Source organism: Nyctibius grandis, chromosome 1, assembly GCF_013368605.1.
Source record: "Nyctibius grandis isolate bNycGra1 chromosome 1, bNycGra1.pri, whole genome shotgun sequence".
Classification (NCBI taxonomy): domain Eukaryota; kingdom Metazoa; phylum Chordata; class Aves; order Nyctibiiformes; family Nyctibiidae; genus Nyctibius; species Nyctibius grandis.
The window spans coordinates 39,230,772-39,286,931 of record NC_090658.1 but is presented as its reverse complement, the minus strand read 5'-3'; the positions used below and the strand labels follow the sequence as shown (position 1 = coordinate 39,286,931).

General features: G+C 38.7%; 2 protein-coding genes across 6 annotated transcripts; one reads left to right on the top strand and one right to left on the bottom strand.

Annotated features, from left to right (window-relative positions):
* Nucleotides 1–6,283: 6,283 nt before the first annotated feature.
* DPY30 (dpy-30 histone methyltransferase complex regulatory subunit) lies at nt 6,284–12,068 on the bottom strand. The gene is made up of 5 exons (XM_068414842.1): nt 11,985–12,068; nt 11,413–11,484; nt 11,281–11,328; nt 9,822–9,964; nt 6,284–6,578 (listed from the first exon to the last, which is right to left on the bottom strand). Exons 2-5 carry the CDS (start codon nt 11,446–11,448, stop codon nt 6,506–6,508), a joined length of 300 nt encoding a protein of 99 aa, XP_068270943.1. The 5' UTR covers nt 11,449–11,484; nt 11,985–12,068; the 3' UTR covers nt 6,284–6,505.
* A 3,631-nt stretch (nt 12,069–15,699) lies between these two features.
* On the top strand, nt 15,700–53,902 carry SPAST (spastin). 5 transcript variants are annotated; one of them, XM_068397614.1, is made up of 17 exons: nt 15,700–16,274; nt 20,326–20,409; nt 21,674–21,757; nt 27,408–27,503; nt 34,659–34,843; nt 35,359–35,492; nt 35,827–35,920; nt 38,881–38,955; nt 40,170–40,241; nt 40,767–40,842; nt 41,347–41,438; nt 43,241–43,320; nt 44,150–44,192; nt 44,829–44,908; nt 47,525–47,595; nt 49,484–49,524; nt 50,968–53,902. In XM_068397614.1, exons 1-17 carry the CDS (start codon nt 15,869–15,871, stop codon nt 51,088–51,090), a joined length of 1,836 nt encoding a protein of 611 aa, XP_068253715.1. In that variant the 5' UTR covers nt 15,700–15,868; the 3' UTR covers nt 51,091–53,902. The 5 variants fall into 5 exon arrangements, with proteins under 5 accessions (XP_068253715.1, XP_068253705.1, XP_068253733.1 ...); XM_068397604.1 differs by having other exon boundaries at nt 20,323–20,409; XM_068397632.1 differs by lacking the exon at nt 27,408–27,503.
* Nucleotides 53,903–56,160: the final 2,258 nt, after the last annotated feature.

Here is a 56,160-nt window from a genome sequence, read left to right as displayed (position 1 = left end):
TAGATTAGGTATAGGTTAGGATGAAGTTTTTACTTTATGTAATGTGAGCATAGTATCCGTATATAGATGCAGAGGAACAACTGCAGCTCTGTTAGCAGGTCACAGAAAGCACAGGCTTTTTTGCTAATCCTTAGATTGTGGCATGTGCCACAAACACCGTGGCAGCCTGTTTGCTGGTGAGTCTCTGTCCTTCTCTGTTACCCACTAGCACTCTCAATCCAGGGCCCTGTGAAGCTAGAGGATTTCCTCCTCAGTTTTCTGCCTGTTCCTGCCAAAGCTTGTCCTCTATAGTACTACAGGAGGAATTTCTGCTGTTTCCACTAGCAAGAGTGACAGCAGGATTTTCTCCTTTGTTCCCTTTCACAGGTAGATATAATACCACTGAGCAGTGTTTAGTGATTTGTGGGTTCCTCTTTTTAAACTTCTAATGATCACCTCCTGGTCATGGATTGTTTCTTTGTTTAAGGGCTGGTGACAGGCTTCCTTGGTACCACATAATGTAAATGAAAGATGCATGAACAGAAAAGCAGGCAGCTCTTCAGTTAAACAGAACATGGCAGTGCTGGGCTTCCTGGTGCTCAGAACATGGAAGTACAGAAGTGTTGTAGCCACAGGCTGAGAAACTGGGCTCAGCTTTCAGTGATGCTGTGAAGCATGGGTGAGGTTGGGAGATCCTCCTGCTTTGTCTGTAATTCAGAGCACTATTTGTACGGGGAGAAGGAACAGGAGCACTTCCCTGTTCAGAGCTATTCCAGTCATTTTTCCCTGAGGTGCAGGGGAGGGCTGACACAAGGCATGGACAAGATCCCCCAAGTCAGCATACTTGTGAAACACAAACCACTGCTACACACGTATGTCTGCTGGCAGTTTATGCCTTACCTAGACTAAAAGCATGAAGGCAGATTGTGGCAAGCGTGACTTGGCAGTTAGTGTGCCCTTAGCATGCAGTTTTCCTCGAGTAACATCCTGTGCCCAGCTTTGGTGGCACATGTCTTCAGCTGGCCCAGCTTTCAAGGTCTGTTGCTTGCTTGTTTTTTGCTCTCGTTGTCCTCTTGCACATGGTTTATTTTGTCTTCTTTCCTATCATGCTTTTCACATTGTCCACCTCCTGTCTCCTCCGTTCTCAGGAAGCTGTTCACTGCCACTGTTATTCTAGATCTTTCTCGTTACAAACTGTCCTTCTCCATCTGAGGAAGCTGCTGTTCCTAGCCGTCCTTCCTTCTATTGTTAAAAGCGTTCCCCCCGCAAACTTCATACTCCTTACAAGGGAAATATCTCCACTTCCTGTATAATAGCATCTGAGATAATATCAGTGGGTAATTATCCATCTTGTACATACCTCGGTATACACCAGAGGAAAAGGAAGGCCATATGCTCTCCAGGAGATACTTCTCAACCATTCAGCAGCCTTGTATCAATTTAAGCTCCTCTCAGAAAACTGGTTTATTATGCACAACAACAAAATGGAAGAGAGATAAAAGCATGGTGGGAAGACAAATATGACATATTCCTAGTCAGTGTTGCACTAGCACTGCTGTAAACTGCCCTGTAGTTATTCATGCGGTATTTCCATTTTTAAGTCTTCACTTAAAACTGTATTTGAATAGTGAACATTAGCAGAAGCAGTGCTGATACTTTTTTCATCATGGTAAAATGCCTCTTTCAGTAACAGCTGGCATTCTGTACTTCTGTGATCTAGGCTATGTAGTCACTCTTAAAATGAATTCTGACTACAAAATAGAATAGGGAACACAAGCTAAGGCTTGGCTAAGAATAATTTGTTACGTAATTAGTACAATGATAAGAATAAATCAAAACCTGTATTCTATCAAGCATGGTAGGCATAGGTATTCTTATGTGTTTCCTTTCCAACCTACTGGTTTCAACTGCTTGTATCTTTCAGAATTTTTCAGATTTTTCATTTGTTTGAAAGCAGCTGTTTTATTTCTAGAAAGTCTGATGGGGAGAGAGAAGTTCTTTTGATCAGACTGAATTTACAATAGTGACAGCACTTCAGAAAATAAAATGGATAGCTCAGAGACCTGTACTGATTTTGGAGAAAGTCCTTGATAAACTGGAAATGCAAACAAAAAAAAAGATTTGGCAAGTCAAACTGTATTTTTAGGTGGTAACAGGCTTCAGAATATGAGGGTGTAGAACCTTTTGATCAGTATTGCTTTTAGTGGGAAATCCTTTCTTCTGTCACTGTCCCCTTCAAGGTGAAAGATAATGTTCTCAGTGGAAGCATTTAAAAAGGCAGACTTCAAAATACTGCATATGAGTCATATATAATTCACAGTTACTGAATAGTAACTTCTGGATATTGGATCTAAAATAGTAATCTTGGAAGGTATGCTATAGTGTTAACCAGATATCCCATTTTTTCTGCTTAATTTTACTGCCCTTCAGAGCATGTACTGCATTGGTTACCTAGGGTAGTGTGGAGAAAACTGAAAAATCAAGAATCAAGAGATAATGGCTTTCAGCTACTTAGCAGTGGTCTATCACACATCTAAAGTTGCCGTTTTCATTTATTTCTTCAAGCTTTTATCCTACATCTATTAATAGTTTTTAGCCCTTTACATCTGTTTTCCATTTTATTGATGCTCCTCATTTTTATAAATGTAAACTTGATTTTTAATTTGTACTTCAAAACTAAATACATTTATCTTGAAGCCCTCAGAACTGGTGTTTCCTGTGGAAAAAATAGTACTTCTTTCTTTCTGGATTAAATTGGGATAGCAAGCATCTGTCAAGTCTCTTCACAGAATTTTTCATTGTTTTGTAGTGGGGAGAGTTTAAAACAAGTAAATGCTTTGAAAATTTGGACTTTAGCATTGCTTCCCTAACTTCAAGAACTGGATTATTCAGATATGATCTGATTATTCAGATAGTAACTTGCTATCTTCTTCCTGTTACAGAGTATTCTCTAGGCAGCAGATCCTAATTGGTGAAGCCAATTTAACAAGTAAGGAATATGGTTGCAGTTTTCTTGTTCACTTGTCGTACCCTTGCAAGAGTCACTAAAATTTTTTTTTGAGAGCTGGTGAGTTCACTGCTGCTAGTAAAATTTCAAGTTATTTTCTTGGAGGAAGCTGCCCAGAAAAGCTGCTGTAGTAAATCTTCTATCACCATCAGCTTGTGAACATGGCTTTTTCATTCTCTTGAACTAGCCTAGATGGGAAGACAACAGCAGGTGACACTGTGTGCCAAACAGCAGCTCCAAGAGCTGAGTAGGTGGCATGCTGCTGGTAGGGACAGCTCGTGTTAAGACTGGTACTCATACTTTGAGATCCTAGGTTGATGCAAGAGCTGTGCAGAAAGCCAGCATGTTTACAAGCTTTTGTGTAGCTGCTTGAAGGGTGTTACTGTATGATGAGAAATCTGATTTTATCCTGAATTCAGGCATGGTGATATATTATAGGAAAATTGCTCTGTCTAGCAAAGATTAATAGTTGAGCTGTTTCTTTTTGTACAGTCTTGCACAAATTCTCAACATAGAAATGGGGGATCAGCACAGATTTTTTTTCACGTGTAACAATTCTTACAATCTTGCAATGTTGTCACCTATGGATGAAACCTGGGAATCTGCTTTACCAATAAACACAGCAGCACCATGTCTTTATGGTGTCTCCTTGTCTTCACTTAAATGTTATTATTCATGCTAGAAAGTCAAAACACTGTTGTTAAAATGCTTTCAGTGTCTATTTTAAGAAGTATCAGTGTGTGATGGAGACTGTGTTCACCACAACACAGTAGAATTAGTAATCTCATTCCACAATTTCTTTAAGTTTTCCAAAATGGAGCTTTTTAGACTTGGTTTTGGGTTTGCAGGTTTCTTTCAAATTTTTTTGTTCCCCAATCTTACTGCTCTTGGACTACACTAATTCAATATTTCCCTCTTAGCATATTAAGAAATATGTAAAATATTGAGAGCCTTCCTACTAGGAGTAACAGCCAGATCTCATTCCAGCCCCTGCAAGTTAGCAGAGAATTGAAAAGTTAAGTTTTTACTCTGAAAGATCTTATTTTCTGGCCACCCTTACACCCACGTATCTAACCTATTAAATAAGTAATACTATGTTAAAACCAACAAATCTTCAGATTAGCATAGGGAAGTCATCTAGATGTCAACAGAACTAAGGGAAAATATTTGTGCAGTGGGCCACCTGCATATACTGCACATACAGTGTGTATCTTTAAGTCATTCCAGGAACAAATCAAATGAGAGTCCCAAGTCTTTTTGTGAATTTATGCATAATTAAAAAAAAAAAAATGTATAGCCTTTAATCTTGCACAGAAAAAACCTCCCAACGCTTGCAGCAAAGAATTTAATTTACAAGGCTTTAACTGCTTGCTATGTTAAAGCAATTAAATAAACACAGAATGGGGATGGAAATGGTAAGAGGGCAATATTGAAGTTTATTTGAATAAAAATTTAGGATTTTGATTAATTGAGCAACTCCTGTAAACCAACTTTACCATTTCTGTGACTGTCAAACAAATTATGGTCATTCTCCCAGTCTATTAAAAAATGAGCTATGCTTAATCTGGATTCCAGTGTCCAGTGCTAGTGAACAACATTGATTATGCTCCTTGGTACAAGTTTCAGAAAACAAAAATGGGAATTCTGAGGGCTGTGTCTAGTCCCTATACACATTACCAATAACCTAGCGAGCAAGTTCTGCAGCTACAATATTCATATTTTCAGAGCTTTGCTAGTATTTTTTCACAACATGTTGTTTACTGTCTTAATTCTATCTTTTTCTTCTGATCCCCAGACTTCTGTTGCAGCTTCTTATGTTGTACTCTGAGGTTTGTGGTCTTTAGCCCTACTGAGGAGACTACAGGAAAAAATAAACAAGAAGGGGTCAGACAAAGATATTAAGAATAGGAATAACAAAAAGAAGTGTTAGTAAACTTAAGGGGGGAAAAAATCAGAAGACTCAATATTTTACTGGATAGATTAGGATTGTCTTTGACAGAGAAAGAATGTTGCTACCAGGGGGCAGCAGTACAGAGAACTGAATTACAGAACCTTTATAAATCACTTTAGACTTTTTTCTGGGTTTCAGTTGAATCCAGCACACCAGTCATAGGAGATCAACGACAAATGCTGAACAGCACACCTCATTCATGTAAACACTTGAAATGTTGGACACTGTCTGCAACTGATCTGTTCAGGTGCTGAACCTAATTGGTTTAACTAAACCCTTCTTCTGGTGTTCTGAAGCAAGATCTCACAGAACGGTTGGGGTTGGAAGGGACCTCTGGAGATCATCTAGTCCAACCCCCTGACAAAGCAGGTTCACCTGGAGCATGTTGCACAGGGTTGTGTCCAGGCGGGTTTTGAATATCTCCAGAGGAGACTCCACAACCTCTCTGGGCAGCCTGTTCCAGTGCTCTGTCACCCTCACTGTAAAGAAGTTTTTCCTCATATTCAGATGGAACTTCCCATGTTTCAGTTTATGCCCATTGCCCCTCGTGTTAGCAGGATGACCATAAGCCAGCAATGTGCCCTTGTGGCCAAGAAGGCCAATGGCATCCTGGGGTGTATTAGAAAGGGTGTGGTTAGTAGGTCAAGAGAGGTTCTCCTCCCCCTCTACTCTGCCCTGGTGAGGCCGCATCTGGAATATTGTGTCCAGTTCTGGGCGCCTCAGTTCAAGAAGGACAGGGAACTGCTAGAGAGAGTCCAGCGCAGAGCCACGAAGATGATTAAGGGGGTGGAACATCTCCCTTATGAGGAGAGGCTGAGGGAGCTGGGTCTCTTTAGCTTGGAGAAGAGGAGACTGAGGGGTGACCTCATTAATGTTTATAAATATGTAAAGGGCAAGTGTCATGAGGATGGAGCCAGGCTCTTCTCAGTGACATCCCTTGACAGGACAAGGGGCAATGGGTGCAAGCTGGAACACAGGAGGTTCCACATAAATATGAGGAAAAACTTCTTTACAGTGAGGGTAACTGAACACTGGAACAGGCTGCCCAGAGAGGTTGTGGAGTCTCCTTCCTGGAGACATTCAAAACCCACCTGGACGTGTTCCTGTGTGACATGATCTAGGTAATCCTGCTCTGGCAGGGGGATTGGACTAAATGATCTTTTGAGGTCCCTTCCGATCCCTAACATTCTGTGATTCTGTGTGATTCTGTGTTGTCATGTGATGATCACACATTTATCATTATCACATTACCATGCATGTGATTGCCATAATCAATTATTCCTCTTTTTTTCATGCATTCAAGTGATGTAGCCCCACAGAATTATTCAGACTTTCATCATCAGTAGTGCAGTTCCAGTACTTTATTTTTAAAGTCTCTTAATAGCTAGTCTAAAACAAGTGAACAGATGAAATGTAAAGTGTTCTTTATTAAATAACTCAAAAAGCAAAGCAAATTGTGTGATTAAGAAAGACAACATCATGGTTCCAAAGGATTTTTACAGCAGAAAACAAATTGTGGCAAATGAGCATTTCAGTCTATCAGCCAAATTGTCCTCATTTTTATGGAGTTAATTTCGGTCCTCAAATTGTGACTTGTTTTTTAAAAGATATGCCGCTAGAAATTCAATGGGATTTGGTGGTCTGTAAAAAAAAAGTAAATCAAAAGCAATTATTTTTTGTTATATGAAGTTAGGTAGCTGAAGAACTTATCACCTTCCCTGAAAAGCAATGTAACTCCTCCCAAACACTTACGAGCATTGATTTAGGGACGACCAACTACGTAGTTACTCTGTAAATTTCCGGTTTATGTCTCATGAATAAGTTCTTAATGAGTCTTAGTCGCCACTGGTTCAATGTTACTAAATTGCTAAAAGTTACATACCTAGAACTAGGGCATACTCTCTAAGCATAAATACTGTATGTACATCATTGGAAGTTACATGCATTTGCCTATTTCTTTAACTCATGCTATATAAAGTAAAAGTTAATCTGTCAATGTTTTGTGGCTTCATTTTCCTGAAATGGTTATTGTGTAGCTTCTGCATTACAGCTCTTTTTTCATGGTTTCTGGTAACTGCAGTTTCTTTTTAAATGAACACAACAAAAACTTCAAGTTTGAAAAGTGCTGTAACTTGCACGTAGTCAATAATACACACTTTTGATTGCTGGCCTTAGTCCATAAGTTTTTGTTTTAAAAGCTCCTTCAGCTACAGTGCATGAATCCTGCCAATCTGGGTTCTGTCTGCAGAATAAATGGCATGCTTACTTATTCTACATTGGGTCTGACCAAAGGTCCTGGGATTGAGCAAATATGCCTATAAAGAGCATAAAGAATAGAAGAAGTGTGCAGAGACACTTCTCTGGACCATCTTTTTGGCCTTCAAGCACATACAGTTAACCAGCTTCCCAAGCTAGCACTTTAATAGTCCTGGGTGGATTCCTCTACAACTTCAACCAGTTGCCCCTTGAGCCCAAATAAAATGTTAACATCCTTAACCTGATGCAAGTTATATAGCTTAATTACATGACCTTTGAATGACCTCCTCCTTTTGCTCATTACCAATTTGCTACCTCCTATCTTACAGATAATACCTCCTATCAGAATAGATAATAAACAATCCATCCCAATATAGCATCTCCATGCTATTAATGATTTAACAGAATCCTTGTATATTCTCTCTCAGAAATCTCTTTTCCAGGTTGCAGTATCATCTATTCAGTCACTCCCTGTACAGACAGCATTCCATACTTCTGATACTTGTCACTCTTCTTACTTTTTCATGTTCTACCAGAATACAGGGGAACTGGAATTACACACAATATTCAAGACACAAGAAGACTATACATTTAAATAGTGATATTATGCTTGGTTTTACCCCTTCAACTTCTAAGTCCTACCATTCAGAATTTATTTTTGATTGAGCAATGCACTGACATATACTTTTAACAGTTTAAAGATATTTTTCACAAGGGTAATTGTCAACTCTGAATCTATCATCTTGCCACTAGCATTAGGGTACTTATTACCCTATTAGGTGCATCACTTTCTGTTTATTTCTATTAAATTTTTCATTTTTTTCATAGATTCAATTTTTCATAGAAGTATTCCATAGTTTCACATCAAATTTATGAAGTTCCTATACAATTATTTACAATTGATCAACTTAAAAAAAACAAACCACAAAACAAAAGCCAAAAAACCTATTCAGTAAAACTCAGTACCATTAACAAACTTTGTCAGACACTTTTTCAAATAGTTATAAATGATCCTTTCTAGGATTCTAGTGTTGAGCTCATTTCACCATGAAAATTCACCATTTACGTCTACCCTCTATCTCATATCTTCCAACAAGTTCCTCATCTATAAAAAGGCTTTTCCTTTAGTAAAGGAAAAAGCCTTTAGTAAAGACTGTGCCAGAAGCCTTTTGGAAATCTAAGCAGACTGTATCATCTGGATTTGTGTTTATGTGTGCTCACTGAGTCCTGCAGTGAACTCCAAGAGACTTAGGAGCCCTGACAAAAGTTGTGTTGACTCCTCCCAAATGAGTCATTTATCCATATGCTCACTGTCCTGGATGACAATTTCTACTGAATTCCAGGCATAGCCATCAGATGTACTGGGCTGTTCCCTGAACATCTCTATATTCCTTAGAAAAAGAAATTAGCATCCATTAGTTACTTTACAGTTCAATTTTAAGCAGAAGATTATACAGCAGAGCTGGTAGTTCAGCTTTGTCAGTCCTGAGGTTTTAATATGCTCAACAGAATAGCCAATTTGACCTTGGCAGCTTGATACTGTTAGGTTTTTTCCTATATGTTCCCCAACCTCTTTTATCAATGTTCCGATTTCACTCCTGTGATGAGTCCCCATAAAGAACAGCTCCTTCCATAGTGAAAAAAGATTTTTTTTAAAAAAAAAAAAGAAAAAATAAAATAAAAAAAAAGATGTCTCTAACACAAGTATCCAGACTGTAAGTGGGGGGGTATCCACCTCAGGCTGTGTTTTACATTTAATCTGCAGCCAAACTCCCACAGATGTCAACTGAAGATCAGGTGTACACATAGACTGTACCTTCCGAGGTCTGTACTATGCAGTTCAAATGTACAACCCCTTTTGAGGTTAAGACACTGATGGTTGTTCTGGCTGCAGGTGCCGTGATGCAATTACGGCCATCCATACCAGCTTTTGATAATGTTATTTCGGCAAAATTGAGACACGGTTTACATGCAGTATGACTCGCCAATAGTTCAGACACACCAAAAGGCTAAAAATTGATTTGAGTAAGATGAACAACTGTTTGCTATTATTGAACAACACCCTTGTACATTGACTGATAAAGAGATTCGGGGCACCTTGACAGCATAATCTTTACTCAAAGGATAAACTAGCAGTTTGCTTCTTACTGTGTTGACAGCGCAGGGTCAGCTTCGTCCTTTAGAGTGTTTTAATCTCCAACAAAGACGTCTCCCAATGTGTCTGTCTTTCTTTTAAATGGCAAGCAAAACTCTTTATAATTCCACACTATGAAAATCTTGTTCGGAACTAGAACAACTTCTTGCCTTGCTTCTATTAGGTCAATTATGTGACAAAATCAATAAAAAAATATATTTTTCCCTCCAAAACCTTTGCAGTAGCATACCTCATTGGGAGATCCCAAATTCAGAAAATAACTCTTATCACATCATATGCACCTAAGGGAGGAACACGTTCTGCATGGTCAATCATAGTAATTCAGAGGTTCATAAACCTGTTGTAATGACTTTCTTACAACTAGCAAACAAGCAAAACCGTGTCTTGTGTGCAAGGCCTGAAAAGGTGACATACTACCCAAGTTTGTGACCTACTTTTTTCCTAAGAACAGAAGGAACATTGAAGTATCTTACCTCTCTTTTGCAAGAACAGCAAGTCCCTGCAGCAAGATAGGTACAACTGTCTGATCCAAATAGGCACGTGTGGGTAACGACTGAAGATCCACCTTCTGCTTTGATGTCTTCTCTGCATTTATTTTCTCATTTTCTACTATCCTCTGAAGTAGGAAAAAAAAAGCGAATGAACATTGGTAATAGCAGCCATATCTACTTGAAGTGTGAGTGCAAACAAAGTACCCACTTCTCTGCAATTCACTGGCAATAACTTCTTTACACCTTGTAAGAAAATTCAAGCGCGTATTTTTTCCTTCCACAAAAATCTAATCCAGAGGACTCTTCTGTTAAATTCTTATGTTTTGGGGAAACAATGTTAGGAAGTCATAAGTTTTCCAAAACAGAAGACACCCAATCTCTACCATTGTTATTGCTACTTTTGCATTCAGATTTAAACTCTACACCATTGAGACACTGAATGACTACTAACAAGAGTGCTCCCAATTAAATGGTTCCCGCATGCACACACTTCTAACATAAAATGCTAAAAGCACAAGAAATGCAGGTGAAGTCTGACTGAGGGGACTCTGTTAAATTCAAGCACTTTGAGGCTGTGCTCTATTAAAGGACAGATGGACACTTTAAAGAAAACAGATGCAAAATGCTTCCAGGTGCCTTTTGGTCAGAGTGCTGAATCATCTTACACAATTAACTGTAGTTAAAAAAGGATACCCTGCCACTGTCAGGAAACCAAACGTATTCAACGCAACATATGCGAATCTACCGATACGGGACCAACGTATCCAACATGTTCAGGTTCTGTAGTGGAAGTTGAGGCATGCAGACAAGCAGTTATCAGGGAGATGAGTCACAAAGGACATTTAAGAAAAGTTTCTGCAAAAGCTTAGCATAGAGTAGGAGCTTATAATGGAGGGAGACTGAAGGCTTTTCTTTAATGAGGAAGAGTAAACAAATGACACAGAGTCATTATTCTAACCCACACTGCTACCAACAGTGGACAGAATGGATTGTGTCTACTCTTTCTCAGCCTAATTACAGATAGCTTGGATTATTCCGAACCAATGTTTCCATTGACACAAATACGAAAAGAATCCCTCCCTTTGATACTTTTATAGAAATCCCATCAACTCCTCCTATTTCCCTCCCTGTAATAAAAGTCTGGCTGGCTTTTTGTGGCATATTATATAAATGGAATATAGCATACTTTCAAAAAACCCCACCTCATTAAAAGGTTTATTGTTTGCTTCAGTACCATTTAGAACAATGGAAGCAACACAACAGAAAATATATTAATTAACAGCCAGCTATGCAAGGGACTAGTATCTGTTGGTTCAGTTTCCATCTAGCTTTCTTGGGAACATTACATTTGCTGAAGTTACACTCAAGACTCAGCATTTTTCTTCCTCTTGATCAGGAATGTGACTTCCACTGTACTTCACAGCAACAAAATCTTTGTTACCTCTACATTTTCAGTGAGACCGTATTCAGAATGGGGGTTTTCTGGAACCTGTAAAACAACACATGGTCAGCATAGTGGAAATGCTCCTCTTACGCATGTAGCACGATGCACATAAAACATTTCTTGCTGTACCTGCGGCTGTCCCTCCATAATCTGTTCTGCCTCCATGGTTTGAAAAGCAGAGTTTGCTGGACGTACAGTAATCTTGGAAAGCAATAAAAACATCGGTCAGCAGGCTGAGATGAAGACCAGCGTTAGGAGACTGATACTGCATCACTTGGTTACTAAGGCACAATTAGTAGAGAGCAAACGGAGTTGCTCAGTGCTCCCCCCGCGCCAAACTCGTACACGTTTTTCCCGCACACATAATTGAGAAATGCCTTAAGGTTCGCGTTAACGTCCACTGAGAAAAACGGCACCGGGATTAGAAAATACGGCATTCGTCACGTAAGGCAAGAGTCCCCAGCGCCGGCCCGCTCCCCTGCCCGGCCGGGAGCACCCGCGGGCAGGCAGAGACACCCCCTCCCTTCCCTGCCCCGCACGCCTGCCTGCCGCGCCGCGTTACAGCGCCAGTGTCCCGGGACCCCCCGCCGGCGGGGCCGGGTTAGGACCCCACCGCCCCGCGGGCCACGTGCGGGCGCCAGCCCCGGCCGTGCCCCAACCGCCCCGCGGGGTCGAGGCGACCCTTCCCGCGCCGCTCTCACCCGCCGGTGGGTGCGGGGCTCGGCGGGGCACCGAGAGCCTCTCCACAGCAACCGAAGCCGCTGCCGGAGGTGTCGTAAACTGTTTTGACGTAAGTGAAACGGTCGCGCTGCCGCCGCCGGCCCCGGCGAATTGCGCCTGCGCAGGGTGGGGCCCCGCCCATCCCTGGGAGCCGGTCTGCGGGGAGCAGCGGGAAATAGACGGGAAGTTCGAGCGGCCGGTGAATGATGTCATCGCTGGGCGGGGCCTTCTCCCTTCTCAGCGCCCTCCCCATTGGCGGGTGGGCGCGTGGAGGCGGTTCGTTGGGCGGTGCGGGTCGCGCGGCGGTTCTTCAGCCGTCAGACAGGGGCTGAGGGGAGCGCGGCGGCGGCTGCGGGGCTGGGCGGTCTCAGGCTGTGGTTGGTAAAGGTGGTCGGCGTTACGCCAAGCGGCTCTGACCGAGGCTTTTTATTTTTTAATTCCCCTCACCGAAGCAGAGGCTCCGTCCTGCCTCCTGTTAGCCGTGCTGAGGTGTAGCCGGAGGAGACTCGGTTAAGGACAGCTGTGGGGGACCAGGCAGGTGATTCCATTTGTGGGTGCCTTGTGAGGACTAAAACTGGTGGGATCTTTCTGTTCTCCAATCAAGCCTCTGAAAAACACTGGCCTTTCAAAATTCTGTGGTACAGAAATCTATTGATGATCAATGCGGTTTGATGTCTGAGGACCTCACTGTGATGTTCGTGCAAAATAACTTCGCTGAAACTAATTTTGAACTGGAAAGGTGGTTTTGTTAGTGAAATAACCTTTCGGAGCTGTGTTACAGTTTGCCAAACAATGACTGTTGGCCGTTAATTTTGCCCATCTGTGTTAAGAAAAATGCAGCCGGTCAGCTTCCTCTAGGTATCAGCTTTAATCAGCCTGTCCTGAAGCTATCAAGAAATGGAAAATTTACTGCTGCTTTGGTTGTTGTACTGTTACAAGTTGCAGCAGTGTTTGAACATCTATGCCTGATTTTTTTTATTTTTTTAATTTTACTGGAATTAAATTCTGTGTCTGGTAACATTTGTGCTAGTAGATTAAAAAAGCCTTTAGAACCTTTTAATTTTTGGCTTGAGAAAGTAGTAACGTTCCCATAGTCTAATATTTTTTTATATAAACTTTTTTGTTGTTTTACAACATGAGGTCTATTCCTTTTTCTGTTTTATTGCTGCAGTGACAACAATGCATACGAATGATCTAGCTGATGCTCTTAAAAGATCCACAATATGGAGAAATAACAGAAAATGCCATGTTCTCATTAGATTATGCTCTGATGTAATCATCTAATTCTTAATGGTAATGATGTTAATTAATGATAATGACCATGTGTTTATGTCAGTGAATTTGAAATCATGTTTACAGAACTGTGTTATCAGTGTGATAAGCAGGCTCAAAAACTGTGGTGCAGTCAGTCCCAGACTTGATACTCAGCTGAAGGACCAGGAAAGCTAGCAGAACTGCATGCTGTCTTTGTGTCAATTTGAGTACCTACTGCTGGTAACCTCAGCTGGTGTCGAGGAGGCTAGGTGAAAACACAGAAGGCAAAATCTTGAGATTTTTTTCTAAAACTTAAAACAGGAATACAAATAAATTCTTAATGTGAACAGGTGAGGGTGAAGAAGTGTAATCTGTTCATTCCGTTTGGAGCCTCTTGTCCAATTTTTCACCATGTTCTCTAAAATGTCATTGCTAGAATTATATGTAGAACACCTGAATTTATTGTAGCAATGGCTACCAAGAGAAAATCCTTTTCCCCCTTGCCCCCTGTTTCCCCATTTATACACTCTCTGTTGTATTCAGTTTTTGTAATGGTGGTGTGTTGGGAGTGAGAAAAGGTTTCCCTTTGTGCAGTGGTGAGTTGTGGTGTCAAAGTAGTTGCACCTTTCTAATTCCTGCGATTGTGGTGCTTTTCTGCTCTGATTCCAAAACCTTTTGCAGAGATACCACATTTTACCTCCTGTATTTTCTGAGTCATCAGTCTTCAGGGTGAAGTCAAGTCAGGTGGATGAGCTGATCTAACAGTTGCCCACTCCAGAAAACATGAGGTTTCATTTCTTTCCCCCACCCTTTTCTGGTGCTCATCAGAACCCTTGCTGAGCCAGGACATCTCACTAAGCCAGCAGAAAGCCATCCATTACTCTGATTTGTTTTTTAAGGCTTTTTTCCTTTTAAAAAAAGACATTAATTTTATGCCAGACTATTAATTAGAAGAGTTCACAGACAGGCTCCAGTGAATGCTAGAGCCAGTTAATATACTGGCTCTAGCCAGGGGAGGGTGATTAAAATTGCAGATCGCCAAAATATTTAATATCCACAATAGTGAATTGATTCTGTGGGTTCTCACTAAAAGCATTATCATTTGCTTACAATTCCTGACTGATGACTACTTCTGAAACTGTGTTTTGGTTTAACGAGTTGTTGTTCCCCAAACAGGTGCATTGTTTACTCATGCATCAGTCTATATTTTATTGCCATGACATAGGCAGGTGACTTACAAAGGTGGGATTTTAAATGCTTTTTTAAAGTAAAAGTAACTGAATAGATTGAGTAATCAGGGTTGTTTGAGACTCATTGTCTTCCTATGACCATTCAATTGGTCCTTTAATTTATTAGTAACTTATTCCTTCACCAGCTTTTCTACTATTTTGCTCAGGAATGGGATGATACTTTAGACAGCAGATGGATAATAGAGACTGTAGATGGGTAATTGTCACGTGGCTTACTTCACTTTACGTTTTTGAATGCTACATAATATTAAAACTGCTTGAAGTTTCTGGAATTTCCTTGGTATTCCTAAATTTTTTACATCAGTAAACATGAGATTTTTTTTTTTTTAAAGGGCAGTTAGGTATAGTGAAAAAATTAAGTAAGAGATACTGAACTTTTTCCAGTTATGAGTAGACTGAAAATATTTCATATCTTTCACAATATAAGTACATCATCCTTTGTACCAAATACAAGAAATACTTAATGAACTTCACTGCATTTTTTTCAGCACTCATAGGTTTACTGTCTCTGTCTAGTAACGCTTCTAGCTCATAAATAGTTATATTATACGTTAATAAAATTTTGTATTTTATACAGTAATAAAATAATGAGGGTGAAAAAAGAACTAAGGTTTTTTTTTTCCCTAAATAAATGATGTATCTATAATGTATACTCAATTGCATTAGTTTCCTCTCCCTGAGGAGACAGTCTGCCATCTCAATGGCAGAAAGGTGGAGCAGACAGAGCACTGGGAAACGTTCTCTCGGGGGCGGTGAGAGGACTGACACAACAAACCGCTGGGCGTTGCACATCTCCGAGCGAGAGGCCTTGGGGATGGGGGGAGTTCCCCTGAACCCTCCTCGTCCGCCTCTCAAAGCGACTGCAGCCGGGGAGCGGTGCGAGGTACCTGCGCTGCGTTTTGCCCGCAGGGCGGTTCACAACGCCGGTCAGAATAATTAATTTTATTGAATTATTCATCGTCTTTCCACTCGCTGCCTTTCAAGGCGCTGAAATCTAACGCTCTCGGTCAGGGCTGGAGCAGGCTGCTGCTTACCGGGCACAGTGCTGACAGGACGGGCCGCCCGCAGCTCCCTCCCGCCCCTCGGCGTCCCCGCCGGTGACCAGGCCGCCGCGCCCTCCGCCCCGGGACTGCGCTTCCCAGCTGCGCCGCGGCCGCGGGGCAGGCCGGGAGCTGTAGGCGCCCCGCCGCGCCATCCCCGCCTCCCATTGTCGCTGCCGCGCGTCGAGGGTAACGGCGGCGCCGCCCCGCGTTCGGTAAGGGCTGTTGCGCACACATCCCCACGGGGCCGAGTGAAAGGGGCGTCGCCGCCATGGCCGGTTGTTGTCAGTCCCTGGCAGCGGGTTATGGCGACGGCGGTGAATGAATTCTCCGGGCGGCAGAGGGAAAAAGAAGGGCTCAGCCGGCTCCAGCTCCGCGCCCCCGGCCTCCGGGGCCTCACCTTCCTCGCCGCCCGGGCCGGCCCCCCCCGTCCCGCCGGCGGGGGCGGCGGCAGCGGCGTCCCCCCACAAGCGGAACCTGTACTACTTCTCGTACCCGCTGTTCGCCGCCTTCGCCCTGCTCCGCTTCGTCGCCTTCCAGCTCGGGCTGCTCTTCGCCTGGCTCTGCGAGCGCCTCTCCCGCGGCGCCCTCATGGCCGCCAAGGGCAGCAGGACCGGGGCCGGCGAAGCGCCCGAGCCCGGCGGGGCGCCCGAGACGGTGCGGGCCTGTCACAAGCGGGCCTTCGAGTGCATCTCCATGGCGCTGCGCATCGACGAGGACGAGAGAGGTAGGGGAGCGCCGGCGGCCGCCCCGGGCTGCGGGGGGAGGCGGGCCGGGCGGAGCAGGCCGGTGTCGGGAGGGCAGGCAGGGCCTCTCGGCTGTCCGCCGGGGGACCGGGGCTGCCGCTTCGAGTTAAAAACAAACCGCGCTTGTGTGAGCGGTGCGGGTGGCGAGGGCTCTGCGCGGGAGGGCGAGCCGGCTGCCGGTGCCTGCCTGCGGCTGCCCCCCGCCGGGCCCGTCCCCGCAGCCGCAGGCTGGGTCTAAATGCTGCGGCTCAGGCTGATTTCCCACACCCAGCAAGTCTTTGCATGTTGCTCTAATAACTTCAAAGGTTTTGATGCGGGGGTTTGGGTGAGGCGATGAAAAATCGGGGGTGTGAGTGTAACTAGCTTTCAGTTTAACCAGGCCACCCGGACAACAAAAGCACCAGGGACAATAATTAAGGGTGCATCCTTTCATGTACTGTCTGACAAATGATGGAAGTGTTGAAGTGAGTCTTCAGGAAACTTGGCTCTCAAACTGCCCATTTGGAGTCATCTGTCTTTTAAGGAAATAAATATTTATTCATATTTTGGCAGTTGCTTTTTAAAAATATTTTTCTGAAGCTGTTTGACAGGCTTACTCTTAAAAAAACTATCACTATGTGACTAGAACATGTTAAGGAGGATGTTTAGGGTTCGATTAAATAAAACACAGGAGTGAGGAATTATTTTTAGTATTTTCTGTCTAGAGGATAAAAAAAGAAGCAATTGCCAGTGCATTTGATTTAGCCATTTAGTCTTAAATGCAGCAGCACAACTGTCAGCATCCAAAAGGTAGTCCTTAGGGGCATGCTCTGCTGGGTTTTAAAATTCTCTGGAAACATTGCAATACCTTACTATGCCCTTTCACTTGAGCTTTAGTGAAACTGCTATCGTAGAGGAGGAGATTAAAAATACAGGAATAGACCTTCAATAGAAGCTACATGCTGAGAGCACCATGGAAGCGAGGAGTGTGTCTTGCTTTGCATTGACAATTTGGGAGTGGCAGTAGTAAGCTGTGGGAGAAAAAAAACCACCGTGTGCAGCAAGGTTAGTTCAGAGGAGACGTACAGTGTAAGAGCATTGAGGGTCATAGGAGCAAAGCGTGAAAGAAGGTGAGGTAGCTTAAAACTTCAGTGGTGATGATGGTTGCTCTGTGAAGAGTAGATCAGTCTTGAATTGTCAGGTTCCACTGTTCCACTGTTGGTGGTTTGAAGGGTAAGCCTTCAAATACCGATTTTAGTCGTGGACTTGCTTTACAGATATTTTTAGAGTTGTCATATATGAATTAGCTGCACAGGACATACATTTAGTAAGAAAAAAATCTTTGCTGCTAACACAAGCAGTTGCAAAGCTGTTATAACCCTGCAAATGCAATATTCATTTCACTGAGAAAGAACTCACTTTGCTTTAATTCATAGGTCTGTTATTTGTTTATCTGTTTTTACTGGAATACATGCATACCTTTGAATTTATTTGATGTGTAAACAAGTTTTTTATGACTTCCAACAGGAAACAATTTATTAAGCGTAGTATGTGAAATGACTGGGATTTCTGGATTGACTAATATCCTGTTAATTATGTGGCATTTTTGCTGTTCTGGAAGCTATGCGTGCTTCAGTAATTACGATAGCACATTTGGTAATTTCTGTGTTTCTGCATTATTGGGGAAATCAATACTTGTTTTGGTATTTTCAAAATCATGTTTTCCTGGGACTGAGAAGGCACATGTGGTGGGTTGATCCTAGCCAGCAGCTAAGCACCTGCATGGCTGCTTGTTTAGTCCCCTCAGTGGGATAGGGGAGAGAACAGGAAGAGCAAAAGTGAGAAAACTTGTGGTTCAGCATAAAGAGGTGTTAATAAGTGAAGGAAAGAGGTGAGGGGGAAGACAAGTGATGCAAAGGCAATTGCTAACCAATGCCCTGCCAGTTTCTGAGCAGCGGCTGCCTTGGAAGACAGCCCACAACCTGTTCTTCCTGTATCCAAGTTGTTATTTCTGAGCATTATATTATATTACATGATATGGAATATGCCTTTGGCCAGTTCGGGTCAGTCATCCTGCCAGTGTCCCCTCCCAGCTTGTGCACCACTAGCCTACTGGCTGGGGATCTAGAGTGAGAAAAAGAAAACCTTGAGGCTGTGCAGGCTTTTCAGCAGTAGCCAAAACACTGGTGTGTTATCAACACTGTTTTATTCGAAAATCCAAAACACAGCACCATAGGGGCTGCCATGAAGAAAATTAACTCCGTCCCAGCCAGACCCAGCACAGCAAATCAATGACTTCTAAGGAATGTGACTTTTTAATTGTACTTTTAACGTCTTAATCACTGAGAACTAGTAAACCGTTCTGTGCGGATTCAGAGCACTACCTTTGCTAACAGCTCGGTTTGGGATATTGCTTTTAAAACTTCTCCAGTTAAAAGGTGGAAGTGGGAATTTAATGATGGCCTTGGCGTGTTTGCAGCTGCTCTTCAGAATAGCACAGCAATTCAGGCAATAGCAGAGGTGGCTGGAATCATCTCAAATTTGATTTCTAATAGCCATGGTCAGCATTAGGTTTACACTGCAGTCAAAGCTGTTTTATAGATGATGGGGAGAAGCTTAAAGGAAAAAAAAAAAAGGCTACAGAGAGGATCAAAGTCACTCAGCTTCGATGCTTTAATTTACCTAGCTTTGTCCTTAACAGTCAGGATATTTGAGGCTGGCAGAGAAAGGGCAATAAGAAAATGATTCCTAAGGTGTGTAATATACACGACTGTACTAAGATGCTGCTCCTGTGGTTTGTGTTGGTAAGAAGAGCAAAGCGTGGAATTACCTTCACAGGGTAACTTGCCAAATGTTATTAAAAGATTTTGCATCTGGCCAGGAGCAAGAGAAAACCTTTAAGAGGATTCTAGACATGTATTAAAATATTTTTACTGGCACTAAAATTTGCTAGAGAATTTGGATTTGGGACTGAAGTTATCAAAAGATTTGAGTGCAGAAGTGACACAATCAGTGGTAACAGGCACATAGGAATAGTTTTGTGAAACAATCTCTCTTCTGAAATTAAGATAATGGTATCTGAAGGTTTCATTCTCATTGTTTTTGTTTTTTTCTAGCACTAGTGTCTTGTTAATGCTAATCAGGTTTAAATTGTAATACCTAATGTGTTGTATTCCTGTGTGGAAAGGCACAAATGTGACGTAGCTAACTTGCAAAAATATGTTTCCATAATGCAGGCAAGTATCTTTTTAATGCAGAGTATTTATAGAAGGAGAGCAATATGAAGTTGATATCGCTGTCTCTTCAATGCTTTATTTGCTGTCATAGTGTCAGATGGTACAGGTTAGGCTTAGTGTATTCATGGCTGTATTTGCTGTAATATCCGTTTAGGACATTGTTGGCGCAGAGGTGTACTCTAATTCTACATGTATTGTACTTTACGTGCGAGTTGACATACACTTGTAATACAGCAGTTTCATGATAGGATGAACAAAGAAATACCCCCATGACAAATGAGCTGCTCTGTACAAAAGTTAACCAGAGGAAAAGTGTCTCTTGTCTCGCTCATGTAGTGTGTTAGACTCGTTGCTTTTCTTCTTGAGTTTCTGTACTTCTAGTGTTACTTTGTGATTGGCTATCACTGGAAGATTGAGGCATGTCTCAATTTGATGTTCCAGAAAGAAAAACTGTTAATTTCACCATTTCTGTTGTGAATGAATATGTGTAGGCTAGCTTTTTTACCTTTTTTTGGGGGGTTGGTTTTTTTTGTTTTTTTTTTTTTTTAGGGGACTGATCTCTTGAAGGTGGGTGGAGAAGTATTCTTAAAACAGGCAAAAGTGATTTGAGGCTGGTGTAGTACCTGTCTTTAATAGAAAAGCTTCTTTGAAACTAAGTAGATATAAAGTTGACAGTGTCCCTTTAAGTATTTCTTTAAATCATAGGATTTTGTTCAAGTATCTTTTCCTTCCTCTTGTTTTATGCAGCATTATATGGAACCATTCCTAAGCTTTAATTCATTACAGAAAATAATGGGTTCACTTCCTTTTTAAGCAGGACAAAAGGAACAAGCTGTTGAATGGTATAAGAAAGGAATTGAAGAACTGGAAAAAGGAATAGCTGTCTTAGTAATTGGTCAAGGTAAGCCAGTTTTGAGTTTTGTGGAAAAGATTTTGGTTTATGGCTTCTTCAAAGTGAGGAATCAATATTGCTAAATATGGTAGGTGCTAAGAGTGGTCTGCTGTATGAATTAGTTCATAAGGGTGTTTCTTATTCCTGTTTTAACTGTAGGTGAACACTGGCCCTTTTCTCTGTTCTACCTTAATGTTATAGTCTATAACACATGCGAATCTTGCTCCAAATATTTTCAGACTGTCCAAAATCATAAGCAGTTCATGAAAATTCTAAAGTAAAACACTTGATTTCTTATATAATGGGAATACCAGAATATTGAGTTCTGATTTGATTTGCCAAAGTTGACAGGTCACGTTCTCACTTATGCAGAATTTTATATTCCCTTCAGTATAACTAAAAAAGAAACACCCCAATTTGGAATGGTCTAGCATTGTGTTTCTAACAGCTTATGCCAAAATAGCTGAACATTTCCAACAAAGGAAGAAAGCCATCTGTGTGTATGGAAACATTCTAAGCTGTAGTATAGAAGCAGGTATGTACTGTAGGTGTAATGGAGGACTTGCTAAGAACTTCTGTCCTCAAAATAATAATAACCCAAACCCCTCCAAAAACCCAGACTTGTAACTGCTTTTGCAGACTGCTGTTTTGTTCCTCAGCTGTGTTTAGAAATGTTTGTGAACAGCGCACGGTGACGTGTTACTCACTTATGCAGCAATACCAGTGGCATTTGATACAACCTAAATTGCACAGTTAAAAAAAAAAAAAAAAACTTGACTTGAACAGACATTATTTTTAAGGAAATGGTGATATTAATGTCTGTAATTCTCTGTGTTTTGAAATGTAAAGGGACACAGTCAACTGAATTTAAATTTGTTAATTTTGCCGAAGCGAATTATTTCAAATTGTACTTGCCTCTCAGTCACTTTTCAAGCTTTTTAAAAATCTTTTTTATTTGATTTGTGTTTAGAAAAAATGTAACATATATTAAGTCAGCATGAGATGTTAGAGAGTGTGCAAAGCAATGCCTGGGTTCCCACCATTCTACAAGCAATATTGTAAAGCAGATAGTGTCAACTAACTTTAAATTATTGATTAAATAGAAAGTTTTAGGATTTTTTCATTATTTTTGCAATAATGTTCTTTAGTGGAGGGGGTAGATGAGTAGATGAGGGGGTGGGAGGAAGAGGAAGGAAGGCTGTGTGTCAATATTTTAGCACTTTAAAAAGTTAATTTGCCAAATTGTGTTTTAACATTGATTTTTCTTTGTAAGGTGATCAGTGTGAACGGGCTCGACGTCTGCAATCTAAAATGATGACAAATTTGGCAATGGCCAAGGATCGCTTGCAGCTTTTAGGTACCAGTTACAATTCATGACTTTGGAAAGTTTGCCATTATTCACACAGCTTTGTGTAATGCATTCTTCTAAAATATGGCTTTGATTTTTAAAGTGAAGGAGTCATCTGTGTAGGGTCTCTTAAGTTTGGGTTTTAGTTGAGAGTAAGTAATATTTTTTCAATGCTGTTGATGGATTTTGAAATTGGAATCTCGTGACGTACTTCCCTGTGCCTTAACAGGTGTAAAAGTAACTAAGAAGCCTCTATACCATAGCATGCTTGACTGATAAACTGAGGAAGTCTTGACTAACTCTTGTTGGAGTTAGTTTAGGATTTCAGTGTTAGAACTGTAGTAAAACTTATGATATATTGCTGATCATGAATGTTAAGTGTGCCTTCTGTAAGTGTAACTACTTCATGTTCTGTTAATTCTGTTGTCACTTGTATAATATTTTTTCTGATTGTTGGTATGTCCTCTAATAATAATTCTTTAGCATTACGTAGACCATAAGGTTGTGAAATCCTAATCTTGTAATTTTTATCTAGTAGTGTTCTATTTTAAGACTAGCAGGTAAGATCACTTCTTTGCAGAAGCATAGTGTTGTATAGTTTTAGCTTTATCAAAATTAAGTGTCATATGTAAGCTCTTAATGGACAGAGTAAAACAGGCAGGATTGGAAATGGCATCTTACTGTGCATGATAAACAGACAAAGATCCCCCCCATCAAGCAACAAACCCACAGCTTTGTGTAGTGCATCCTCTAAACTGAGAACTTTGGAAATGCCATCAGTTCAGACAGTAAAATGAAAATAAAGATTTATATATTTTTTTTTTTTAAATTGCTTTTTAAGGGAGAACTAACCAGTGTAATTGAGTTTACCTTGTGTATCTGCAGCTTTAACCTTGTGCTATATTGTTTGGAGTTCTGCTGACTCCCTCTCCTAGGAGCATGTAGAACAGATAGGAAAACTCATGTTCTTTTCTTCTCTTACTCTTTGTGATTCTGTGGTCCTGACTAGTGATTGACAGGGAAGTTGTGACCACCACAAGAAAATGAATCCCTTTTGTTTCTCTTGAGTTCCTGGTGTCCTTAGTTCTTTTTGAACAAAAGTGAAGGGACCAAGGGGTTGAAAGAGGCTTCCAGCTTCTGTGCTTTAGTACAGGTGTTTGTCAGCAGAACCTTAGTATATGCAGAAAAGATATTTTTCTACTCATTAGGGTTAAAGGCTGACTTCTAGAGGTAATATAAACTAGGCAACAAAAGTGAAAGTGATTACATGCTAACAGTCTTTGATAAGGTATGGCTTGTTGACATCCTAATTGCAAGTAACTAGGATTTCTTTAAAAAAAATTGCTGTTCTTTGAAGTAGCAATATCTGTATTTTGTGGGTAATAATTCATCCTTGCTTGTGTTATTGTAGTAGCACTTGCGACGTTAAGCGGCTTATGTGCTGTGCTCTGATTGAAAAGGTAAAAAGGGTTAACATGGCAAAAAAAAATTAAGTTGAAGTCAAGCTGGTACATTCATCTTTACGACCAGAATGTGTGATCACGTGCTATTTGTATTCTTCATTCAGAGTGCAGATTGAAAAGTAAACAGATAGAATAGTGTTTATTGTGTAAGTTGATGTCAAATGTGACAAATTTTTATTTTGAAATTATTAGTTTAGTACTTTGTCTACTTAGGTTCCTGATGAGTTTGCACTAAGGATCTGCCTCAAACAATGTACCCAAGAGCAAAATTTGGATAGAAAGGAGCAAGTGAAGTCACCTGCCCTTTAGGAAGCAAAAAGATGTTGTTTGGAGAGATATTCCAATGGATTTAAATCCCTGCAAGCTTCATCATTATAGATCTATTTGAGTAATATTTGTCATACCATCTAACCAACTTTCAAATATTGACAACATCTGTTTTTATTTGTATGTCATTTTACATGGATTTTGTCGAAATTTAAGGTAATCTAGAGCTGAATTGCACGTGCAATTCTAAACATAGCTTTTAGCTTGTTACTTCTAGTAACAGATATTGGAAGTTTTTAAGTGATGTAGAGATGCTTTTGTAGTTGAACTCAACCTGAGGCTCTTGAAGCTCTTAAGGTTCAATAAAGTGATTTTTCCTGTGAATCCAACTCTTAAGATCAAAGAGTAAGTGTTTTCCTCTAGCCTTGTGGAATTTCTCCATTTCTTAAGGGAGAATAGGCAAGTCCTTTATTGCATTAGCTGGCAGGATAAAACAGATTTAAAGTAGACAATAATATCAAATATTTCATCCTGCTTGCTAGCCAGATATGTGATTGCAAACTGCATAACTGAAATGCCATCCAGTCAAGCAAGTTACATTGGTAATCTAGAGAAAGTGAAAATTAAATCATATGGATTATAACTGTCCCTTAAAAGTGCTCGGTGCTTTGATTTTTTTGAAGTGTGTTGGATCATCACTGTAAGTTTAAGTTGCATGACACCACTGATGTGGGTGTGATGTCTGATCGCACCCATGTGTTACCACCATGTGTCATCACACCACTGATGCCTTTTAATATTAGACCAAGAGGATGTAGCTACTTACCTTGGATGATGGCTTTGCTATTTGGAGCCCTGTTTTCATCTTGAGTCTAAATTACTGTATCATATTCTGTTTAAAGCTGTACTATGACACAGCCTGAAAGCTGAGGTTACTCCAGATATGTTTCAGAGCACCTCAAGGTGACTCAATCACTTTGGCAGCCCAGTGACAATATTGAGTTGTGCTAGCTGTCAGAGGACTTCCAAGTTCTACTATTTGAATTGGTGACAAGCCCTGTTTTTGACCTGGTTTAGGGTGTGTTAGCTGTGCAGTTATTTCAATGAGTTGATAAATCTTGCTCTGATGGTCTTCATAGACCTGATTTCTCCTGAATGACTGATCATCCATGTTAGAACCATTATATTTGATATATTTAGAATCACAAGAGGATATTTGTTTTCTACAATCGATACATAAAACTCAGCAGTTTGCTGTTCCTAAAGATAGATAACCACAATGTCCACTGCAGCACTATTCAATTCTAATGCTGTATATGTGTTGTACTAATCTGTGTGCTCCCATTTCAGAGAGGCTTTCTGTAGGGACACAGATTTCTGTCAGCACTAGTGTCTTTCTGTGTATTATGTGTAGCTTCAGTATTTTGGTTGAAGGATGCACATGGCACATAATTAAAATAACTTTCATCAGTATCCTCTTTGGTAATACTTCTGCCTGTGTATAGATATGGGCTTCAATGGACACCTTTTGGGATTCTTCCACTTTGTTGGAGGTCTTGGAGGTGTTTTTGCTTCAGGCTTGTCTTACAGGGCAATATTTTTTTTATTAGAAATCAGTTACCTTGAACTCAAGGTCTAGTGTTGGCTAAATAAGACAACAGCTACAGTGGTGCTTATTTGGTAGGTTTATATCAATGTTGTATCATCAAGGAGAAATAATGAATGAGATTCTGTAAACTTTTCTTTTTTTCCTAATGTCTGGAGACATAGGGAGAAAGCATTTAAGTGGAAGGTGATAGAGTGTCCTGTTAATTCCCTGAATAATAGCTCAGTTTAATTTCATTATTCTAGAGGGCTCTACAGCTACTCTGTCTCTCAAGAAAAGTGATATATTTGCTTTATGTAATTTTATATGCAATATTAAAATTACATGTTAATACGTAATGTGATGGGAAGACAGTGTGTGAACTGAAACGGGACAACAGTTGGATTACATTTTTTGTTGCAGTTTTGGAGTTCCTGAACCTGTGGAACTTGCTAAGCCATTGATAATTGTGGTAAAACCCCACTCTCAAACTGTAGTGTTGAAGCAAATAGCATTTTCTGAATTCCTGCCCAAGCCAATTGATTTTATTATGGTCACTTGCTAGAAAGTTTTTTTGTAAAATTCAGAAATGTTCTCCAAAACTTAAGTGATTATCTAATACGTTACCAAGTCTATTAATGCTAATTTTGTTTCCTAAGCTTCCCTATGTACTTCCCATTCAGATCGCATGCAGTGGGCAGGGAGTAGACTATTCTGCTGTCTCCTTCAGCAGTGCTGCACCTACTAAAACACTACACTGTGTTTGCAGTCAGTCACACTAAAAGGACTTTTCTTAGACTTCTTTAGAGGGAGGTTTCTTAGGGTAACTTCTTGCAAGTTGCAAAGCTTGTGGTTGGTTGTAGGCTGTTCCTGTGTGACTAATGTTTTTTTGTTTGACTGTACCTTACTCTTCAATACTTTTTAATTTAAAACAAAGTAAACCCTGGGTGCACATACTAATCTTGAACTTTAGCTTTTCATATTTGCCTGTGGCTACTAAGTTTTCACTCTAAACCGCATCTTGTTCAGTCTGGATGTTATTACTAAACCATCACTTAAACTATTGGGTCTAAAGATACTTTTCAGGGAAGCTAAGCAGTGAGTGATGAGGAGCAGGCAGAAAGAGGAGGGAATGAAGCAGAAAGATTGGGAAAAGATCTGTAATGGACAAAGAAGCAGAAGCAAGGAAGTGTTTGTGCTTGTTGGTTGTATGATCTGCAAGCTCTGAATGGCAATTCTTCTTCCAGTCAGGGCATTTATGATCTTGGCTGTGCAGTTTTTTGGTAGAATTTGAACTCTTTTGCAGTAGGGCTTTCATGTTGCCAGAGGACATCGCTCCTCTACTTGGCAATCTGTTTTCCTGCAGCTTTTTGGTACCGTTCTCTCTTGGGGTTTTTTTTCCTCCTCTTGGGGCAGAGCAGGAAAAAAAAAGGTGAGGAGGGGGAGTGTGACAATGTGTGCCTTGCATCCTTACAAACTGTGTTTTGTTTTTACAAAAAAGGTGGGAGGGTCTGTAAAGCGCCCTGAAAGTAAGGCCTAGAGGTTTTTAACTGCAGTGGGAAAAGCAGGAGTGGTAGGTGAGCGGCAGAGAACAAATAATCCAGAGAGCTAATTCTTGTTTTGTGTTGTTTGCAACCTTACACCTCTTTGACTTATACTTTGGCTAGTTTATCATGACTTCTTTAGAGTTAATGTCTTTTTTCTTAATCTTTAACCTTGTAAATCTTGTATTCAGATGTTTCTGAAGTTAATCCTCTTAAAGAACACACCTTGCATGGCAATTTTATTGACTTAATTTCAAGGCAATTATATTTCTAAATAGAGATCTTGAAAGACATCATCATAACGTATATATGGTGTTTTGCTTGAATGGTTGAGGTTTCTGCAAAGTGTTGACTGGCTTTAACTACTTAAGAGAAACATTTAATATGCAGGAAAGTGATGACTCCTTGCAGTTGGTCAAAAGTAACACCTTGGGGAGGACTTTCAGAAATGGGTTATCAACACAAATATTTAGTAAATGAAGTTGAATTGATCCTGACCATTGCTTTTGGGAAGTGACTACAATCACTAGACTGGAAAGATTGTTGCAATTAACTCAGCCGTAAATGGCTGGTTTTAAAGCTGTTTTTAGTCATGCTCATACTGACAGAATTTTCTTACAAATTTGCTAAACATGTAGACTAGGTAGAAATACTCCTTTTATCTTTAACCCTGTATCAAGTATAACAAAGCCAAACTTGACATTTGTGTGTTCAACATACATAAATTTTCTTGGTTCATTTTTATTTTTTGTTTGTTTATTTTGTCCTTTTTCCTCCCTCCCCCTCTGTCTACTATGTAGAGAAACTGCAGGCAGTTTTGCAAATTTCCAAGCCGCAAATGGAGGTCTATAATGACAGTACTAACCTGGCATGCCGCAATGGACATCTCCAGTCAGGTGGGTTTGGTTTTACCAGTGCGTCTTGAGGGGATGTCTTTCAGTTTCTGGTGTATTACAGGGAAAAATATGCAATGCTGTGTTCTGGCCCCACCAACTTTTAAAAAAAAACCAGTTTATATTTCTGTTTTTAAAGGCTTTATATAAAATACATTCCATCCTTTCTATGACTTTGACAACACTTATTTTGTAGTATTCAGTTCTCTCTTACAATGGCTGTCCTACAACCCAAAACTATTTACTAAGACAACGTTTTAGAAAATATTTCTCATTTTATATTCTTAAAGGAATTAAATTAAACCTATTTTGGAAAGTGTCAAAGTCAGTGTAGGATATGTAGATGTTATACTGTGCCTACATAAGTAGTATGATATTGTGCCTACATAAGTAGTATGATATTGTGATTTATGATATTGTGAGAGTGAATGTGCATTTGCATTAAACTGCTTTAAATTTCAGGGTTTCTTACTCTGAGAAAGTGATACACACTGAAAACAAGGGGGCAAAAACTAGCTCTTGCTTTTTGTCAAAGAAGGTTGGTTTTATCCTTTCCCAGAAGACTGTACCAGCGATACTAAAATACCAGAAGTAAACTTGTTTGTCCATAGGCAAGGAGTAAATTTACTGTGAGGTTTGTGCATTGTCTTCAGGGAATGTAAAGCCAGCCATAAGCTATTGTCACTATAATGAAGTTAAATAAAATAGAGAGCCAACAAGCAATGGAATTCATAAAGCTTATCTACTGAGTCAAGAGCAGTATTCAGTTTTTAAGTTACTAAACTTGAAACTTAATGGAAACCACAGGCTTTGCTTTTTTTCTTTTTAGCTTCATTTCTAGTTCTGAAGTCATCTTACTGTTTGATTTTATTCTTTCTAATGTATGAGAAGTTAAAGTAGTGTAACGATATCATGTTAGGCACTGTTAGATTACTGTATGTGTGGTATTTTTGTTAACTGCATTTGTCAAAAAGATATAGTTAAAATGGCTCTTCAGTATAAATTCCTGTGTAGATCAAGATTGATAACTTTACCTTAAATGATCCAGTACAACTCTTGTCTTTTTACCTGGTTGGCTGGAGATTGAATGAACAAATACATACATATACACACGGAAGTCAATAACATGCTCCATCTGATTCTATATGAACAGCTTTTTCTTTAAACTCTCTCCTTTATATGTTTTTGTACATTTTTCTCAATGTATCTCAGAATTGGATGCTGCAGGAGAAGGTTAGAATGAACTTTCTCTCTTAAAATGTTAATTTAGTTACTTAAATCTGTTAGTAACAAAGCATAGAATATCCATTGTTATCTACTGGAAATGAAGAAATATTTCACCAGTTCTGTGGCAGGTGTTTTTATTTACAGAAATTCCTGTAGCAGGAGGTGGTCACTGTTGGTAAACTTGTGGAAAATGGTATTAGTCCATTTACCCATTTGGAGTCGTATTCGTGGTGACTTATAGAAGATGGATGACTGAACCACTTCTGCAAAGCTGTGGAGGAAAGGGTAGCGAAACAACTGCAAAAGGCTACGGTCTTCTGAGGATGCTTTTTCCAGAGAAACTGTCTTCTGACTGAAAAGAAGTGTTGGCTAACGGAGAAACTTTTAATTTACCAGGCTCAGTGGGATCTGAGAAGAGACAGAAGGACTAAAGAGCAGGTCATAAGAAAAGAGTTAGGTACCAGGCATCTACTGATTACTTTGAACAAGACTTAGAGGCTTGTTCCATTTCCATTTGCATTTATGTTGCTAAAGGTAAACTTCAGATTCGTAACTTGTGGAAGTTAGAAGTTTACCCAAAGTACTGAACTTCTCCTGCAGCTGTGGGGCCCCTGATAGTACCAGGAAAGTCAGCCTATTAAAAGTAATCTGAATTTCTTAATTGGCTGGTGCCTACGCTCGCATGCTCACTCTGTCACACTCACTCTTGTCTCTTTTTTTTAGAGGTGTGTGGAGAGGGAGTCTTGTTTGTAAGATGTTGGTGCTACAGTTTTTTCTTAAAAGTACTTCCTTTATACATGTTGTAATAAAGATGGTATTTTCACACAGGCAGCAGCAATCATTTAAAAACACAAAGTAGATGACAAATTCTTAGAAAACTGTACAAAATCAGCTTGCAGGCTACTTGAGGTAAGAGGACGTCTGTTACTGAGAAAGTAGTGGTGCTGCAGAGGTACTGAGCCACAGGGCTCTGGCATAAGCTTCATTTTTCTGTCTACATAAAGTATTACCTGCGCTGTTGCCTAATCATCAGGCTGGGCTTTTAAAAAGTCCAGAATTTATGAAGTGTGAAGCATGGTCGTTCATAATTTTAACATCAAGAAGGTGCCTTTTTGCCCATTCTTTGGTCAAAAAGTGCTTTGCTTTCTTTCATTTGCCTTCAAAGGCCAAAGTCTTTAAAGACACTTTTGCTTCTTAATTCTGTCTGATATTCTGTTCTCACAACTATACTGCATGTTTTTTATTTTTCCAAAACGTTAGTGATTTGAGATTCTTCGTTCAAGATACTATGTATCAGCCTTTCAGATCAATTCACTGGATTCTAGCACAAATGACTACCTGTCCCTTCCTCATTCATAGTTTCCTAACTTTCTTGAACAGTTATTTTTCTTCAAAATTTATCTGATAGATTTATAATGAGGTTTTGTAAAACCTCATTACAGGAGTATCACCTGCCCTTCAGTTGCAGAAGGCTATGCAGTAATTTGTCTTAGAATTAATAACAAGTAACCTTGACCCAAAACTTTATTTTGAAATACATGTTTATTGTTTAAAATCCATCACTCTTGTTCTCATAGCAGCCTTAAATTGGATGTAAAACAAATTAGCTGTATTTTTTTTCCCTCAGACATGCGTGTTTTCCTTTGCATTGTGGGTTGTTATTTTTTGCTTTTAAACTAGCTTGGGAAGGAGATTATGCCAGTCTTGCTGAAGGCAGTGTTTCTGAGTTTTATAAACTTATTTACTGGGCGTACAATACTGGTAGTATTACAGTAATTCCAGTGTACCATTTTACCAGTCTAAATCTCAGCATGATATATGATCAGAGAAAGCACTAAATTTCTCTTTCTTACCAGAACATTAGCACTGTGCAAGTAGCTAGTATTTTGTCTCAGTTTTCACTTGGAAGGATTTGCTGACTTGTCTTTAATAGTAGTCATATATTGACAATGTTTTTCAAGCTGCAAAAATTCTACTCTTAATACTGAAGTTTTTTAAGGAGTTTCCCAAGTAGAAGAACAAGTAAGTAGTGATAAGATCGTTCCTAACACCGTAATTTGGTAGCACTAGATCTTTTGACTGACATGGCTTGTCAGTTCAGAAGGAGAACAACTGTGTCCCTGATCTGCATAGCTGTGCTACCATTCAGAACATGCTATAGGTCCTTGTCAGTTGAAGTTTTCTGTTAGGTAGTTTTTATTACTTGAATGTACCTATTTGAAAAATCTGAATGTAATCTTAGAAGGAATTACTATTTTGGGGGCTATTGTGAATGCTGATCCTGAATAACTATCAGTCGTGCAATTGCTGCATGTATTTTGCTGTGTAATATTTGCAGAAAATGTACAGCTAAGCAGATTAAAGATTTTTTTTGAATGAAACTATGTACATAAAGTTACAGACAATTCTAGACTAGTGAATTTTTTTTCCCAACTTGGGTCCACAGACACATATAATAACTTCTCTTAGTCACTTTATATCAGTTATCAATAGGCATACGTAAGGAATTTGAGGAATATTCCCTGATGATTTTTAGGGTTTCACAACTAAAGTCTGGAAGCTGTTCTGCAATACTGGAACTGCTGCTGCAAATTTTAATTTCAGCTGTTTTTTGGATGCTTACGAAGTTATAAAACAGCAGAAACTTGTTTATTAAGATGTTCCCTAATCTGTTTTAGATGCGCAAAAGAAAATATAATTGGTTTGTTTTTTAGAAATACAAAGCATGCTATTATCTTTATTAAATAAATAAGCTAAGAGCTGCATGTTTCCCAGATTATTTCTGTGTTTCCAGGTATGTAGTATAATCAAGCTTCTCTTGAAGTTGTTCAAACATATCCTTACTTCACTTTACCTTTAAAAACAGTTAAATATAATAAATGCATTTTAACAATTCTTTCTGTAAGAGAGTAAATTGGGCAGCTTTGTCTGCAGCTTATCACAATTTAACCAATAGAAAACCACAGACAAAATTTTATACCTTGCTTGTTTGCCATTTGTTTGTTGTATATATATTTGAATGACAGATCAAAATTACGGGGGTACTTTCAGGACCAAATAGTTATAATTTCTGTGTGATGTAGTGGCGTTAGCTTGGAGCTTTGAAGTAAATTATTCTGTCCAGTCAAGAATTAGAAAGTAAAATCAAAATGATCAAGCCCCTATTACTATCTTGTAAGTATATATGAAGTAGACAATTGAATTGTTCAGTGTTTGAAATACACCTGAAAAAATACTATGGTCTGTCTTTGTGATTAGAACATATTTTAGGCACTTCCTTACCGTTTTATACGGAATGGTGAAACGTTTGGCAAAAGGCTGCTGGAGATATTACAAAGGTTTTAAGGCCACTTGCAGTGTATTTTCTGTCTTTCAGCAGATGACAAATACAAATGGATAAGAAATGTTTTTGGGGGGTTTTGCATTTGTTACAGTAAAATATATATTTTACGTAACGAAATAATAGGTGCTGTCAGTCTGACAGGAGACGTACGTGTGCTCTTAAACACCTTCGCCCTTTAGAAACAGGTAAACTTCAGATAAACTGTAATTCTGAAAAGTCTGATCACATTTTTATTTGCTTCTTCAATGAAAGTTTGTATATAAAATGAAGTTTCCCTCTGGAGTTGATGCTAAACAACTATGTTGAAGAGTAGTTCATCAGTTGCTGCTTTCTATGCTACCCACCAGGACTAACCACAGAACATATGTAAACTCAGTGGTCTTGATTCCTGGAGATACAGCTAGAGTAAATCGTAATTTGTATTTAAACCTTTATCTTTTCCCTTCCTCCCTCTGTATTTCCAGCTTCCTTAAATACTCTTTACCTGTGCAATTTTACGATACTCCAAATTGCAATGTGTGTGTGTTGTTCTCAATAGATGGGGGTAGTTCTGGGAAAGTGTGATAACTGAGCAACATCTTAGGGTGAAGGAGATGGAGAAAAACTATTTTAGCTTTTTGAAGCCTTCCCATGTTGACTTTAAGCCAGCTGTGCAAATGAGGTTGAAGGAAAACAAGACCCCAATCAAACTGAGTGCCACCTTTTGATTAAATTGGACCAGTCGAAGTGTTGAGTAGCTAAGTTTTTTAATAGATTCATATACTGCTTTTTGAACTTGAAAGTTACTAAGTATGCCTAATTTCGAAGAGTTTTTGACTTGGAAATTCCTGTGCAGGAATGACTAAGTAATTTAACCAGCTCTGGATCTGTGTGTGATTTAGTCAGTAGCCAGTTTTGTTTTGTTTGGTTTTTGTCTATTTGGTTTTTTCCCAAGAAATATCTTACAGGTAAATGTAGTTAATCATATTCCTCAAGTTCCCTTGTGTTTTGCATATTGATACATCTGCATTGTTTATAATGACTGCTGCAGAGTTTCTGTAACTCTTAAAAGGTGTAGACCTGTGACTGAAGAAAGGCTTTAGAAGCTTGTTGGCCAAGTAGTTCAACAGATGGATAACTGCAAGCTGTGTAAAGATTTGCTCCTGGTAGTATGTAAGACTTATGTTTAAAGAGGCTGAGAACATGGTAGTAATTAGTTGATCCTTCCATGATACTGTTTCATCGAAGTATTCTTATTTGATTTTTTTAAACATAAAATTCAATATTATGAGGCTTTCTACTTAAAGTATTTTTCACTGAACTGCAATATTACTAATTAAAAAAATCTTTGTAGAGTCATTGACTTCCTTAAAAATCAGAGTTCTGTGGCCTGTTGCTTAAGACTGACAAGTCAAACTGAGTTGCAGATTTCTAAAATCTTAGTGAAGAAACTTGTAGCTGAAATCCATCTTGAGCTTCCTTACCTCTGACATGCCATATTTCTCTTATCTAATCAAAAGGCTCCTTAATCCTTTAAAAAGGATATAAAATAAGGCAATATTTACAGTTTCCATCACAGACAACAGTACTGTACTAGACAGCTTCCAGTAATGTATTCCCACCACAAGACCCCCACAATCTGATGCTGTACTCTAATCATCAACCAGCCTGACCAACCTGCCTGCTTGCTGTTGCACATCCTTACCTCTTAGTCTCTGTTGTGATGTTTTATACTTGCCATGTCTGTGCCAAGGAACCTTATTTTATCGTGTATTCCCTATGGTGAATGTAGAAATCAAGTGCTCTTTCACTTCCTGTGGACCAAAATGGCCTATTGTCCTTTAATGAACGTATTGTGGCCAATATGTTAAGTTTTATCTGTTACCTAATTTGAGACCTTCCTGTTCCATCATGGAGGTGAATTAGAGTTAGTGTGAATGGAATGTGTGGTGGTGTTTGAATTCAGTGGTATAGTATAATATTTTAAGACTTTAATTTTAAATGTAGGAAGGTAAGCTGCTTCAGAGCTGTCCATTCAGAATTTACTTACTCCTCAAGATTCCTGAAGTGAAACAAAGTTGTAAGAAAAAGCTCCTCGTAGTTGCTTGCAGGTATAACTTTTAATTTTCCCAAATTAAAGTGCCTTGGTGAAGCTGCTGTGTGGAAGGTGCTAGATAGTGTTTACTGCATCCAAACTGCTAACATCAGTTGAGGAATGAATGCTCTGAATCTAATGGCTTGAAATTTGGGGATTATCATAATGATTATTTTTAGGAGTTTTTGGGCAGGAAAATCTTCTGGCTGGTCTTCTGTCTTCTTCTGTCTTAAGGAATAGATAGTGTTTTTCCCTTGTTACAGGACTTAGCCATCTCCAGCTTTCCTAAGATGGCTAACTAGTGTTGGTTTTAAGAGCTCCTAAAAATTCAAAACTCAACTTTAAGAGAAAGGTACAGTTAATATCCACTTAAAAGTACTAAACCTCTTTAAAAACTTGTATTATTGTGCTATAATACTGTATTATATGTGTCAACTGTACTATCTTCAAGTTAGAATTGATGGTAAAAGTATGACTGCTGAAAATGTTCTCATGGCATTGGTTTTCTTTATAGAAAGTGGAGCGGTTCCAAAAAAGAAGGATCCCTTAACACACACGAGTAATTCCCTTCCTCGTTCAAAAACTGTTGCAAAAACTGGATCCACAGGCCTTTCAGGTCACCATAGAACACCTAGCTACAGTGGGATATCGTCATCTGTGTCTAGACCAGCACCTAATCCTGCAGCTTCAACTCATAAGGTATGGTAAGGACAAATATAGCAGTATACACTTGGAAAGTCAATGTAAATTCCAGAACAAATTTTGGATGTACTGCCTTTATTGCAGCATTGTAGTAGCAGAAAGTTTTTGGGGAAAAAAAACTAAACCCCTGTATTTTTGGCCAAGCTTCTTGAGCTAGGCTGCAGAGTGGATTTTAGAAATCATGAGGCATTGGGTGGATGCCTGGGCAAATGGATTTTAATTGTGATCGCAGTAATAAATGATAATACTTGTTTTGAAAATTGCAAGACCACAAAAAAATCCCAAAATCAAACCAGAAAACATGTCTTCTCCACAGGAGCCTAAGATGTTCTACCTGTAGCTGAATATGATAGTATGATTTGTAGCAAAATACAGCATCAGAATATGTGGTATGTTAACATCTTAGGTTTTACTGGAGTATATGAAACGTAAAAGTAATTTTGTTAATGGTATGCTTTAAGAGTATCAAGTTGTGTTTTTGTTTGGTCCATGTCCCCTTCTGCCCCTTCCAGGCCGCTCCTAAAAATAGCAGAACAAATAAGCCTTCTACTCCCACCACTGCTCCTCGAAAAAAGAAAGACTTGAAGATGTTTAGAAATGTGGACAGTAATCTTGCTAATCTTATCCTGAATGAAATCGTTGATAGGTAAGTCTGAAGAAAAGTAGGCTTTTCAATTTAGAAAACCGTTTTTTTTGTTCAGTACAGTCTTGGTCCGTTTGGAATGAAAATTACTACTTCTTGTTTGTTGTGGGTTTTTTGGGGCGTTGTTTTCATTTGGGGTTTTTTTGTTGTTACTTTGGCAAAAGGATGAAAATTCAAATCAGAAATGCTTATCTTATTAAATGCTTAGCAATGTAAGTTGTAGATTTCCTCAAAAGGGTTCTGTATAAATAGTCAAATTCATTAAATTAGTCAGCTGCAGCTGAAAAAAAGAGAGTATCTCATTGTTAGACTAATTAGTATTCCATTTCTTTGTTAGTGGGCCAGCTGTCAAATTTGATGATATCGCAGGGCAGGAACTGGCTAAACAAGCTTTGCAAGAAATTGTTATCCTTCCTTCTCTTAGACCTGAGGTAAGCAACTGGAGTTTGTTATTACTCTGTCACAGAATCAAAGAAATGTATTGTGCTTCACACATGAAGTGGTGATTCTTGAATCCTGTCTTTACTGGTTATGATTGCTATCGATAGCTGTGTGGTGATAGCCATCTTGGACAAGGAGAATGAAGAAATTATGTGTTAAAATACTACCATGAAATTTCTTGTCTTCTGGTTAGTCAGTGTTGGAGAAAGTGACTGAGGCGATCGCTTAAAAACAAAACAAAACAACACAACAAAAAAACCCAAAACAAACAAACAAAACCACAAAAACAAACAAAAACAAAAAACCAAAACAATCAAACAAACAAAACACAAAAAACCCCAAACCAAAAAAAAACAGCAAACCACAAACCCCTAAAAATCCAAACCGAAAATAAACTGAAAAAAAGTCCTGAAAATTTGTGAGGCTGACTGTTCCAGATAGCTATAGCTGTGTGTCCAGCCCTATATGGGCATGTAAAGGACAAAGCTCATAATTGAAAGAGTGAAACAGTCGAAATTTGTATAGGTAAATTAAGTCATGACAGTACCTGATTTGAAAAATATTAGATTGGCATTGTGGTCATGTTCTCTGTGTGGATGTTGGTTAGATGTTCTGAATAGTCTATTCACAGCAGGAGAGGATGTGAAGAAGTGTAGTAGTGAACAAGCAAGTACACTGAGGTGTATAACATTTGAGTGCAGATTTCCTCTTTACTTGGCTGAGTGGAAATTGGTCATTTAGGCTTTTATTTATCATAGGTGGTACCTCAACTGCTGTGACTGCCTAGATTCAGGTCTGGTCTATGTACTACTGGAATTTTCTGACATACTATTTAAAAAAAAATTACATTGGTCATTTTCTAAAGCTGGACTTGCTAAAAGTTGCTGGGCTCTTGCAGAAATTGCATGCAATGATTTACTACAGTGCTGATTATTCAAGCAAAATTGCTGTTTGTTTGTTTGCTTGTGGGTCTCTCTTGTCACATTGACGGGTAACTGGAGTTGCTCCGTGGTCTTCCTCTTTCCCTTAATGCAGTTTCTGGTTTTGAGGTGTCGTGGGGAAGAAACCCTAAACCTGGCGTAGCAGCACAGGAATACTAGCCCTGAGGAAAACAAAGCTTTGGCATCAAATATGCATGCTCTGGTATTCTCATGCAGAAGGAAAATGTCATTGTTCTGTCTCTGTTACTACAGCGCTTTAGTATGTCAAGTTTGTTGTTCATTTACACTAATAGAATGAGCTGGGTGGGAAGGACTTTGAGATGTGAGGCTTGGAATAGTTATGACTCTTCCATTAACAGTTGGTATTTTCAATAAGATCTTCTTTGTATTACTGTAGCTAGCAATGGACCTGACCTTGGTGTAGGCAGAGATATAACAAGGACAGAGACCCCTGTGAATTTTTAAACTTTCCTTGGAAGAAGAGAAGTTGGGTTTATTCCATATAAATTAACATGGTAGACGTGGTAACTATAGGTGAATATTTAGTCAATTAAATACTACTTCAGTTTTAACCTTAATGAAGTTTTGAACTCAAATTCGTATTTAAACAAGCCAATTAATGGTATTTTTGTAGGAGAGCAAGAGTAGAGGTGAATAAGCAGAAAACACTGGCTAGAGACATGACTGCAACATTTCAGCAGTAAGATGCTGATAAAACAGTAGCAATTAGTTCAGACCATGCTTAGTATGATTAGTCTGTTAATAAAAACTTTGAAAGCTTAGTGTGTCTCAGTGATAAATGGCAGTTGCAGCTGAATGGTGTAGGTGATGGTCAAGGTGAGGGAGAGTTGTAGATTTGATCTGGACTATCTTTAAAATGCGGGAACTCCCACAGAATGATTCCAAATAAAAGGAGTCAGGCAGGAGATGCACAGGGTGTGCAGTATGGACAGCAGAAATGGTTGAGGAATGTAGTTATCCAGGTTAAAATGCTGCAATCCATTTGTAACGTAGGTGGTGTGTATTAGTGAATAGGATCATGCTGGATAACGATTTTTAGTGATAAAGCAAAGTCAAGCACAAACAAAATGCCATGAACGATGAAATTATAGAGAAAATGTGTGTTGGTCTGTTATCTTAGAAACACTACACTGGTAATGGAGCCATTTGTTATCATGGATATTGTGGAAAGGAGTGCCTGCTGACAGTGGTGTTTGGACATGATGTATATGTATGAGAGACTCCCTACTATTCCTTTTGGGTGTTTGTTGGAATTATTGGAAGCTGGAGTGGAGGGGTGAGTGTGAGACCAAAAAAGGAACTCCAGAACTCTTGAGGGAAGTGGTAAAGACAAAGCGCTGGGGAAAACAGGCTACAGGAATAACTGAAAGACACGTACTCTACGAGAATTTGTAGATTTGCTTGCTGTGATGCTACATATGATGGGTGCAATTCTATACCATAGGAAAGATGAATTCAGTGCAAAGTGAGAGGGAGGAGATTATTATCAGTAGCATTTAGAGAAAGTAGGTGGTTGTTAAGTAATATGTTAAATAGTTTCGGTCAAAGCTTGTCTTATGAAATTTCATTTAATAAAAACAAGACAAAGATGAAGGGGTTCTTCTGTATGGAGTTAGTAGGAACATTGCTTTAACTCTTACTACACACCTGCATTCCCCTCTTTTTACATGCAGTTGGTACTTTAAACTTGTTAGGCTGGTGTGTCTTGTGGAATGTGCTACTGCCTTTTATACTTCTTTCACAGTGCCTCTATGCACAGAACGATCATGACGTAATTTAACTGTTGTGTGGGATACAATAGTGACGTGCATTAGGTCAAGTTAGTAATAGAATATAGTTCTCTGAAAACCTGTACTGTTGTAGCACCGCTAATGTTGTACCACTGCTAGCCAGTGAGCCATTCCTCAATCTTAGACCGTTTTCTTACAAAGGTAAATCAACATTTTCTTTAAGTCTCTGAAGGTAACTTACAATGATGTACTTTTCAGTTATTTACAGGACTTAGAGCTCCTGCACGTGGTTTGTTGCTGTTTGGCCCACCAGGAAATGGGAAGACAATGTTGGTGAGAAAATTACTTCGTGCAGTTGTGGGCTTAAAATGTAACCATGAGGGGTGGCTTTCCCTTTGGGTGTTGTAGTAATAAACTGTATATTCTTCCTGGATATGTGTTATGGTGTCAATTTAATACAAAAATGCAAAATTGTTCTTAACTGTGGATTTTACATGGGAGGGAATTGCTAAACTGTTCTATATTTAATTCTTTTCAATATCACAAGTAATATTTTAAAACTTAAACCAGCAAGTCTAAGTTTCATTTTCAGAGAGAGTAAAAGTAACATGGTTAATTGTTTGTGTACAGCAGTGATTCTCTGCTAAAACATACTAGAAGTGCATTTTGGAAATGGGGAAGGAGCACAGTGGCAAGAAAGGGGGTTGTCTCACTTTTTCACACTGCTGTGGAACTGTTTGGCTGCTGCTTGTTTTCTCAGCCTGATGTGCTTGATTCGGGCAACTGGAGTGAAATGGCTGCGCATCAGCCAGGGAGCATCGTGTGTCCTGATGCAGCTGAGCCAGGCACATCGTCATGCATCACATGGCATGGCTGCAGCTGCACACTCCCTTTGCTGATACTGAAGCTGGATCAGCTCTGAAGCGCAGGAGTGTGAATGTTGAGCAGCTCACTTGGGCTCATCTGTTGTGTTTACGTACTGCAGCGTGATTGCTAATCACTAAAATTAAACTGTATAACCAGGGAATCATAATTTCTTGAATATCGTGAAGCTGTTAAAGAAGAGGGTGCTCTGTATGAGCATTCTAGCTGAACTGATGCTTTTTCCTAGCTTGCCTTTGAGAACAGCTTTTGTATAGATAGGGTAAGGAGAAAAAAAAAACACATAATTTTTAATGTGATTCGGTCCAAATGCTGCCCTAAATTACCACCCTAAATTGGTGAAAACTCTCTCAGATGTCCACTCAGGATACATTGCAAGGAGCTGGAGACTTGTATTCTTCAGTAAGCAAGTTGTAGTTGGCTATGGAGATGATGCATTTAGAGAAATCTAAGGGAGTCTGGAAATTTCTCTAGTAGTTTGACTGCTTATCCATTCTTATTTGTAAGTGGCCTGTACAGACGTTTTCTGTAGCATCTACAAGGTGTTCCCTTTGAAGGAATAGGAGTTTTCAAAATCATCAATCAGAACATGAGTGCTAGCTGCAGAAGCAGAGAGGTATCTTCAATAGGATGTTCCAAAAAGTACTTTTTTTCCCCTCTCCTAGGCCAAAGCAGTTGCTGCAGAATCAAATGCTACTTTCTTTAATATAAGTGCGGCGAGCCTAACTTCAAAATACGTAAGTAGCAGCTGTAAATTATATTGATCTGAAAACACACATGCTGTAATTGGGGCTTAAGAAGGCTAGAGACTTCTGATGAGTCCTTGGTGAACTGTTAGCCTATAGTGAACATAAAGTTTTAAAAAAGTGACTTGTGAAGTAAAAAATTTTGTTTTGTGGTTGCGATAACTCAATGTCAAAGGCTTTTGCAGTTCTAGATGACCCTGGCTGTCATATAGATGAGTGGTTGTGGGTTTTTTCTTCTTTAAAAAGTAAATGAAGTATCAGCTGCCTTTCACTCTGATAATTTAGGCACCAGAATCTCTTGACAACTCAATTGTGATCATAAGCGAAGCTGTAATGTTTTAAGACATAAACAATACTGTTGTATGTAAACATGCATCACTGAACTAGAGATAATCTGAGTGTGTATGAATGGACTGTGGTTGGTGATCAGCAAGATTTTCTGTAGGTCCTTATGTTAGCTCTCTTGTGATAAACACTTTCTAAACCCTTTCCAAAACCAGTTTATTGTTGTTTTAGGTGGGTGAAGGGGAGAAACTGGTGCGTGCTCTATTTGCAGTAGCCAGGGAACTTCAGCCTTCTATAATTTTTATTGGTAAGACCTTAAATGTTGTTGACTCTTGTGTATTTTCTTAAATATTTTGACTTATTAAATTGGAATCATTGGGTAAACTTCTTTGGATAATTCTGCAGTGCGGAGGAAGGGTCTCGGATATGACCTGCTGGCTAATCAGTAGCTCTGTATAGAGCATGTAACTGTTATGTTATTTAATTGGTGTTAATAGTGGGAAGAAATGCCCTCGAAAACACAAGTGCTGTACTGCTTTTACAGAGTAAGTCCGTTTATATGTTAAACATCAAACATGAAAATGAGCTTTGCTTGTTCTGAGGATGATTTTTTTTCTCTCATCTGTGCTTGCTGTTACATGTTCAAAGGACATTATACAAGCTTTTAAACTTTACTAAAATCTGTCTGTCTCCTACGAAATAAAGATCTGGTCTCTCTTACTGGAGCCCTGTATTAGCAAAAGAACTTAGGCAAATGTGAAGACTTTGATGTTTTGTATGCTTAATTAAGATGTATTTCTTTGTTTTTTAGATGAAGTTGATAGCCTTTTGTGTGAAAGACGAGAAGGTGAACATGATGCTAGTAGGCGTTTAAAAACAGAATTTTTAATAGAATTTGATGGTGTAAGTATTTAGTCTTGGGTATTGTTTGATTTAGCTGAATTGGCTAATGTAGTGGGTGCCAGTACAAGCTACAGATGAAGCACAAAGAGGATTTGGCTGCTGGGGCGTAGCTTTGTCCCCGTATCCCCCTACCTTGGTTGGCAGTTGGCTTTTTTAATTTTTCACCTGCTTACTGTGGTATTCTGGAAAATTCAGTCTGGGGTGAAAGGTAGTAATCTGGAGATGAACTGAAATAATGAGTTGAAAAACTATGGACAGAGAAGAAAGGATAACAAATGGCAATAATAAAGGAGCTGCAAGAAGAAATGTTCTTGCAGAGCAAGAGGGACACTTGAGGGTTAGGCAGAGTTGAATCCTTGTTTGCAATTGCATGTTTTGGTGAAGCACATCTCTTCATTCTGGCAAAGTAAAAGAAGACTAAATGGCTTTTAGGTAGTGTCTTTTTGTTTTTTAAGGGATATGTGTCACAAAAGCATGCACTGTCAAGGGGTAAGGTGAGACTTGAGGGATGAAGATTTCAAACAGTAGTTCAGATCATGGGTATACACAACTGACATCAGAAAGATTAATTTCTGTGTTAATATGCTTTTTATTGAGCTATAAATTTTTTCTTGGCATCATGACCTAGAGATGACAGGATACAGTAAGAATATATTTAATAGCACATATGTAATACCGAGGAAAAGGAACTGGGTTTTCATAGTTGGGGGGGGAACAAATGAATACCAGAATATTTTTCTGTCACATAGCACTGTTTTTTGTATTGAACAACCTTAGTTTATATTCCACTAGCACAGTGGAATATTGCTACAGTGGTGAAGCAATAGTAATGAGGTACAGGAGGAGAAGATAACTATATAGAGAGACAAGAAGATGAGGGAAAGCTTGTCCAAAGTGGGATGAATCAGGACAAATAATGCAATGTGACAATGATATGCAGAAATTATTACACGCTTACACGCGCACACACACACACACAGTTTTCTCTTAAAATGAAAAGGGGAAACGTAAACATAATTGGTACGTTAGCAAACTTTGGATCAAGGTGTAGCTCTATAATATAATATTTTTGTGGATCTTTTTGGACTCAGTAAAGCAGCAATGAACTTAAGTCTATGAAGGACTGGACACTAGGTGAATAATAACATGTCTCTGATACCCAAATGTTTTCTCTGAAGTCTGGAAGCTGTAAGTCTCCATATTCTTGAGTATAAAAATCAAGTCTTGCAATTGAGTGAACTGGGGGGAAAATTTACTGTGTGTACTATTGAATAGCTTCTCATTTTGATTACTCCCTTCTTGAGACCCATATTAGATGAATCTTGATCTGATTTAGTGGTTCTGGCTGTACCTTAGTCTAAAGTTTTGATTCTCTCTTTGTAAGCTTCAGAACAAGGTTTGGTGTTAAAACCCACAACAGTAGAAAGTCTCTAGCTTTTTAAACATAATTATCTCTGGATGAGTAAATTTCTGAGTACTTTTTGTAGTCTCAATTTTATCCAGCATTGTAACATTCAGTTTCACAGAAATATTTGTGCTCTTGTAAGACTCTTTTCAAGCAACATAACTTGGGCACAGTGTCCTGTGTTTACCTTACTTCTTTTTTTTCCTTTTTACTTTTTCCTAGTTTGACTTTACATTTATCTAAAGAATGTTTTAAAGCTAACTGCATGGAAAAAAAAAAAAAGCATGTACAGTAAGATCCCATCAGTGTGCTGAATACATGGCAAGTCTCTAACTGGTTTTGTTTTATTACTACTTGATGTAAACTGAAAGCTGTTTTGTCTTTCTATGTTATATAGGTACAGTCTTCTGGAGAGGACAGAATACTTGTGATGGGAGCAACAAACAGGCCACAGGAACTTGACGATGCTGTTCTCAGGTATCAAAATGTCTCTTGCTTTGTTTGAATACAATAATAATGATGTTTATTATGAAGCGCAGGTTTTGCTACTTAGTATCTTGGTTGTTTTAAGTTTTGGAATAAGTAGCAAAAGCTGTTTGGCAAGGTTAAATTATTTAACCTCTCAAAGAGATGCCTGTCTCTTCTCTTTTGGGATACATCTGCACAAGCATTATGGCCTTGGAATTGTCTAAAAAAGCAGTACCTGTTGAGACCAAGTCAGCATTTTATAACCCTCTTGCATGTTCTATATTGCTTTTTTGTTATTTGGGTCTTAATGGCAGGATGAAGGAAGAAATTTGACCAGTGAAATCAAGTATTACTTCTCTGTGAATATTGGACTTCTGATGTCCCATGCAATTACAGATCTTGCTGTGGATTTGCCTTGGGACTTTTTTTGCTACAAGTTCTCATACTTTCTTCTCTTTTCATTCTTGATTGAGGAAAACAGGCATGTCAGCATTGTCTGAACAAATAAAACACATTTTTAATGATTCCAAAGACTTTTTGTGTACAATGAAGAGATGCTTCATTTTGCGGCTGGTAGTCAGTGGTATTTCTGCCTTTAGAGTGTTTCCTCTCTGGGAGGAGTCTCATAACTTCAAATAAGAGTAAGGTTACACCACTGGATTGTGCATATTGATTGTTTGTTTGTTTGGGGTTTTTTGGTGTTTGGTTGTTTTTTTAAATCTGTTGTTCTACTCCCTAGAATTTGATGATGTAAGTGAAATTTTGGCATTTATCAAACCAAATGTTAGATCAGTATGTGCTAAAATTTTAGTGTGTGTATATATGGGTTTTTTTCTAGACGATTCACCAAACGGGTGTATGTGTCTTTACCAAATGAGGAAGTAAGTATTGTTTTCCATGCATTTTCTTCATTTTAAGATCAATTTTCTTAAAGAGTATAAAATATATTTCATAAGCTCTTCTTAACTTGCCCTGATTACAATTCTGTGAATTAACTTCTGGCCCAGCTTGGCCATATACACTGTGCTTTAATTCTGGTGACTATGTTAAGTTTTTGCATTGTTTTTACACGTGCTAGTAGCAAATCTGGTAGTAGCTACTCAGTATTTCTTGGCCAGCGAGATGTTGCTTACATATTGGCAGGCATGGACAAGTCTGAAGTAGGGCTTGCAGGAGCACGTTTGGTTGTCTGGAGAAGAGTGTGTATTGCAAAAGATGAAAGTAGCTTTCTTTAAAGTAATGTTTTTCAGCTCAACAGCAGATTAGGGCTTTTGATGAGGATTCTAAAGTATTATTCTTCAAGTAGTTTGACCCTTGATCTCATTATTAACCAAATCCCTATCTCTTCCCCTGAAGAGATGATAGTGTACAGTCTATTCACAAAAGCACCATAGGCAAGTTTAAACTAGCGAAGCACAGAAGCTAACCTGACAAACGTGTAGTTCTGTTGTTGCAACAGAATTTTAAGCATATCATGAAAATGAGTTTTACATCTGATAAATGTATCTTCTTTTCAGACAAGATTGATTTTGCTAAAAAATCTTCTAAGCAAGCAAGGAAGTCCATTGACCCAAAAAGAGTTGGCACAGCTAGCTAGGTAAGTATTTTGTAACTATCTACATAAATATGCTCATCTACTGCATTCATTCAGACTATTTTATTCATTCAAAATGTAACTAATGTAAATCATCAGATAATGGCAACACTTGCTGAGAATGAATTGCATGCGTTTTGGGAAGATGGTCTCCTGCCAGGCTGTATGAAAGTGTTTTTATATATGCTTATATATATATGTGCTTGTTTTTCCCTACACCGCCTGGCTGTGTTTCTGTTGTTGAAACATGCTCATCAGGCTTTTCTTTCTGAGGAGGAGGGAGGGGGATGCTTCTTTCCACCCGTCCCCCAACCAGTCCAACTCTCCTCCCTGATGCAAAAAGACAGTACCAGTTTTGCACTTGGCATGCATTTCAAATCAAAAGCAACTTTTCTTTGGTCGTCCATTGCTTGGTTTGCTGAAGGTATTAGCAACATAGCAGAGCAAGAACTGGATAATTTTTAATTCTTTTCAATTTCATATTTGGGAAAATGTGGGTTATATACCCTTCCTATTATGAAACTAAGTTGTTTTATGTTTCTCATTAAGACTGGTACAGTACTGCTGTTTGTCACCCTCAGAAACTAAATGTAATGGGTGTGAAGGAAATTAGACTAAAAAGCAGGTAGAGCAGCTAGGGCAGGAAAGAATGAAAACAGAGCGTGAGATGTCAAAAATATGTAAGTGGATGGACTTCAGTCTCTGTTTCTGTTTGTGGTAGTACACAGGAGGTGACTACTTGGATATAGCATTTGTCAGCCTCTTAGTGTTAGTAATATTACAGAAATTTGATGTATAATCCCAACTGAATAAATTCTCTCTGCACTTGAAGGATGCTAGCTCAGGCCATATTTAGAAAAAAAGACACTGTCTTGGATTCTAACTGCAAATTAATGAACCAAATTACAAGTGCAACTTAAGTACACTTTTTTTTTTAAAGTGTTTAGAGAAAATACAAAAGTTGAGGGTGTTGCCTGCTCCATCTGCCATCTTTCTTTGGTTTGAAAGAGAGAGGTATTTAACTTCCTTTATCATTTTGTGTTCCTTTACTCTTCTGCAACTTTTTCTATAAACTATAGCAGAATTAATGAGCTCCAGAAGACTGAGCAATAAAGCTGTTCTTGCTGCAGTTAGCCACTGCTCTACAATCTGGGTGGAGTTTTTTTTTGTTTTTTAAATTTTTCTTTAGGTAACCCTTACTACTTCATTTCACTTATGTTGGCAGTATGTATTGGTGGCTTCCTGGTTCAGTGTAGACCTTTAATCTGCAAAGTATTTAATCGATTAACTTGGAAATAAAGTCTAATTCTGGAACAGCTCCCATAGAGATTGGGCCCTTGGTTTTATTTTTTTTTTTTCCCCCTGTGGTTCTGAAGATTTGGATGATCTGTGTGTCTGCCAGTCTTATAATAAAAAAACAAACCCCAGTAGATAACACGATTTACCTTCCTTTCAGTTCACTTATAGAATATCTACACATTTACGCTATATTATTTCCCAAATCAATGGGAAGTGTGTGCAAGACACACTTATAGAACCTGTTTCTCTCTGAATAAGGACCTATCCACTGTATTTCACTTCCAAGCTGAATTGTAATTCTTATTTGAAGCTAAATGCGTGAAGTGTTCAGACTTCTCCAGATAACCGGTGAGGCACTCAGGCTGTTGCAGCCATCTCAAGTCCCTCAGTTGGTTCTTAGTCATTAGCAATTCCAGGTTTAGGCTTTAACATTGGAATCAGTTGGTGAGTCAGACTTAGCTGTGCTAGCGATCATTTTCCATGTGTAAACTACAGGAGGTTGTTTCACTACTCTGCTAAAATGCAGACTGTAAATTCCAAGAGTTGACAAGCTTGCTCAGTACTTTGAGAGTATAGTCTATCTGTTACCAAACCTTCAACACTGAAAAAAGTCTTCCACCAGAAATAACGCTGTCTGTACTGTCACTGGCTAAGCAAAGCAGTGCTCCTTTTCAGATTTGTATTTGCTTTTCTGAATTAGTAGAATTTTGTACTCCCTGGAGTCCACTGGTCAACTGCTACCATGACTTTCCATTAAGGGCATACTGCAAAACTATAACTTATTTTCAAAACCAAACACTGTTGTTAGATTTTTAGTAATGCCTGCTTTTGCCCTTTGCCTGGCTCTGATGTCAACTAAAAGTGCACATAGTTTTATTCAGAAAACTGGTCATGTGATCACATCATAACAAATGTGTGGTATTGGGTTCTCATTGTATTGATCAGATTGAGAGTACAGGACAGTTGAGTTTTTTGTTTTATATTAATCTATGACAAATGATGACAAACTAGTGGTAGGGCATTCTCATAACAGAAATACTAAACGTGCTTGAGATTGGTTTTCATCTGCAAATCGAAGTTGGTTGCTTTTTGCTTTTCCTAGCATGTTATTTGGGACTTCAGATTTAATCTGGGAAAGACTTAAATATAGCTCACTTATGCTGAATGCACTTCTGATTTATTAAACTTGCAAAACAACATCAAAATACTACTCCTTCTGATTAAGTAACATTTTAATCATCTGCAATTAAATTGATATGGCTTGAAGCAGGTTTTGGTTTTTTTTCTTCTTCCTTTCCCTCACTTTTTCCTTTGACAAAGAATGACAGACGGATACTCTGGAAGTGATTTAACCGCATTAGCAAAGGATGCAGCGCTGGGCCCTATTCGAGGTAAGCTGCATAGCCTTTTATTTAGGTTTTGAAAAAACTCAGTGCCCTTGATATTAGAGATACTATATTTTCCTACATCTTTATAATTCTTAAACCTCTGAAATTAAGCTTTTTAGCTTGGATTTTGGTCTCTTCTTTAAGACTTACTTACACAAAACCCTTCAGTACCTCACTGTGTGAAACGGACGATTTTTGTATCTTAAGAGGAAAGCAGGGTGAAGTGTTCTCCAGAGATTTGTGGGGTTTTTTTAACTAATGCATCTTTCCTAGGCTGGTGTCAGTTCTGTTGTATCTAAACTACTACTTGAATAGCAGTCTCTGACTGTATTACTTCTCTTTATAAAGTGGGCAGATCTCTTTCAAGTCTGAAGGAAGGAAATACTGAAACAGAAGCATTTTGTGTTTGTGTGTGGGTTTTTTTTTAGATACAGTTTGAATGGCATAGCTTTTTTTTATTTTTAAATCTTATTGTTGAATTGTGATCTAGATGACAATTGTGACTCAAGTAGAGTTTTACCTATATTTGTTCTTCCTCTGACATTTTCAAGTTTGAAAAAACACAATTTTAATGCAAAGTGAACACTTTTTTCCACACCCCTGCTTTGTTCTCTTTCACTAGCTAGTTATTATGTGTTCAGTAGCCACATCTGAAGGGGATGATTTTGTTTAGTGGAGATCTGTAGTGGGCTTTTGTGAAGAAAAGAGTGTGAAGATTTGATGTTAGTTTTCTGTTTGCAGATATATTGTCCTACCTGAAAGAAAGGTACTAAAGGCAGACAGAGCAGAAGTGTTCTGTAATACAGCATATTATGTGTAAATAAAAGTTATTGCAACTCTCTTACATGATTTATGGGGAGGAGAGGTCTGTGCATGTTTTGTGGGTGTGTTTGTTCTATTATTTTTTTTTAATTGAGTCAGAAATCCTATAGCATGCAGTTTTGCCAGTGCACTATCTCTTTGAAAGCAGCTGCTGGAAAGTAATGGGTTTTTACCCACTTACTTTCAGCTGTTGAGATTGTAAGGCACATCTTCCAAAATCCTGCATAATAACTGGAAAACAGAATTGCATTAAATAGCTCTCACAAGAGACATCATGTCTCCTAGGACTTGGAATATATTTATTTAGAGAGGTTGAATTAATGATGTATGCATTTAGGCATGCAGGCTTTACTTTGCTGACAAATCACTTCACATGCAAGTCCCATTTTGAGAAGAGACAATGAAATGTTGCGCTACCTATTTCTTCCACCTGCTCCTGGCTTCCATATAAAACAATTTATTTTTTTAAATGTTTTTTAATGTCGGCCTTGCCAATCCTGCCTAGATTCTTTTTCTTGCACCCTCAGAGCAAAAAGTTTGCTGTAATATGTTGATACCATAACAGTATTGCAAGTAAAAAAAAATGTAAAATGATTAATACAGGAATGATTAGATCCCACCAGTACTGCATGGGGCAAGAAGCACTCCTGTGTGCCCTGCCTGATTTTATTTCTGTATTCTTGGCTGATGGTACCTTTCTGTTTCCTGAAAATTGTGCATGTTTGGGGGGTAAGGGGTTGTAGGTACCAGGAATAATATGGTGGAAGGCAGCTCTGTTATGCTTGTGTGATGTTCCCCATACTTTAGGAAGAAGGAAGTAGCTCTGCTACCGCTTTGTACGTATCTGCAGTCATTGAGTGTGGGAGCAGCCTGGTTGAGGAGCAGATAAATGGGGAAGGAGGTAAAAAACACCATGTACCTTTCTGTACAGGAGATTGTGTTGAGGCAGAGAGGTATAATTTTTAGCTGTGGGTTTTTTTCAGAATAAAAGTACTTTTAATATGCTTTAGTTGTCAGAAGTGATGAAAGTTTTCTTATGAAAGTCACTGATCTTCCTTTATTTTTACAGAATTAAAACCAGAACAGGTGAAGAACATGTCTGCCAGTGAGGTATGCTGTTCTAGCAGTTGTATTTTCCCCTTTCAACAGAATGCATGCTCACCAGAGACTTTTAAGGTCCCTTTATTTACACATAGTATCATGCAAAATACCTACTGTAATTTGGGGGGGGTATTACCCTTTTTGCTTCTTCATTGAAGAAAATTCTTTACAAATAGTGATTGAGAAGAAAATCTGTCCTCAGATGTCTGAGGTTCTTTGTGTAGTTTGTTGGCTGTCAGGCTTAAGAGCACCTCTTTTTCCAATAGTAAGTCTCTGCTGTTCTTAGTTTCGGCTGACTGTCCTGTCTCTGAGGGATTTTAAAACAGATTTCTTTGTGTACATGTGTAATACTTACATTCATTCACATGAACCATCTTAAAGCAAAAAAAAAAAAAAGATTAAGTTCCTCATTACAAATTGCATCTGTAAACATGAAAAGAAAAGGAAGAGGTTGGTCCTGCATATAAAAGCTTCTGTTCAAATGTACATGCAAGCCACAGTTACATAGGGGAAACTGAAGCAAAACTTAATTCCCCCAGTGCTTTCCTAAGGCTATGGTAAGCTGAAAGGATTTGTTGCAGGAAGATGAGAACATTGGTGGTAATTCGTTATGAATGCAAATTTACCTCCAATAGCCTATAAACACTAGTCCCAAAGAAACATGAGGAATCTTCTCCATTGTAATGTTAATACTCCTTTAATAATGAGACTGCTTGTTCCACGCAAGCAGTTTTGGTTATCTCCCATCATGTCTGGGCATTTCAGCGTATGGGAAATGTCTGCTTATAATCATTCAGCAAACAACTGAAAGGCATGTGTTGAATGAGAGAGGTTAGATAATTGGGATTACTTGGCTGACAGCATACTATGGTCTGAATACAGTTGTGGTAAGGGTGGGAACTTTTGGTGCCTTACTGTCATGGTATGCAGAGGTATGCCATAAAAGTGTTAAAAAATCCCACGTTTTACTCTTCTTATTCAGTTCTGTGCCCTCATATGCACCAGCTTGCACCACCTAGTGAAATAGGAAGTAATAACACAATCTCATGGGCTATTAAATAACAAGGCAGATATTATGCTTAGCAAATGTTAGTTTATTAAAAATGGTAAATACTGATAGTCTTAAATTACAAGACTCTTGCATCAGGCCACAGAGTCATAGAACAGCCCAGGTTGGAAGGGACCTTGAAAGAGCATCTGGCCCAACCTTTCGTGGGAAGGGGAACCTAGATGAGATTATCTAGCACCCTGCCCAATCGCATCTTGAAAACCTCCAGTAATGGGGACTCTACCACGTCCCTGGGGAGCTTGTTCCAGGGAATGATTGTTCTCACTGTAAAAAATTTCTTTCTTATATCAAGATGAAGCACTCATGGAATATGCTTTGTTAAAAGTGATAAACTGAAGTACATAAAGCACTTGTGATCCTGATGTCTTTCACTTTCTGTTTAGATGAGAAATATCAAACTATCAGATTTCACTGAGTCTTTGAAGAAGATAAAGCGCAGTTTGAGCCCTCAGACCCTGGAAGCCTATATTCGCTGGAACAAGGACTTTGGAGATACCACAGTGTGAAACACTACTTGAAGTGAAACAAAGTGCTGCCTAAGGAGCAATTGGTACAGACTACTGGAAAGCAGCCAGAGTTTACAGGACTTTACAGATCTTTAAGTATCTGTATTAAAACTTGAGATTAAGAAAAAAATTATACAATGTGAAATGTGTTCATCAAAGCCTCCTTGCCATTTAGTGCGGATTTACACACTGTAAGTAAGAGCACAACAGGACTTCAGATAAGATTCCTAGCAATCCAGTTATAGTTTGAACAATAATATATGTATTTTGTTTCAGCTAGAAGGCTCTGATGATATTGATTGTTGGAAGACCTTTTCCCTATGTTGTGTGTGTGTTTTTTTGTTTTTAATTTTGCCATGACATTAATGTCTGGCTTTCTTCCTGGTAACGACTAACTTACAATTGGAGGTTTGTAAACTTTGGTTCAGTTTTTGACTTTTTTTATCCTTAATGTGCCAAATAAAACAATTTCCCTATGCAGAAAGGAAGAACAGCATTGGGGAATTATGATTATGAAAATGTAAAAAGCAGCTGGTCTGTTATTATTTGTCTTTTTGTTTAGTTGTAATGTGACTGTATTGTTCACAGAACAGTTTTAAAGAAGACCTTTGATAGCAGAACAGCGAAAAAACCCAACCCTATAAAACCAATTCAGACTGTCTTTAAAGAAAAAAAATAAATTACTAAATAAAAAAATAGACTAAGACATTAATTTACTGGCAGTATTTTCTCTTAACACATTTTGTAACGCTTCCATTGGTAGAATGTTAGCTTACGCTTATGGTGTACAACTTGAAGCCCAGATGATGTTTGAGAGAGTAAGTGATGCTAATTGTCAAGTTTCAGAAATGACGTGTTTCTATTCTGTATTTTGGTCTGTTTATGATAATTGAAAGTAAAATTTCCATTGTGATAAGTTTTTTTTAATCTACACATGTAAGCATTAAAATATGAGGCTACATGTTTAATACATGGCACACATTAATGTTTTTATAGCTTTCATATGTTTTGGTTTATATATTAAAGTATGAAACACTCAACTGATCTGCTTTTTTAAAAAGACACTGCATCTTTGTACAAATACTGGTTTTTATTATATAAATGACAAGCTACTAAAAAAAGAAAAAAAAAAAACACTTAAGTGTTAGCCTTTAAATACTGTAATAAAGGAAAACATCTTTGCCTTTACTTCTAAAGGCCTGACATCTTGTTTACGAATTCTACATGGATTAAACACAGATGTTTGCAAGGCAGAACGCTAGTTCCTTGTTAGAGCAGGTTTGTGGGGTTTTTTGGTTTTGGGTTTGGTTTTTTTTTTTTTTAAAGACAGCTCTCCTAGCATAGTGATATTACAAAAATGCATATTGTTTACAGTTTAAATTGAGTTATAAGCTTTGTTTGCTTTTGGTCTTAACAGAAAACTTTTGTTCTTAAATTTCATTTAACTTATTTTTTATTGGTAGGAGTAAACCAAATATTTTTGGGACTACTCACCCTGAAAGTTGACTATAAATAATATATTATATATAAATATATATATATATGAGGAAAAAAACCCTAGCTGATAGATGCAGTTTAAGTATAGTAATACCCAGAGAGCACTCTGTGCTCACTGCGTAGTATGGGGTACTAAATAGCAGAAACTGTGTCAAACTTTTGAGACGCACAGATGCAATATGTTTAGGATTCTGTTTTTTTGAACCAGAGATGCTTTTAACTGATCTTAAGATTGAAAGGAATTAAATAAGAGAAGATTTTGTGACACTAGTATGCCTTTTGAAATAGTCTAACCAAACCACTTCTAGCCTTCTAAGGGTGTGACTCTCAAACGTATGTCTGCTGTAAATGAAACATGTGACTTCTGTTCCCGATTCACTTTTCTGGAGAAGTGAGAAATGCTAAAAGATTTCAGTTTCTTAAATCTCATGCGTTCCTAGCTTTGCCTTAGTTCTGCCTTCAGTAGGCCATCTCTGTTGTTGGAGATTTCTGGCTGACTTGATCCATGTTTGTCATAGACTCCATAGTGCTAAGCTTGAATATTACTGTTTTATTAGCATAGCTAAACAGCTAAGAAAGGCCCTTGGTCTTCCTATTCATAAAGCTTGTAAACTTCCCGTGAGATCCTTTGCAAATGAGAACTTTGAGGGTAACACTTCTAGTTTTCAGTGTTCCTAAGTATCTGTCATCAAACTCTGTTTTCCTCTGCTTAATCTTGAGGAATATACTGGTATTTATTTCAAATACATACCTATTGGCATGTGATAGGTGTGTGAAATGTAGAGGTAGAAGTTACCATCTGCTAAAACACCACCAGTATGCAGAACAAAGGGTCAGAGGTCTGAGCTGCTACTTCAGAAAGAAAAGGGACTAGCCCTTTCACTTGTTTGTGCAACCAGTTCACCTCAAGAGATTCTGTGACTGGTATCACTGCTTTTGGGTTATCTGTTCTGCCCTGATTGTTTTCTGCATAAGGGATGAACTACAGCTCTATGAATTACTTCTAGAACACAGTAATAAGAACTTAATTTTGTTCTGCCACATCAGTTTGCCCCACAGCTGCTGGATTTTTAGCCCATGACCAAGTGCCGTTTGGTTCATAAATCACCTTTAAATGTCTGTCTTAACGCTATTTTCTGAATCGTGTCTTTTAAGAATAATTCTGTTCCCCTTAAGGCATTATCTTGCATCTTCTGATTTCTTGTTTTACATGTACTGAGTAAGTCCCAGCTCAGTGATTTTCATCTTTATGTTGGATTAACTGTGTATAAAAGCAGATCTGGGGGGAAAAAAAAAACACAACACCCCCCCCCCCCCCCCAAAAAAAAAAAACACCACAAAAACAAACCAAAATATCTTTATTTCCCAAATCTATGGTATTTTATATAGAACTTTGCAACTGTATTTACCATAAAATCAGATTATGTTCTAATGCAGTATCTTGAATTAGGATAAGCAGGACAGCAGCTTGGATGCTTTTAACCTTTGCAAGGATTGGCATTACATTAGCTCTCTAAACCGCCTTTTTTTCCTTTGAATGGGCCCACTGCTAACGAATGAGTGACTTGACCCACTTTTTTTTTGAGATGATTAGGAAGCAGCTTGTTGGGCCCTCTGCAAGTGTGTTTTAGTGACTTAAAGTGTACCAGTTACTGGAGGGAGGAAAAAAAAACCCACCACCCATGCCCCCCCACCCTCTTTTTTTAACAACTCTCTTCATACATCTTTGTCTCTTTTTATTAAGCAGGAAACGCACCTTTTATCTTTCTACGTGTTGGAAGAACAATGTCTTCTCAGGCAGTGGGTTGCTGCTTTTGGTGGCATAAAAGGAGGGGAAAAACTCAAGCACTGTGTGATGCTCTTTCTCCTTAAAATGAGAATTTGTCATGTGTTACGATGTTCCCTTTCCTAATGTTGACTTTTCTGTAGAGTACACCAAACCTGTATAGGTGCTCTCCTTGCGGCTAAGACAAAAACAACACCTGAGTATTAAAGATAAGCCTTAAACTAGAATATTTATGCACATGTAAGTCTCTCTGTCCTGTTAGTTTCTTAGAATTTACAGAGTTCAGTGTATTAGAAATAGGCATTCTGCCCCTGACACGTCTTACTGACTACTTCAGAAAGTCAGTCGCTAATATAGTTTTGTTGAATATGGCCCTGTGACTTACTTTGTGTAGATAATAAATGTGCTAGTAACACTTTAAAATGGAGAAGAATGAGATCTCTGCACTGAGAAGGAATTTGTTGTCGCTGCACTACTTAGACGCCATTGCTGATTTCACTGTTAGATTCTCTCAAATGTTTTTAAAATGACAGTTTTTATACATATAACTTACTCAATTAACCTTACCTTCTGGTGTAGAATAAACGGTATTTTTTCTATTATAAACAAGTGGGTTTAGCACTGGTTGGCACTGCTGCCAAGTCCATCTTGTGAATTTTAAGTACTTTTTACTGGGAATACTGAAGTCACATACGCTGGTAAATTTAACTGAGACGTCTGTTCTGCAACCAGGACGGAAAGCAGCGTTCTACTTAGGCCTTCCTTAACCACCTACTTTGTGCCATAGATTCTTACAGTGCTTTCCTACCCAAGACACGGCTAATGCACGGTTGTGCCTAAGACATGCTTGCTTACCTACCTACTCCAGGGCTTTAGTGATGCTTCTGCACGTGGCAGCTTTGGGAGGTGGCAAGCGCAATTGTAGGTCACAGATCTTCATTCATTGTCTGTGGCGGTCTCAAGCTTTTGTGATGTTTTTAGTGTTGGGGACTTCTACCAGATATCAAAAACGGCATGAAAAGCAGCAAGCAGGTAGTGAATGCAACTAGTTATCTCCATCATTGTGCTAATTAGAGGCAGCTGCTGATTTCATTGTTAGGTTCTCTTGAGCTGCTGTTTAGTGTTGAAGGATGTTGTTTTACTCACCTATGTGAATTTTTATGCTTAGGATGATCTGCTTGTCATCCTAAGAGGTGACTAATGGATCGGTTATTTTGTTTTAGAATTTTTTATTTAAATCTTCTTTTCAATATTTTTTCTTTTAAATACTGTAACTATAATTCCACAGGATGAGGAAGTTCCAACTGTCGCTTCCTGCAAATACAGAATCATCTTCTGAAGTATGGGGAAATGTCTGTTGTGTTTTTCCTGCTTCTTATGTAAATTGTTAACTGTCTTAGAGTGGAAACTGTTTACTTTGTCAGTAACTACCTCCTAAGTTTGGCAATAATTGGCAAGGTATACCCTCCTCCAGTGGATGAAATAACTTGGCTAAACACTGTGGGTTCTTCAGAGTTTGACCTTTTTATTTGCAGATTCTTGACATGATGTCTGGAAACCATGGTGATCAACCTTGTTTTGCTGTAAGAACTTTCCTTGCCTTCATAAGACGCACTTCTTAAAATCCTGTTTCAGAGAAGTGGCTTTGAGGAAAAAGGTCAATGTTCCTTGTAGTTGGTTAATACAGGCGTATTCTTCTAAGATGCTAGGGGTGTAGCCCCTCAGTTGTGTGGGTTTTTTTACCACTAGAAGTGGGGAAGAAAGTACTTCATCTAATACTCGTACAC

Coding starts and splice junctions, on each gene's coding strand:
- DPY30 (XM_068414842.1), bottom strand. CDS start 11,448: ATGGAGGCAGAACAGATTATGGAGGGACAGCCGCAG. Junction 11,329..11,412: donor TTATGGAGGGACAGCCGCAG/GTACAGCAAGAA, acceptor GTTGTTTTACAG/GTTCCAGAAAACCCCCATTC. Junction 6,579..9,821: donor GCTGTTCTTGCAAAAGAGAG/GTAAGATACTTC, acceptor TTTTTTTTACAG/ACCACCAAATCCCATTGAAT.
- SPAST (XM_068397604.1), top strand. CDS start 15,869: ATGAATTCTCCGGGCGGCAGAGGGAAAAAGAAGGGCTCAGCCGGCTCC. Junction 20,410..21,673: donor TGTCTTAGTAATTGGTCAAG/GTAAGCCAGTTT, acceptor TTTCTTTGTAAG/GTGATCAGTGTGAACGGGCT. Junction 34,844..35,358: donor CTGCAGCTTCAACTCATAAG/GTATGGTAAGGA, acceptor TGCCCCTTCCAG/GCCGCTCCTAAAAATAGCAG.